The sequence below is a fragment of the Mercurialis annua genome, linkage group LG3, assembly GCF_937616625.2.
Source record: "Mercurialis annua linkage group LG3, ddMerAnnu1.2, whole genome shotgun sequence".
Taxonomy (NCBI): Eukaryota; Viridiplantae; Streptophyta; class Magnoliopsida; order Malpighiales; family Euphorbiaceae; genus Mercurialis; species Mercurialis annua.
In genome coordinates this window covers 3643874-3703253 of record NC_065572.1, presented here as the reverse complement: position 1 = coordinate 3703253, position 59380 = coordinate 3643874, and the positions used below count along the sequence as shown (strand labels likewise).

General features: G+C 32.2%; 12 protein-coding genes across 13 annotated transcripts; 5 read left to right on the top strand and 7 right to left on the bottom strand.

Moving 5' to 3' along the window:
• Nucleotides 1–8943: 8943 nt before the first annotated feature.
• Nucleotides 8944–12052, bottom strand: LOC126674655 (receptor-like protein kinase ANXUR1). Its single transcript, XM_050369136.2, has one exon. The coding sequence runs from the start codon at nt 11796–11798 to the stop codon at nt 9213–9215; it is 2586 nt and encodes an 861-aa protein (XP_050225093.1). The 5' UTR covers nt 11799–12052; the 3' UTR covers nt 8944–9212.
• A 2045-nt stretch (nt 12053–14097) lies between these two features.
• LOC126674181 (uncharacterized) lies at nt 14098–16401 on the top strand. Its single transcript, XM_050368588.2, has 2 exons — nt 14098–15008; nt 15568–16401. Exons 1-2 carry the CDS (start codon nt 14480–14482, stop codon nt 15645–15647), a joined length of 609 nt encoding a protein of 202 aa, XP_050224545.1. The 5' UTR covers nt 14098–14479; the 3' UTR covers nt 15648–16401.
• Nucleotides 16402–18162: 1761 nt separating this feature from the next.
• Nucleotides 18163–23331, top strand: LOC126674177 (uncharacterized). Its single transcript, XM_050368584.2, has 13 exons — nt 18163–18318; nt 18433–18495; nt 18598–18768; nt 18907–19038; nt 19253–19392; nt 19607–19693; nt 20444–20569; nt 20690–20842; nt 21209–21280; nt 21661–21762; nt 22366–22536; nt 22639–22718; nt 22858–23331. The coding sequence occupies exons 1-13, from the start codon at nt 18288–18290 to the stop codon at nt 22913–22915; spliced, it is 1386 nt and encodes a 461-aa protein (XP_050224541.1). The 5' UTR covers nt 18163–18287; the 3' UTR covers nt 22916–23331.
• Nucleotides 23332–24025: 694 nt separating this feature from the next.
• LOC126674180 (PRA1 family protein E) lies at nt 24026–25275 on the top strand. The gene has a single exon (XM_050368587.1). The coding sequence runs from the start codon at nt 24290–24292 to the stop codon at nt 24920–24922; it is 633 nt and encodes a 210-aa protein (XP_050224544.1). The 5' UTR covers nt 24026–24289; the 3' UTR covers nt 24923–25275.
• An 824-nt stretch (nt 25276–26099) lies between these two features.
• On the top strand, nt 26100–27482 carry LOC126674179 (uncharacterized). Of its 2 annotated transcripts, none has more exons than XM_056105118.1 (4): nt 26100–26564; nt 26665–26717; nt 26868–27035; nt 27111–27292. In XM_056105118.1, exons 1-4 carry the CDS (start codon nt 26199–26201, stop codon nt 27145–27147), a joined length of 624 nt encoding a protein of 207 aa, XP_055961093.1. In that variant the 5' UTR covers nt 26100–26198; the 3' UTR covers nt 27148–27292. The 2 variants fall into 2 exon arrangements, with proteins under 2 accessions (XP_055961093.1, XP_050224543.1); XM_050368586.2 differs by having other exon boundaries at nt 26115–26564; nt 27134–27482.
• Nucleotides 27483–27515: 33 nt separating this feature from the next.
• LOC126674182 (probable prefoldin subunit 4) lies at nt 27516–28937 on the bottom strand. Its single transcript, XM_050368589.2, has 3 exons — nt 28798–28937; nt 28605–28715; nt 27516–28018 (listed from the first exon to the last, which is right to left on the bottom strand). Exons 1-3 carry the CDS (start codon nt 28804–28806, stop codon nt 27758–27760), a joined length of 381 nt encoding a protein of 126 aa, XP_050224546.1. The 5' UTR covers nt 28807–28937; the 3' UTR covers nt 27516–27757.
• Nucleotides 28938–29615: 678 nt separating this feature from the next.
• Nucleotides 29616–35395, bottom strand: LOC126674178 (E3 ubiquitin protein ligase DRIP2-like). Its single transcript, XM_050368585.2, has 7 exons — nt 34868–35395; nt 34156–34255; nt 32799–33126; nt 32189–32685; nt 31985–32035; nt 30537–30609; nt 29616–30018 (listed from the first exon to the last, which is right to left on the bottom strand). The coding sequence occupies exons 1-7, from the start codon at nt 34980–34982 to the stop codon at nt 29845–29847; spliced, it is 1338 nt and encodes a 445-aa protein (XP_050224542.1). The 5' UTR covers nt 34983–35395; the 3' UTR covers nt 29616–29844.
• Nucleotides 35396–37575: 2180 nt separating this feature from the next.
• Nucleotides 37576–38564, top strand: LOC126674733 (photosystem II reaction center W protein, chloroplastic). Its single transcript, XM_050369225.2, has 2 exons — nt 37576–37753; nt 38142–38564. The coding sequence occupies exons 1-2, from the start codon at nt 37663–37665 to the stop codon at nt 38447–38449; spliced, it is 399 nt and encodes a 132-aa protein (XP_050225182.1). The 5' UTR covers nt 37576–37662; the 3' UTR covers nt 38450–38564.
• A 511-nt stretch (nt 38565–39075) lies between these two features.
• On the bottom strand, nt 39076–40007 carry LOC126675469 (pathogenesis-related protein PR-4-like). The gene is made up of 2 exons (XM_050370115.2): nt 39728–40007; nt 39076–39366 (listed from the first exon to the last, which is right to left on the bottom strand). The coding sequence occupies exons 1-2, from the start codon at nt 39983–39985 to the stop codon at nt 39196–39198; spliced, it is 429 nt and encodes a 142-aa protein (XP_050226072.1). The 5' UTR covers nt 39986–40007; the 3' UTR covers nt 39076–39195.
• A 2368-nt stretch (nt 40008–42375) lies between these two features.
• On the bottom strand, nt 42376–43958 carry LOC126675468 (pathogenesis-related protein PR-4). The gene is made up of 2 exons (XM_050370114.2): nt 43495–43958; nt 42376–42648 (listed from the first exon to the last, which is right to left on the bottom strand). Exons 1-2 carry the CDS (start codon nt 43900–43902, stop codon nt 42445–42447), a joined length of 612 nt encoding a protein of 203 aa, XP_050226071.1. The 5' UTR covers nt 43903–43958; the 3' UTR covers nt 42376–42444.
• A 3746-nt stretch (nt 43959–47704) lies between these two features.
• LOC126672150 (uncharacterized) lies at nt 47705–48981 on the bottom strand. The gene is made up of 2 exons (XM_050366096.1): nt 48912–48981; nt 47705–48456 (listed from the first exon to the last, which is right to left on the bottom strand). Exons 1-2 carry the CDS (start codon nt 48979–48981, stop codon nt 47705–47707), a joined length of 822 nt encoding a protein of 273 aa, XP_050222053.1.
• Nucleotides 48982–52833: 3852 nt separating this feature from the next.
• On the bottom strand, nt 52834–55357 carry LOC126674166 (auxin-responsive protein IAA16). Its single transcript, XM_050368566.2, has 5 exons — nt 54955–55357; nt 53950–54215; nt 53700–53835; nt 53448–53509; nt 52834–53129 (listed from the first exon to the last, which is right to left on the bottom strand). Exons 1-5 carry the CDS (start codon nt 55215–55217, stop codon nt 53092–53094), a joined length of 765 nt encoding a protein of 254 aa, XP_050224523.1. The 5' UTR covers nt 55218–55357; the 3' UTR covers nt 52834–53091.
• Nucleotides 55358–59380: the final 4023 nt, after the last annotated feature.

The window sequence follows — 59380 nt, the reverse complement described above, 5'->3', positions numbered from 1 at the left end:
ATCGCTTTTTTTTCTCAGGTGGGACGTCTCCATATTGTGTCCCACCATAAATTGGGACATTTTGCTATTGCGTCACACCTTATAACTGGACACAATAGGTGGACATCCCACCTTATGGCGAGATGCAATCTGGATGCATCCCACCGTAAGAGATTGCGTCCTAATCGATAAAAAATATAAAAATTGTACGAAAAATTTATCGTGCTAGCTCGTCATCTTTCTCGATTAAATTTTTCATCCGAAATTGCGTTATCCGTTCTTCGTATTTAAATATAACTTGATAGGATTTGAATGTGAGTTTTATTAATTAGAAAAAGAGAAGAAGGACAGGGGAAGGAAGTAAAAAGAGGTAGTACCTAATAATTTAGGGACGTTAAATAATAGGTCACTTCTCTAAACCCTAGCAATCCAAAGTCACCGCTGCATAAAATCGGCCACCTCCCCACCCTTATCCGATAAAAAATTTAAAAAATATATTCATACGAATAGGGGGTAAGCATGATTCGATTTAATAAAATATAAAATTATTTTAAGGATCAAATAGAAATCAAACCACATGAAATATTTATTATAATATAAGTTTGGTAAACTAAAACTAACTATGTTTGATTGGATTCGGTTCACTTAATAGATATTTATATAAAAAATATATATGATAATAAAGTTAAAGTTAAAATGTAATTAATAATTTTATTCACATCTAAAGTAATTATATTAATAATTTTAATTAAATCAAGTAATTTTTAATTTAATTTAATCTGATTAAGATTAATAGTGTGTTAATGGATTTTTACTTAATTATAGATGCAAGAAAAATTCAGCACTTGTAGTTGTAATATTCCACTTGGCTTGACAATGTTGATTTTCTTCTCAAGTTAATATTATATTTATCCAATTGTGTGCTTCCAATTTGGAAATTTATGCAACCTTTAATGATATTCTCCACTAAACATAAATAGCAAACCTGAGAAGCATAAATTTTTTGACAAAGTCGCATTTTCTATTTCGAAAATATTTTAAAAACCGAAAACTCTTAGAAATTTTTAAAAGTTCATAAGAAAAAAAACTTTCGGGCCATTTCGATAGATAAAAAAATTAATCACTTGTAAAAACATCTAAAAAAAATTCTCAAACAAATAATTTTTTTAATCAATTAACTACAATTTCTATTATTCACAATATAAATAATAAATCTTATCTTTTTATTTTGACCGGGTTTCAATATATTTGGTTTATTTTATTAACTGACATAAATATATAAATAAAATTTATTATATATAGTATTCTATAATTTACAATATTATATAATCCTATATTTTTATTATGAACTATGCAATTGATGACCAATTGTCCACTAAAATAAGATGTGTATATTAGAGAAAAATAAAAGTTGAGTTTTTTTTATTATTATTTGCAAATCCTATGATTCAGTTCCTATAATTAATTTGAGCTTCTACCCACTATGTAGTACTACTTTATACACCTATATTAATAGTTTAGTAGTGTCTTAATTAGTTGTCAAACCAAGCATGCCAGATTTTATTTAATATAATTAAACTCCATTGAAAACTAGATAATAAGATTAGTCATTTACATCTGAAAGTGGGTTTCCATTATTTTATTTTATTCCTGATAGGCATGATTACAGATTTTGCAAATCAAAGTTTGATTAAAATTAATTTAAAGCTATTATATATATAGGTTGCCTCTTTAGTATAGTCTACCTATAACTATTTCAATCAGAGAGCTCAGATGATGAACTACTTTTTCAGTTGCTACTATAGTTATAAAAAATTAATCCCTCCTCAACTGAAAACAGTTTAATAAATTGTGATAAATCATTGAATAAGAGATGAACAAATCTCATGAGAATACTGAAAATGAATTCTGGTTGTCCGTTCTAACGCTCAAATCATTAGAAAGAAGAAGAATATAACAAACGAGAAAAAAATGTACCTAAAATTGTGCTCCTAAGCGAGTACGTATTGGATGTTGTGTAACCTGTACGATTTTTCTATTAACTCATATGTATATTAATATATTGATATGTATTTTTACGTTACGCTTAGAAGAACGTATCAGATGCGTGTGATGCAAGATATATTTATACTTTTAGACAAAGTCAGTTTGCTAAATGGTTAGGTAATTATTCTTATCATAGTTTAGTGTGGTAGGTCTAGCTGCATAAACAATTAATTTACTTTTTTTACTAATCACTTTTGGCATTAGTCAAGTAAGCTTATCAACATACTAATAGATTAACAAGAATATAATAATTTCAAGTACTAAACTTACACAAAGCAACTATTGAAAAATGTTAAATACGAGTGTAAAAATTAAACAATTATTTATCATTTTGAAGTTTAATTTTAAGTGAGATTCACTACTACAAAATTGAATTAAGTAGCAAATGTTGGACTTATTTAATTAATCCAATTATGGCCCATGTGACTTATGGCTAATTCTAACAGTACGGGCCCAATGTGATGGTTGTTGGGCTTAAGGGTTAGAATTAGGGTTTCAATCCCTTCACCTCTCCCTTATATAAAGTCACCTTAAAGTGAAAAGAAAAACACGTACAATACAAAAAAAAAATTACAGCAGTTTTCTAATCATCAAGAAAACAAGAACGGTTAAAGGAAGAGAGGCGAGAAATTCGTTTATTGATCGAAGAAGAAGGTTTCCGCAACAAAGATTATCTTCGATCTATCCACTAAGGTTTGAAAGCATGGATCAAGGTATGTAAATATATGGCTGAATTAAATTGCGTTATAGATCTTGCAATTATTTGATTTAGGTTAAAAGTATTTTGCTTACAGTTGGTATCAGAGCAGTTATAACGCTTTTGATTCGCCATGAAAAGTTTTATTCGTATACTACCATTAATAGGTGTTTAGGGTTTTGAATTTCTAAACACATTAAAACTTTTGATTATTCAAATTACATGAATCGATTTTGTGATTTGATATAATTGCTTGTTGGTAGTAATTGTTTGAATTGATTTTTTAAAGTGAAGATTCGCAGTTTTCGTCACTGCAAATCAGCTGACTTCAAACAGTCATAACTCTTTGTTCCGAATGAGTTACGGGAGCTATAATATATTTTTAAATACTGATTTGAGTTTTCTATATGGGTTTTTTCCAGTTCTCGAAACAAAATTGATTTGACAGATCAAAACGAGTGTTTTGTAAAACTGCTGTAAACTGAAAATTTCAGATTTATTAAAAGTTTCGATTTGCACATGTTTTGATGCTCTAATCATATTAAGACGTTATAAAATTCTATAAACCAATAAAGTTGCTTATTTACAGCAAGTAAAGATTAGGGTTTATAATTTTATAATTAAAAATTATTTGCTAAATTAAATGTCTATGTATTGGATAACATGTTAGTCACCAAAGTGGCCGTGTTAAAGGTTTTAGACATTTGATTGTTAAAGTTTATTTTATTGAATGTCTAGATATTGAATAGCATGTTAGTCACCAAAGTGACCGTGTTGAAGGTTTTTAGACGTTTGATTATTAAAGGTTATTTGCTAAATTGAATGTTTATGTATAGTATGGCATGTTAGTCGCCAAAGTGACCTTGCTATAAAATCTTTAACGTTCAAATGTGCATATCTCAATTGTTTATATTAATTGATGCTGTTATATGACATTAAGGATAAATTGAACAATTGAGTTCATAAACTATGACGCTATGAGGTGACCCAAAGGTAGACCATTGCTTATAGTTAATGAAATTAAAGAGATAAATCATCATACTTTGTATAGAGATCATGTTTCAATATGTGAAAATATTGTTGAAAAGTATTTATTTACATGATTCTATCACATGAAAGTTTTACACTAAATTTCCAAAGAAATTGTGTCTTGGTTAAGTATGATGAATTATCTGTTAAAGTTTATTTATTTGGCATCATTATGGTTTATGGTTATGTGTTTAAGGATTACCCAAAGGTGAACTTAAATACATTATTAAAGTTTATTATAGTTTGAATCTGAATCATGGTTAACTCAAAGTATTAAAAGTGTGAGCATGTGTAATGTCTTTGCAGCTACTACTAATTTGTTTGCTATGGGAAATGGAGTAGTCAAGTTCAATGGACTTAACTATGCTGACTGGTCTGAACAAGTGCTTTTTCAGCTGGGCGTTATGGATTTGGACCTAGCCTTAGTTGTTGAAGAACAACCTGCAATGATTACGGAAGCCAGTACCGAGGATGAAAAATCCTACTATGAGGCTTGGAAGAGATCCACCAGGTTGAGCTTGAACTTGATGCGAATGACGATGGCGGAAAATGTCAAGCCATCAATGCCCAAAACAGAGGATGCAAAGGAATTTATGATGAAGATCAAAGAGTACTCCCAATCTGACATAACTGACAAGTCAATTGTTGGGACTTTGATGAGTGAGCTGACAACAAAGAAATTTGATTGGTCACAGCCCATTCATGATCATGTAACAAGTATGGTGAACCTAGCAGCAAAGTTGAAGACTTTGGGTATGGATGTGAGTGAGTCATTCCTAGTACAGTTCATCATCAACTCTCTTCCATCAGATTTTGGCCAGTTTCATGTGAATTACAACACACTTAAGGAAAAATGGAACCTTCAAGAAATTAAGGCCATGCTGGTTCAAGAGGAAGGGAGATTAAAGAAGGTGAAAGGAAACTCAGTTCACCTTACATTCCATAATGAAGGTAGCAGCAGTAAGCCTAAACCAGGAAAGAAATTTAAGAAGAAGGTGAAGACCTCAACAACTGTTAATGAGGGTCAGATCCAAAAGGTGCCCAAGTGCTACTTTTGCAGTAAGGAGGGACACTTCAAGAAGGATTGCCCAAAGAGAAAAGAATGGTTCGAAAGGAAAGGTATGTACTATATTTCAGTATGTTTCGAATCAAATCTTATTGAAGTTCCTAGTAATACATGGTGGTTAGATTCTGGTGCAACTACTCATGTATCTCATGTTACACATGGATTCCTTTCAATCCAGCCCATAAACGGAACTGAAAAGTTCTTGTATATGGGAAACAGAATGAAGGCACGAATAGAAGGAACTGGGACGTATAGATTGATCTTGGATTCTGGCTATCACCTAGATCTTGAAAAGTGTCTCTATGTTCCTGGATGTGCTAGAAATTTAGTTTCTGTTGCAAAGTTGGATGTTTTAGATTTTAACTTTAAGATTGGAAATGGTTGTTTTTCTTTATATAAACACAAGTACTTTTATGGTTCTGGTACTTTAATTGACAGTTTATATCGTTTCAATCTTAATGTTGATTTTGTTGAATCCTTGTTTCATGTTGATCACAGTATTGGTAGTAAACGTAGTGCACATAATGAATCTTCTGCTTTCTTATGGCATCAAAGATTAGGTCATATATCCAAAGAAAGGTTAATGAGGTTGGTGAAAAATGATATCCTACCTCAGTTGGATTTTGTTGACTGGGAAGTGTGTGTGGATTGCATTAAAGGTAAGCAAACCAAACACATATCAAAGAATTCAGCCACAAGAAGCAGTGAACTGCTTGAATTGATACACACTGATATTTGTGGTCCTTTTGATGCTCCATCTTGGGGTGGTGAAAAGTACTTCATCACATTTATTGATGACTTCTCACGGTACTGTTATGTGTATCTACTGCATGAAAAATCTCAATCAGTGAACACTCTAGAAGTGTTCATTAATGAGGTGGAAAGGCAACTAGATAGAAAGGTAAAAGTGGTGAGGTCTGATAGAGGTGGTGAATACTTTGGAAAGTTTAATGAGAATGGACAATGTCCAGGTCCATTTGCAAAGTTCCTTGAAAATCGAGGCATTTGTGCACAGTATACAATGCCTGGTACACCACAACAGAATGGTGTATCTGAAAGGCGGAATCGTACTCTTATGGAAATGGTTAGAAGCATGTTGAGTAACACTAATGTTCCTTTATCCTTGTGGATGTACGCATTAAGGACAGCTACATATCTGCTTAACAGGGTTCCTAGTAAGGCAGTTCCTAAGACTCCTTTTGAACTGTGGACAGGAAGGAAACCCAGTTTAAGGCACCTACATGTTTGGGGTTGCCCTGCAGAAGTGCGGCTTTATAATCCACATGAAAAGAAATTGGATGCAAGGACAATTAGTGGTTACTTCATAGGATATCCTGAAAAGTCAAAAGGATACAGATTTTACTGTCCTAACCATAGTACGAGAATAGTTGAGTCTGGAAATGCTCGGTTTATTGAGAATGGGCAAATTAGTGGGAGTGGAGAACCACGAAAGGTGGATATTCAAGAAACTATGGATGAATCATTAATATCCAATGTTTCTTCTCAAGTTGTTGTTCCTATTGTTGTATCACAGCCACACAACATTCAAGAACAACAAATGAATTATCCAAACCCACATGATGAGAATATCAATAATGAACCGATTGACAATATGCAAGTCGCGGAAGAGAATGTGGAACCACATGGAATAGAATTGAGGAGGTCTGAAAGGCAAAGAAGACCTGCTATTTCAAATGACTATGTGGTTTATGCACTTGAACATGAATGTGACTTAAGTATTGATGAAGATCCAGTCTCATTCAGACAAGCCATGGAAAGTAACAATTCTGAAAAATGGTTCAATGCTATGAAGGAAGAACTGAAATCAATGAGTGATAATAAAGTCTGGGAATTAATTGAGTTGCCAGAAGGTTCAAAACGAGTCGGTTGCAAATGGGTCTTTAAGACCAAGCGCGATTCAAATGGCAACATCGAAAGGTATAAAGCCAGACTTGTTGCTAAAGGTTACACTCAGAAGGATGGCATTGACTATAAAGAAACCTTTTCTCCAGTTTCTAAAAAGGATTCTTTAAGAATTGTTATGGCTTTGGTAGCTCAGTATGATTTGGAGCTTCACCAAATGGATGTAAAGACCGCCTTTCTGAATGGTGATTTAGAGGAAGAAGTGTATATGGATCAACCTGAGGGTTTTGTGACCATAGAAAAGGAAAAGTTGGTGTGTAAATTAAAGAAGTCAATATATGGACTAAAGCAAGCTTCCAGACAATGGTACCTTAAGTTTAATAGTACCATATTGTCTTATGGTTTTGTAGAAAACACTGTTGACCGGTGTATCTACATGAAGGTTAGTGGGAGTAAGTTTATCATACTAGTCCTGTATGTTGATGATATTCTTCTTGCTGCAAATGATGTTGGGTTGTTACATGATGTAAAGGAGTTTCTCTCTAAAAAACTTTGAAATGAAAGATATGGGTGAGGCATCGTATGTGATTGGAATAGAAATATTCCGAGAAAGATCACAAGGACTGTTGGGACTGTCTCAGAAAAGCTACATCAGCAAAGTTTTAGAGAGATTCAGAATGGATAAGTGCTCTGCAGGGATAGTTCCAATTCAGAAAGGGGACAAATTCAGTGAAATGCAATGTCCAAAGAATGACTTGGAACGTAAGGAAATGGAAAATATTCCTTATGCATCAGTAGTTGGCAGTCTGATGTATGCTCAGACATGTACTCGGCCAGATATCAGTTTTGCTGTTGGAATGTTAGGCCGATATCAAAGTAATCCAGGAATGGAACACTGGAAAGCTGCAAAGAAAGTTCTTCGGTATTTACAAGGCACTAAGAATTACATGCTCACGTACAGGAGATCAAGCAGTCTTGATGTTATAGGTTACTCAGATTCAGACTATGCCGGATGTGTAGACTCTAGAAAATCTACATTCGGTTACATGTTTCTGCTTGCAGGTGGAGCAGTTTCATGGAAGAGTGGTAAGCAGTCTGTCATTGCTACTTCCACTATGGAGGCCGAATTTGTGGCATGCTTTGAGGCCACAGTTCATGCATTGTGGTTGCGGAACTTTATCTCAGGGTTTGGTATTGTCGACAGTATAAGCAAACCGCTGAGAATGTATTGTGATAATTCCGCAGCTGTTTTCTTCTCTAAAAATGACAAGTACTCTAAAGGTGCTAAGCATATGGATTTAAAGTACTTGTCTGTTAAAGAAGAAGTGCAAAAACAGAAAGTGTCAATTGAGCATATAGGTACTGATCTGATGGTAGCGGATCCGTTAACTAAAGGTTTGCCGCCCAAGACATTTATGGGTCATGTCGAACGTATGGGTATTAAGGACAAGTCCTTATTAACATGATAGTTATGTAGTATATATACTTTATGGTTTTGGTTGCTCATATTACAGTGACATTTTGATGATATCAATTATGGTTGTGTTTTTGCTTTGTTCACTTGTTGTTTGTATTATGGTATACATTATGGTTTTCATAATGACAGGTGGTGTCTGTAAAAGACAATAATAGTTGAGGCTTACAGTGTTCCTCAAATTATGGTTTTCTTTAAGTTGGATTGTTGCGTAATACATGGAAGGGATTATGTCGATTAAATGACTTATGACCACCATGATTCCAACAGTTTAACTTAAGTAAAGATGATGACTTGAAATGTTCAACGTAAAGTGCGCATCTTAAAGTAGTTGTATCATCAAGTCGTCTACATGGGTCAAGTGGGAGAATGTTGGACTTATTTAATTAATCCAATTATGGCCCATGTGACTTATGGCTAATTCTAACAGTACGGGCCCAATGTGATGGTTGTTGGGCTTAAGGGTTAGAATTAGGGTTTCAATCCCTTCACCTCTCCCTTATATAAAGTCACCTTAAAGTGAAAAGAAAAACACGTACAATACAAAAAAAAAATTACAGCAGTTTTCTAATCATCAAGAAAACAAGAACGGTTAAAGGAAGAGAGGCGAGAAATTCGTTTATTGATCGAAGAAGAAGGTTTCCGCAACAAAGATTATCTTCGATCTATCCACTAAGGTTTGAAAGCATGGATCAAGGTATGTAAATATATGGCTGAATTAAATTGCGTTATAGATCTTGCAATTATTTGATTTAGGTTAAAAGTATTTTGCTTACAGCAAAATGCAAGTAAAAATAAATCTATGATTCCTATATATCAAATAATACAAGTTACAAATTTTTTGATGTTAAATTTGTGTATATAATCAATTAAAAAAAAGTAAAAAAAAACTTGAAGAGCATCACTAAAGCTTTGATGAATTTAACTCTACAAGTTGCTATGTTAAATTTTATCAAACACAAAAGAATGATACTAAAATGCTGACAAACACCCAGCAAAAAAGATCAATCTTGTTCTGTTTTTGAATTAATACTAAGAAAAGAAAAAAAAACAAATCCTTATCGTCCTTTTTGATTATGAATCTGAGAAAATATTTCAACAGGCTCATCATCATCAGGATCATGATCATCAGAAGATTGTTTATGATCATTATGCACTGATGGTGAGTTTTCTGATGAGCTTTCTCCTGAAATGCTACCGTCGTCGATCTGTATACTATGTCTTGAACTATCAGAACCTGCCTGTAATTGCAGAGCAAATTCAAGATTCCATAACACGTCTCCCATCGAAGGACGGTCATGTCCGGCTTCTGACAGGCATTTCTCGGCCGTTTCCGCGAATTTCTTTAAGCATTCAGGTTTGATTTTTTCCTTAACCTGAGGATCAATTATGTCTTCAAGAGTTCCTTTAGCTTGGCAATGAAGAGCCCAATCAGCAAGACTAACTTGTTCTTTTGGCAGGCTAGGGTTTAAAGCTGGTCTTCCACATAATGCTTCGAACAGAACAACTCCGAATGAGTATACATCGGATTTTTCTGTCAATTGTTGTCTTTTGAAATATTCAGGATCTAAGTACCCAAAGCTACCTTTAACCACAGTACTAACATGCCCGTTCTCCATGTTCGGCCCCGTTTTCGATAACCCGAAATCCGAAACTTTCGCAACCCAGTTTTCGTCTAACAGAATGTTTGTTGTTTTAACATCTCTATGGATGATTGTGTATTTTGCTCCTGTGTGAAGATAATGAAGTCCTCTGGCTGCTCCAATGCAAATTTCTAATCTTTGCTTCCAAGAAAGTTTAGGTCTTTTACTTTTGTATAGATGCTCTCTTAAAGTCCCAAGTGACATGTAGTCATAAACTAGGCACATTTCTTCCTCCTCTTCACAAAATCCAATTAGTGACACCAAATGTTTGTGCCTGAGTTTCGAAAGCATCTCGATCTCGGTTTGAAACTCGTTGATTCCTTGATCGGATTGCGGGTTTGATCTCTTGATTGCAACTTTCATGTTTTGGTCGATAATCCCTTTATACACCTTTCCAAATCCGCCAACGCCTATCACATTGGACTCGTGGAAACTATTCGTCGCCTTTTTCATCTCCGCCAGAGAGAAATGGCGACAAAGGCCTTGCGCTAATGTTGACAGGTTAGTCGTGTTAGTACTTTTACCTGATATTGTTGATTTTCCTGTTGCAGTAGTTTGAGAAGTTCCGTAGATTGGTAACCAACTCGACGTGTGAGTGTCACAGCCTGCAATTCGCTTTTTCTGAGTGTAGACAAAGCAAATTGCAGCAACTAAACAAAGTCCTACAGCACCTCCCGCTGCACCTCCGATCATAAAGTTCTGGTTTGTACTTTGGAATTGTTTCTGTTTACCTTCAGCTACATCTCTAGCAAGCATAGCCGATAGCTCAGGATTCGGACCTGCCAGGTTATTGTTTACGTCGCTCACCTTGAACACCTCTAATCCGTTAAGTAAAGCATCGTAAATTTCGGGTTTTGTCAGGGTTGATGGGTGCAAATCAATTTGAATATACGCACCATCTTTCTTGCCATTAACTATAATCATATAGTCTTTGTACGTAGGCTGCCCGGCTTGTCCTGTCCATCCGATAATATCAGCTGGCGACGGATCAGCCTGAGCCGTTTGATTGTTGATGTATATGTTAAATGCCATCTGATTAACTCTGGTCAACACAAACTCACAGAAATGAAACCTGACAATGTAGCTGAAATTCGGATCAACTTGTAATAACCATGTCAGGTTGAACTTCAGGTTCATTAACGAATCAGGTCCCATGCTCCGTGCTGATTCGTAAACATTTGCTGGAGCTGCATAACCCGGAAAGTCATTATATTTTATCGGAACACTTCCGTTGGCCTTCAGATCAGATCCAATTGCAGCACTGAATATATAAGGAGCATCATTATACCAAGTTCTTGCCAAATTACCAGAATCTTGACTCGGAGGAATATATTGCCCTGCAACATTTAATCTATACATTGTCTCGAAATTAGCATCCTTGGAATCACCAGATTGATCGGAAAATCCGACAATTGGCGACAAACCGAAGAGATCACCGGGCATTGGAATCATCTCAATGCCATTGACAAATGCAAAAGCATACTCAGATTTATCAGAAGGCTTAAAGGTGACATTAAGACTATGAGAATCTATACCATTCAGAGAATATTCCTTTATCAGATAAGCCTGAGTTAGAGCCTGAGCTGTAATTGAAGCACTGAAATTGTCCATCAGAGTAACTCCGGCCGCCACCACCGAGAAGTACGAATTGGAGATGTTCAGACTAGAATATTCTGATGGATAGAAGAAAAACCTGAGAAAATACCGCGTTTTCGGCTGGATGGGTAGCGTATAAGTTGCTTCTGATTTAAAAATTCTTGCATTCATGAATGGAATATCAGAAACAATCGAAGAATCTTGGTGTTGAGCTCTAGCTTGGAATTGATTTCCATTTCCGGCAAGGTATTTAACATCCGACTCCCATTTCCTGCCGTCGCCGTCTTTGCCGCCATTTTCTGAGCCGCAGCTTAGAGACAAAGATTTTGCTGTACAGACATAAATACAGTTGACAAGAACAGAAATACAGACAACAAGAATCAATACATGAGTATTGTTAATCATGTCTAAGCGTACAGGAAAACTAATTAAGAATTAATCTTTTTTAAACAAAAAATTAATTTTCCTGTACGCCAAGAACTTCAGAAATTGTTTTTTTTTTCTTGCAAAATTTGGGATTAAGGTTAATTCATAGCCAAGCTATAGGATTAAATTTAATTAATCATCCATGGAGAATTGTTGCCTGGATCAGAAGGGACCAATCCAGGCAGGGAAAAAATTTAGAGAAATGTTAGTGTTAATCTTTAATTAATGATAATGAATTTTTATTTTTGGTGATCTTTTTGGAGGTCTTGTTTGGGTAGTGTTTTGGTAGTTGGAGATTGATGAAGGAGAGAAAAAATAGTTTAACTTAAAATTTTGGATGGTTTTGATGGATTTAAATTTGAGCAACAGTTGCTAATTTAAGCAATTTACATTGAGAGAGATTATTTTTGGGAATATATATTAAAATTTATTTAATTTTATTTAGTTTCATCATTACTAAGTAACATTCTTTTTAGTTCTGATAGCTAGTTGACTTGCATATTTTTTCTGTTGAAGTTGTAAAAAAATTATCAGTTACGTTTGTAAGAAACTCATGATAGTTTAAAATAATTTCTGATAATTTAACATAGAATTAATATTTTGCAATAGAACATAAGATGTTTGATTCGGAGATATCCTAAATTTGAAATAAAAATTAAATTTACAAATTGTTTCACTATCGGTTCATCTCCGCCTCCCTTCGCCGGAGCCCGGATATTTAAACTTGGTTTTTTTTTGGGTAAATTGGCAATGGTTGATGTTTGATTTCCATCATTTACACACATATAGTGACAATTTAGTACTAGTTGAGCTGTTAATTAAACTTGAACAATTTAATTGAATTAAGCACATGCTTAAAAAATATAAATAGATGGAATTAATTAATTACTTCCATTATCTCCACCTAATTGTGTTTATAGGTTTCATGTTGGAATACTTATTCTTCTTTTAGTCGGTATCAATGTCTAGTTAGAGTTGTGTCTTATTAGAAACTAAATCAATTAATAACAGTTATATATCACCATAAAATCTGAATCTTTTTAAGTAATACTTGATGAAATTAACAAAATAAACTAAAAAAATGAAGAATAATTGTAGAGATACAACATAATCACGAGAAATGTATATAACTTTTCCAAAAACTTATAAGCTTACGTAATTAACCATGGGAGTCACCAAACTTTTGAGATAATTCATTTGGTGAATAAACTTTGGTTTCTTTGTTTTTGGTGACTGAATTTCAATTTTATTTCAATGAAAATTTGGGTCTTTAATTTGTTGACTAAAAGTCCTTCTAATTGAAATAAAATTAAAATTTAGGTCCAAAAGAATTAAAATTTAGACACCAAAGAGAGCAACTTCATAATCAATTACCTCATTAAGCTTTATTGATTAACAAATTATCACACAAAGATCCCAAATTATCTTTATATGGATTAAGATAACCGAATTAATTATATAATTCATAATAGACAAAATGATTTATTATATCTAGACGAGATTGATAAATATATTAGGAATAAATTGGTAATTTGGTCAATCAATTTCACAATTTAAGTTAATTATATGCAATAGGCAAATAAAAAAGGTCTAATTGATTAAAAATAAGATATAAGTTAGTAGCTTAAGTTACTTTTATGACAAATTAGTCCATATTTCAAATTCTCATAATTTTTTATAATAACCAAAATAAATAGTAACATATATAATTTTATTAATAAAACTAGATTTTAAATTATTTTAAATTTCTATCTAATTATCAACTAACTTATCATCATTATAAGTTAAGAGACTAAAATTTATTTTATTTTTATATATTAATTAATTTTTTAATCTTTTTTATTTGCAGTTTGAATATAATTGACAAAACTTATTAAATTATTAGGTCAAATTGTTTAATTTTTTTTATTCAAGGATTTATTTGATAAAATACTATAATTATGGATATGGATAGTAATTTTTCTTTATAATATTAGCTGTATGAAAGTTAAAAATGGATACAACTAGCTAGATACATACATGCATGCTTAATTTTATAATTAAAATACACAATTTACAAAACAAAAGCATGCAAATTATGCAATGCCTACAAAACACAACAGAATTCATTTAATTATTCCTGAAATTAACTAGAAATTAGTAACAACTAATACAAAATTCCAATATCCAACAAATAAACTCTCGAAAATAGATAGAAAAAACAGAAAAATATTCCCTCCAAAATTAACAAAGGGGAAGTTATAAACGAACGGTATAACAGCTAACGGATTGGCGTGACAGCCGCAAAAATCTACCTGTCATCTTCTTCTCCTCTCCTCCACCATTAAAGCTCTGTTCATCACCCGCTAGCTTGAGCTGGTCGGGTTGGTCGGGCTGCTATTCCGGTTTCCATACAAATATCATCTATTCACGCCTCTTCTCTTTGCTCCTCCAAGATCACATCCTTTTGAATCCTTCTCTTGTTTTACACGCCCCTCCCCCGCCCCCATCCTCTCGCTCCAGGCGGCGGAGACGGCGTTTTTATCCGCCCACGCCGCCTGTTGATCGTATCTCCTTCCCTGGGTTATTAGCCAAAACGGTAACAAATCTTTGTAACTTGTATCCCACGGCGCCTGTTTTTCCTAATTCTTATAGAATCACGTAAAATTTTACTATTCGGGATGGGAGATTTCGAGAGAAAAGCAAAGACGGGATCTATATTTTTATCAGCTTCTTCATCATCTCCGTCTTTATCAATGTCTTCGTCTAATTCATCTTCTTCATCGGAATCCGAGGAGTTGCAGCGTATGCCGTTAGCTCCGCCCCCGATATGGAAGAACAAGAAGCGTTTGTCGAAGCAGTTGTCTATGTGTGAGACACGTCGAGATATTGCATGGGAGAGGCGGCGGAGACAGATTCTGAGCCAGGAACGCGTACGGAAGAACAGCGTTAACGGCGGTGATTCTGATGATTTGACCGATGAAGACTTGCATGAACTGAAAGGATGTATAGAGCTTGGATTTGGGTTTAATGAAGAAGAAGGACAACACTTGTGCAATACATTGCCGGCGTTGGATCTTTATTTTGCAGTCAACAGACAGCTTTCGCCGAGCCCCGTGTCAACGCCGGGATCATTGGCGTCGCTCGGTACACGGTCGTCGTCGTTCGGGAGCCCCACAAGTGAATCGGACTGGAAAATATGTAGTCCAGGTAAGGTTACTTGTTCATGCATGCATGCAAATATAATTTAATTATATATGAAAGCAAATTCAATAATTTAAATCTAATTGGGGGTCTAATTCTAAAACCTTGACATCTTTCAAATATATCAAAACCTTAATTCAAATTAAGATGATATTAAAAAATTATTTTTTAATTTAAATTTCGATAACTCATTACTTTTTAATCGTATACAATAATTGAATGTAGTGTGTTCTTAATTAAAATACGGTAATTTATTTTATCCGGAGTCATTTCATGTGGCGCCTTATAATATGCTGCCCCAATAGCTCCAACTACTAATTTTCATTGGAAAAATTGAAATATCTTATCTTGAAATTAAAAAATAATATTACTTTGACACGAATACCAAATTGAAACAAATAGCAAAAAATTGGCACCACTAAACTTTAACCCTCTAACTGGGTATAAAATTTTCAGACCACCAAATTTTCTTGATATTTCATATTGATCGTGAAGCTTTTATTTGTTTCAATTTAGTCCCTGAAATTATGGAATTGAAGTGTAATATTTTATAAATTGGGTGCAGGGGATGATCCTCAACAAGTGAAGACAAAGTTGAGGCACTGGGCTCAAGCAGTGGCATGTTCAGTAATGCAATCTTTTTGATGGGAATGAGTGGGATGGATCGGATTGTACAGCAGAGAGGGTGAGAGAGATTTGGTTGATTCTTCAAGAATTAGGAGTCTCATTTTAGAGTAACTTCTATAATTAGGCATTAATTTAAGGAAAAGCCCCCAACAAAATTATAATCAGAGGATACATTTTGGGGTCTTTTTATTTTCTTATCCTCTTCATTATTGCCATTAGTGGCAATTTGAGTTCACATTTAAATGCATTTGATGGAACCTTTTATTGGGTTAAAGTTTTTTGCAGCCACCAAATATAAGCTTTTTACATTTTAGTTATCATCGTATTTTTTTTTTACATCTTGATAACTAAAGTTCTGTTATCTCATCACAAGAGGTTATTCGGTAAATTCAAACAAATTATCGTTCATGTGACTTACAAAGATTTTACGGTAAGCATGTACCATGGTAACCTCTCGTGAGAAATGAAGGTAGGTTATCAAAATATAACTAATGATACGATGATTACTGAAGTGTAAAATGTTTATTATTCGATAATCGATTTTTTTTACCCAACTTTGTTAGAGACAGAGAGAGTGAGAGTGAGACAGAGAGTGACAGTGAGAGTTATACATCCATCATCATCATCATCTTCTTCTTCTTCTTCTTCATGATTTACTAGTTACATAAATCCAAGTTTCTTTGGAGCAGAGCAACAATGTAACATGCATCTAATTAGCTATTGGAAATTAATAACACTTGGTAGGCACTATATATTTTGCCTACTTTTCTTATTTACTTGCAAAATTATTGATTGATTATGCCTTTTTTCCTGACATAAAAATTCGTTCTCTGAATATAAATTAAAATCAATTATATTGTAAGTCAAATTTATATAAATTCCTCTTATCACAAAGGTTAAAAAAGTATCGATGAGCTCAAATCATATTAGCACTGGAAAATATTAAGTTAAACTCGTAGATTTAATTCCTCTCATAAATACTATAAATCTCCTTTTTCAACAATAAATAATATATTTTTAATGGCGTATAAATTAATATATATTGGTTTATACAATAAAACATCATATATATATATGAACAATAGTAAAATATTTAATATCACTAAAATTATTTCTTTTACTTATTTAATTAATTTGTACAATTAATTTTGTATTAACATATATAAACTTAAAACAATGTCGCTATTTGGTCTAATATTCTTTTTTTTAATATAAAACTTATTGTTCAGTCTAAAAAAGATGAATAATGAATAGTTTGACTAAAAATTAATATCGCCCCATCTAAAACGAATTTATGGCTCTACTTCTAATTACCATAATAGATAAGTATAACAAAAAACGAGCTTTGTGGATGCAAAAAATTCCCACTGGCAGACTCAGCTACCATGTCAAGTGCACGATGCGGGTCAGATCCGGATTAGTTAAGGCGAAATTCTGAAAACCGGATGGGCAAAAAAAAAAGATCTCACATACATTGTTTTCGTTAATTTTTTAATTTAATTGTGATTAAATTTTAATTTTAGATTAAAATAAGGAAAAAGATAAAAAATATTTAAAATCATTCAGAGGTGGCAAGTCCTTTTAGTTTTTTTAGCCATTTGGGCCTTTAATGTTTTAAAATAGTAAAAATAAATCCACACATTTGAAAAATCACAAAAATAACTAAAACTTTGAGGAGTTAAGTATCTAAAAAATAAAATAAAAAATATCAATGCTCTTTTCAAAAATTTAAGGGTTTTTAATAATGTTTAAAACCATGAGGGCTTAAGTAGTAAAAAACTAAAAGAACTTAAATAGTCTTTATAAATAACTTGAAGAAATTTTTCTGTACCTTTAGCCTTAAATTTTTTAAATGGCTAAACCCATTATAAAATAACTATATTATTAGCTTTTATTTCATTGATAATTTTTTACATTAAAGTGATTAATTAACTATTTAGTTTGTACACTTATGATCCTTTTGCAAATGAAATATAATAAAATGTCGTCGTTTTAACTGCATGAAACGACGTCGTTTTATGCGTAAAAATACCACTTGTTTATAAAATAAAGGTTTAATAGCGTAAAAAATCATAAACTTTAGCGTATTTTGCAAATTTAACATAAACTTTCAATTTTGACAAATTAATACACAAACTTTTGATTTTTTGCAATTTTAGCACCGATCAATTTTCCTTCAAAAAAATAGAGAAAAATGCTGATGTGGACGCTGGAATAGTGGTTATTCCGGTATACACATCAGCATTTTTTTCACGAAAAATTGATCGGTGCTAAAATTGCCAAAAATCTAAAGTTTGTGTATTAATTTGCCAAAATTGAAAGTTTATGTTAAATTTGCAAAACACGCTAAAGTTTGTGATTTTTTACGCAATTAAGCCTAAAATAAATAGTTAAAAGATCACTTGAATGTAAAAAGTTTATCAAGAACCAAATAAAATAAAAAGGAATAATACAAGGACTTGGAATGAGTATAGCCTTATTAAATTAAAATTTGTGAAAATTGAGAGAATATATTATTTTATATACAATAAAGAATATTTAATAAACCCTTAAAACCCAGAAAACTTCTAGGCTCAAAGTCTTGAGTTGTCAAAGACAAAATCTTCAGCTGAAAAGCTCTCTTTTTGATTATCTGTTTTAGGGTTTCACTAACAAGCAATGGCTCCTGATGCTTCTCATGCTTTAGCAGGTTCCACTTTTTTCTTTTTGTGTATTGTATCACATTAATCCAATGACTTATAATTGATCAAAGCGTAAAAATTTGATTTTTATTTGATTTATTAATGTTTAATTGTGATTGCAGTAAGACAAAAAGTTCAGAACTTTCTTACTGCTGCCTGTACTGGGAATTTGGATCTTCTTAAGAGTAAGTTCTAGTGAATTGGGTTTTTGGTTTTAAGTATTTTTTTCTTTGGATTTTGGTTTTATGTGAGTGAGTGACTGTACTGTTTGGAATTTACTTGGATAGATTTAGCAGCACAGCTTGATGATGGGAAAGGAGTAGCGAAAACGGTGGCGGATATTAAGGATGCTAATAAAAGAGGGGCACTTCATTTTGCTGCAAGGGAAGGCCAGACTGAGGTGTGCAAGTACTTAGTTGAAGATTTGAAGCTTGATGTCGATACGAAGGACGATGATGGTAATACCGTATATGTGTTGTATTGTGCTATTAACAAATGTGAAGTGGGAATGTCATTCAGCATTAGATATTGATTTTTTGTTATTGCTGGAGTGTTGTTTTAGTAAGTTTTTCGTGGGATTTAATGTTGATATACAGGTGAGACTCCTCTTCTTCATGCTGCTCGGCAAGGACATACTGCCACTTCAATTTACCTTCTCGAACATGGTGCAAATCCTGCTATCGCAAGTGATCTAGGTGTAACGGCTCTGCATCACTCTGCAGGAATAGGTATTTTTGACTTTCTTCTCTGTTTGTGATTGCACGGAACAAGTTAAGAAGTCTAGAGTATCTGTAGCATGGTTTTGCTGTTTACATACTTGCAAATAGTTTGTAAATGGCATACTTGGAAACAGAATCATAACATTTATCAATTTTATTTCTTGGGTTCTATTAGCTAGCCAATCAAAAAATTTACTTCAATGCGTGTTGTGCATGTTTGCAGGAAACATAGAGTTGCTAAAGTATTTACTTTCCAAGGGTGTCGAGGTTGATTCACAAAGTGATGCTGGCACTCCTCTAATTTGGGCTGCTGGTCATGCACAGCCTGATGCCATGAAAGTTTTATTGGAGCACCATGCTAATGTAACTTTCTTCCTGTCCTTGTTTGCTTTTAAGTTGATAACTGCTCGTTATATTGGATGCTAAATTATGTCTTTCTTTGTGGGTTTCATTGCATTTCTATGAATATAATAGGGAAGTTTATAAGTTCGAAGCGATGCTTCTTATTGCAATCGCTCTGTGCTCTTATTCTGTATATTTGATGTGTTCCTTACATGATGTGATCTTCTTTTTGCAGCCTAATGCTGAAACTGAAGATAATATAACTCCAGTACTGTCAGCTGTTGCAGCTGGTTCATTGGCATGCATAGAGTCATTGGTTCAGGTATCTCCTTTAATCCTCTAACATTCTGCATAATGTTTCAGTTAGATGCTGCTGCATCCTTGGTTTTGTGATAAATTTAGCTGGAACTGAAATAAAAAGAGAACAACTTCATTTTTTTCCAATTTGTGTTTGATGCATACTACTGCCTGTTTGTATGGGAAAATGATTTATTCTCTCTGTCTATTGATGGATTAAATTTTGGTTGAGATTTTGTTCTCTATATCATGATTCCCCTTGATATTCATCTTCCATTGATCTTCTCCTCAGGAGAATGTTTTTTTTTATCATTATCACAAATTTAAATAAATTGAATTTTTAGATATCAGTAATGTATCTTCATCCTGGCATCAACAATGATCTTTTCTTTTAGAGTCATCGAAACAAGGGTTGTAGTTCCTGTGGTAAGTTATACACGATTCTTTGGCGATGCTTAAGTCTCAAATCTTTGTTCAAAGTGCAGAGTTCGTTATCTATTTTGTTTGAGACTTCGTTATAGACTAGGGCCTTAGAGTGTTGTGAAATTCTAATACTTGCCTAGTCAAACAAAGTCTAACTGCCCCATGTTATTGAGAAACTAGTATTTTGCAAATCAAGCTAACGGGTTCTAGTTATTCAACTGGATATTCTTTTTCTTTTTAATTAAAAAAATGGCCATAGACTAAGCATGATGTTATCAGTTGTGCTTCTATCCAATTTTAACTTATTTGATTATTATTATTTAAGGTGATTTTGTGTTTTCTATTTGTGCAGGCAGGTGCTAATGTGAATATTACCGCTGGTGGAGCCACCCCATTGCACATTGCTGCTGATAATGGAAGCCCAGAAATCTTGACTTGTTTGCTAAAAGCTGGGGCTGATCCTAACCTCAGTGATGAGGTGCCACAGTTATCTTACCTTCTATTAATTTATTTCTTTTGTTTTTCATTGTCTTTTTTGTAGTTGCACTGACAACTCCATATTATTTTTAATTGATTGCAAGTTCTCTTTGTCTAACAGGATAGCCAGAAACCAATACAGGTTGCAGCAGCAAGAGGCAATCGCGCAGCTGTGGAAATCCTTTTTCCCTCGACGTCTAAAATTGACAGTATCCCGGAGTGGACTGTTGATGGAATTCTTGGACATATGCAATCTGAATTTAACAAACAAGTGGTACTAAGATCCGCAGATATGCTTTCAAAATCAGGATACTTGGCGGTTGTTCTTCGTAGGAAATTATAAAATCTTGAGTAATTTGTCAATTCTCTTTGAGGATGAGCTGGTATAATATGTTCAAAAAGGTTTAAGGTTTTATATCCTTAAGCAAGTGGGGTTTTCGCTTTATGCTTCTCTTGGATGGGCTGATTTAATTTACTACTGAGTGGATGTATAATTATTAATGAGCGATATGTCATGCTAGTACTCACCTGGGTTTTTTTTTTTTTTTTTATCATTTTTGCTTGCCTGTGGCTTGTTTGTTTAATTTACCCTCAACTGATGGGACTGTTGCCTGTTGGGCATTCTTCTACGTTTTTGCAGGAAGAAACAAGGAATCTAAGGGAAGATGTCACTAAAGAAGGCACTGCTGTACCTAAAAAGGATCTTCCTGAGGTGCTGCTTTTACTCTGCATAAATATTTCTTTCCCTAATTCTCCATTAGAATTCTCTATTTTAGCATAGAATTTCTGAAAATTTGAACACACAATTTTCAGTTTATCTAAGACTTGCAAGATTTGGTATCCATTCATCTATAAACTCTATAAAAGTATGCATTCCGGAAGTCCTTCAGTTCATAACAGTTTTAAATTGTGATTGTGGTTTGTTGTGTCATGCATGCAACATAAATGGTGCTGGCTGGTTGCAGCATAATGTTTTTAAGATATTTTTCTATAAATTACAAAATGTTTTAAATGATGAAAATGCAAATATGGTTTAACAATAAAAGTATTCTGATCCTCATCCTCATGTGTTTCATATCTGAACTTGTCTAGGTGTCACCTGAAGCGAAGAAGAGAGCTGCAGAAGCAAAAGCAAGAGGAGAAGATGCTTTTAAAAGAAAGGATTTTCATTTGGCTGTGGATGCATATACACAAGTATAGTACTCATATTCTGTCAAATTCATGAGCACTTACAATATCCTTCGTTATTATTAGATTAATGGCTTTTCTTGCTTAAGATGCAGTATTTCTTGCTCAAGATGCATTCACTGCCTGGGTCAAATGTCTTTTTCATATATATAAATTGAAACAAGCCATATGACAATTCAAAAATTGGATATTTCCTTCTACTTCTAAATTAGAAAGTAACCTCTGGCACCTATCCCTATACAGTTCCTTTGAAACCCGGTATAACATATGATTTTTAATGAACATCTTTGAATTGAACTTTGTTCAAAAGCTAAACTTGTTTTGCTGAAGTATGGAAGGTAGCAGTGGGTGTTCAGTTGTAACGAGGTTATCGATAGGATGGGAAGTTACTAGAGCAAGCGTTATGAAAGAGGTTGCTCTTTAATTGGAAAGAGGACTAGAGAATCCAGAAATAAATGACAATTTTTTCCCCTTTCTAAATGTTTGTAGTTCTCTTTCTGGGAGCTTGATATTTATGGATTTTGTTACTTGGAGGTGCCTGGATGAGTGCCTCTGGTTGTGTAGTAGATATTCATAACACCTAATAATGACTTGATGTTGCCTTTGCAGGCAATTGATATGGATCCTACTGATGCCACTTTGCCTTCAAATAGAAGCCTTTGTTGGTTACGCTTGGGACAACCTGAGCATGCCTTAGCTGACGCAAAAGTCTGCAGATCACTGAGACCAGATTGGCCAAAAGCTTGCTATCGGGAAGGTGCAGCTCTGCGTTTATTGCAGGCATGTTCTGCTCTCACTCTCTTTCCCCCCTCCATTTCTCACTCTTCATATGAATGATCTTGTGATGCATATTGTCGTATTCATGGTTATGTTTAATTGCAGAGGTTTGATGAAGCCGCGAATGCATTTTACGAGGGTGTACAGCTTGATCCTAACAGTAAAGAGCTTGTTTCTGCATTTAGGTTTGCAAAACGATCCTCCAGTTTTTTCTGATTTAATTTGCCAATAACCAATTAGCACCTTTTTGCTTTTGTTGAAATGCAATTTAGATTGTGCTGCAGTGATTTGTAGTTTTAACTTTTAACTATGCAAATTTTGCAGAGAAGCGGTTGAGGCTGGGAGAAAGTTTCATGGAACGGATCAGGAAAAGAAATCATAATATGATTTTGTGATACATCAGCATCAGAAGGCCAGGGTAATTTAATTGATCGTAATGTATTAATGTGCTTCAGTGATACATCAGCATCAGATAATAGACACAAGTTAGTACAAAATTTTGTCCGCTCGAGTGTTCTGCATCAACTTCGTTTCTCGCCTGATCAATGAGTTTTTACCCTAGCTTGTAGTGAAAGCCATTGAAGGAAATGATAGACGTGATGTAAATTAGAAAAAGCATTATTTTCGGGAAATTTACTATGTTCTCTCTCTTTATATTTTTGGATAAATATGTTCTCTCTTTTTTAGATTGGTACAGTTTTTGTAGGGGGTTTGTGTCCCATTCAAAGGGTAAAGACAGCAGCTAGCCTGTAATGATTGGTTGATTGCGCATTTTATCAGCAACAGTAATTTTTATTTTGTTCTGTTGTAGCTTTATAGTGGCAATTTTATCAGCAAAATTTGAACTTTTTCAATTTTTTGTGTTTCAATTTTTTTGGTTCAGTCAGCTCTACATATTAGTCTTGATTATCTGATTCATCATGCGGAGCTGTTGGACTATTTTTAGTTGTGTTTGTGACTTAATGTGGATAAACAGCACAATTATCCTGCATAATTGACAGTATCAGTGGTTACATAAACAGTCTAATTTTATTTAGATAATTTTGACATGGTTTGATTTCGCCACATGTAATTATGAATTATCCTTTCCTCGGGCCGGACGGAGATTGACCCTCGAGCGCCAATGCAGAAGGGAGTTTGACTGCAAGACCCATTTGTCGAGCAAGGATGAAAATCAGCCTTAGTGATCCGACGGCGCAAGCGGAAGGGCGTCGCTCAATATATAACATCAGGTTTATAATTCTACATGCTGAATTAAATTCATATAAAAAATTTGGCAAAATAATCTGATAGCCCGTCTAAAATATCCCAAACAATGTTCAGGAATCCTAAACAATAGTTTGTTCAATTATCAATAAATTATTCCTCTACTAGATTAATTTTTTCCACAAACATATGAATTTAATTTTTCTCACAAACGCTCCCTGATAATAAAAAAACAAGAATTGTTTTTTATCTAATTAAATAAATGAAAACTCCAACTGGACAGTTCAATATAAACAGCTCCTCGACAGTCATTTTCCTGAAATAGAAACCCAAAGAAAATCCCATCATTGTCAAACAGAAACACTTCAATTCTCAATTCCAATTTGACAACACTCAGAAACCCTAAAATCAAAAATTCAATCTTCAAGTTAGGGTTTCTCTTCATATCCCCAATTCTTCCAGTTTCCGGCATTCCATTACTTTTCAATCTAACTTTACATTCTTCATCAAATTTCTTTAAAATTTCTCCACATCGATTCCCACGGTTAATATGTCGCTGAAATCACCCGCCGCCGGTTACGGAACGATTCCGGTAACAAACAATTTCCCACAATCTCCATCACCAACATCCACTTCCTTCACATTCCTCTCACGCGCCACCTCCGCAACCCAATCAGTTATCGCCACTCTCCGTCCATGGCGCGAACTTTTAAATCTTTCATCTCTATCATTCCCGTACAGCTACAGTGATGCAATGTCCCGGGTCAAGTACAACGCGAATTATTTCCGGGTTAATTACGCTATGGTATTGCTTATAATCCTGTTCTTAAGTCTGCTTTGGCACCCAGTATCTATGATTGTTTTTATAGTGGTGTTTATTGCTTGGTTTTTGCTGTACTTCTCTAGAGATAGTCCAATTGTGTTGTTTAATAGAGAGTTTGATGATAGAATTGTGTTGGGTGTTCTTGGATTGGTTACTGTTGTTGCATTGGTGTTTACGCATGTCGGGTTGAATGTCTTGGTGGCTTTGATTGTTGGTGTTGTGGTGGTTGGTGTTCATGCTGCTTTTAGGAATAATGAGGATTTGTTTCTTGATGAAGATAGCGCTGCTGAAGGTAGTTTGAATTCTGTGGTGGGTAGTCAGTTTTTGAGGACGACAACTGCAGCTTATACACGGATTTGAAGGGTTTTTTCGGTGTTGAGTTTGATGATATGGAGTTACGGGTATTGATTTTAGTTTCGTTATTTGGTGTTATCAGCTAAAAAATGTTATGGAGGGTTAACTTGAGCTTTTCTGTGGGATCGGTGCCTTGAATTTGTCGGTTTTTGGTTTGGCATGGACGGGAATAGCTTCATGAAGTTATGCTATGGAGGTAGAAGTTTTTCATTGTGAAGATTAAATATGTGATACATCAGGATGCTATCAACTCCAATGAAAGTGATCTCTGTTTTGTTTAAGCCATTAATGTAATTAATCTTCTCTTGCTTTTGTGCAATTCGAATTATTGAAATGATCAATCCGATATTTCATCGTCATTTGCAGCTAATATATGCACATCTTGTGCTCACTTGATACAATTTGTTGCAAGCAGTAGGCTTTATTTATATTCAATTTAAAGAGATGTTACAGCTTGTCCTTATGGGAGCAAATTTATAGTTTCGCCACAGTTAGTCTTTGCTTGTTGGTAAATTGATATGACTTGTAAATACGCAGAACAGTGTTTTAGCACTAACATAGAACAGTTTAATGATTGATGGTGTCATGGTAATTTGAATAAATTAAGAACTGCAAATTTTATGCAACTTTGTGATCGAAGTTTTCAGCATCCCTTACGGTGCTAGTCCAGGAAATGGTCGGGGGAGACCCAAGCCGAAAAAGAGTCTGCAGTCAGTTTGCTATGGGTAATGATGTTTTTCTAGAGCTGTAATTTGGGGGGAAGGATAATTTTCTGATGCAAATTCTTTGTTCTCTGTTCTAGTATTTGTCACATTATTTGTCCCAAATTGTATGGGACATCTCAGTGACTGTCATTTTGTTGTGCCTAATGACTTGCATGATTATGTATCAGTAAGTATTCCCTCCAATATTTTTGAAATTTGTATTTGATGAAAATGTGTACGAAGATGATGCCAAGAAATTGCTGGCATGATTGGAATCTGTTTGGTTTTCTTGAGTTGCCCTATTTTGAAATCGTCGAACATTAGTACAGCTACTTCTTTCTTTTTGATTATTTGCTGGTGCAGGGGCCACCTCTCACATTTATCATCATGGAAAAATGAAAGAGCATCCAATTATAATAATATAAATACTACAAAAAAATGTGTTAGGTTATAATGCTTCCATGTGGCATCTCATATCAATGTATGGTTGGCAGCAAACAAGCAGTAGTAGCCACTCAATGGAATCATGGTGTTCTAAGTTGCATTTTACCTTGTTTTACTTGTGTAAATGAATCAACATGGCTCATATGCTACCCTGCTACTTCCACATTTCTAAAGGACCCAATCTAGAATTTCCCAATACATGTAGCCATGGAAGAAAGATCGGCGGGCGGAAATTAGCGCCCGGTGGTAGCAGAGGTTGTGTGGTGCAGAGATGCACAGTATCTTCAACCCCAACTTCATCAGTAGCTAAAGAGCCACTTCTGTTCGAAAACAACACAAGATCAGATGAGGATAAAGAGTGTTTAGTAAATGAGTTTGGTTGGAAAGTGAGGAAGTTGGCAAGAGATGAGCATGAGATGAGGGAAGTTTCTCAAATTCAAGCTGAAGCTTTCCATACTCCTATGGCTATCTTTGATGATTTCTTCTTCCAATTCTTTAAGGTCTCAAATACTACATTTCAACATTCCGTTGCCATTTCTAAAAACGCTTTTGAAGCGACGGAACTCAAATTTTCTAACTTTTCATTTTCCTGCATCACAGGCTGAAGTGCTAGCTGGCCTGCTTTACAAACTCAGGAACTCACCTCCTGATAGGTAACCGTTGACTGCTACAATTAGAGTACCAAACAAAAACTGTAATACCTTAATTAAGCCATGATAAAACTTTCTTAATCTTTTGATAGGTCAAATTGCTGCTTTGGCTGATTCAACAAAAAGACATGATGATTATCTTAACATTAACAGATATGCATGTTTGGTAGCTGAGCCTGCAGTTGATTCTTCCGAGTCCGAGAGTAAGCTTGTCGGTGTAGTGGATGCCACAGCGGTGAGAGATGAAGATGTTCTGCAATATCTAAATGGAGCAGAAGAGTATCTCTATATATCAGGGATAGCCGTTTCCAAAAGTTTCAGGTTCGAATCAAAATTCTATATACTTAATGTTCAACATGCTCATAACAACTCGTTAGTATATATATTTTGATACAGAATGAAATTATTGCAACTTACAGGAGGCAGAAGATAGGCAGCGTACTGCTAAAAGCTTGTGATGTGCTCTCCATTTCGTTGGGCTTTGAGTATCTTGTCCTCCGAGCATATGAAGATGACATAGGTGCTCGCAGATTGTATACAAATGCAGGTTACAAAGTAATCTCAACTGATCCTCACTGGGTGACTTTGATCGGAAGAAAACGGCGTGTTCTTATGATCAAGCAGCCTAATTTACTTGCCTGACATTTCTAGCACGCCAGTACAAAGTTCCATATCTAATGTAGTGATTTGCAGAGGATGTACATGTATTTAACACGATAAGAGCTTTTTTCGTGAAATGAAAATGCAGTAAGCATGAAATTCAAAGTTGATGCATGTTCACATCCATAGAAAATCGAGCAGTATCAAAAAATCATTACTTCACACTAGCATTTGAAAGTTTCATAAGTTTAAATAAGCATTCAATGTAAATATAATATAACACACAAGAGCGCCAGTTAAATACCACCCAGATGCTTACAGTTGCAACCACGGAGTATATCAGAAACCTGATGGAATAGATCTTTTTCCAGACAATTCAAAGATCAATGGATGATTCTGTTGGCGATCATGCTAAATCAGTAAAAACTAATGGAATACCGACACTAATCCTCCTCTAGATTGATGGATTCACCAAATTTCCCATACAAAATCTTCTTTAACTCGGCCATCTGTGCAAGGATCGAGTCCTTCTCTTCCTCAAGTTTTTGCACGTTTTTGCTAGTCACCTCTTTCATCTCTTCTATCCTTGTCTCAACTTCTTCCTTTGGGACATGAACAAAAACTTCTCCTATTTGGAAACGAACCACCTCCTCGTCAGTGAGAATCAATTCATTGCCTGCATCCTCCAGATTCTCATTCGATTCCTGAAGAACAATGGGTGCTGGATTATTAGCCAAGAACAAAGTAAAGGAAAAGACAGAAACAAAGAACAAATTACAGAACGGATTTATTTGCCCAACCACTACCAGGGAAAAGAAAAATAGGATTCGCAACTTGCTCGAAACCATATGGGAAATAACCAACAGAATAAAACAAAGTTCATCTTGAGATCAACTGGATAAAAACAGCCACATCTTTAACACTTATCACATATCTAGACTCTAGTATTACTTCTTCCTCGTCTGAGGAGAAGCGAAAAAAACCAAAATTGTCTAATAAGAGTTTGTACTATTAAACAAACCAGTTCACTTAAGCTTTCCTTAAGAACAAAACACTTCCCTGAAATCTTCAGAAACGCCACAAAACACTTCCGATGTTTAATCAAGGGAACGGAAATTGAGCCACTTAGTCATCCATTAGCATTCTAAATTCCCTACCGTATTCCGAATACGGTCAATAAATCATATAGCTTTAACTATATTTGTGACTCAACTTCAATACAAACTTAATTTGTATGACTTGTCCACAAACATAATAAATTAATCACTCATAAACAAGAAAAAAAAGTACCTTGGCAATCTTAATTTCATCAAGAAGGTCGTGCAAACGGTTGTTTAATCTCCCAAATTTATTAATATTTTGCTGATCCTCCCAAGTCACCACTGTTTCAGATCCTCCGCCCTTCACATTCAACATTTCAATTTAACATATCTATACATATTACAAGAGAAGAAATTAGGTTTAATTAGGGTTTTAAAGTTACCTGCTGCATATTTTTTCAGACAAAGGTTCCAGCTTTCGTTCAATTTCTCAGCTCAGACTGAATCTCCGGGCAACCCACTAATCCTTCAGTTCTATGTTGCATAACGGGGCTTTTGGGTTCTTGTATTAGCCTTATCAACTTACTAAAAACACCCTCGTCCCAATGCTTAGGCGCTTTGTAGAAGGAAGGGCATAACTGTATATTCTCTTTTTATTTCAAAGAAATTCAATAATTACATATATATACTGTGTGAGGGTGTGTATTTAATATTTTCAAATTTTACATAAACATTTGATTACTTTAAAAATTGCAATTTTAAAAGTAATTAAAATAAAAATCTAAAAAATTATGCAAATTCAATTATTTAGGCTACTAGTCAAAACGGTACTAAATTTTTATAAATTGTTTTAAATTTTAAATTTTTCTAAAACAATAATTATAATTTTTATTTCAAATTATTTTTCTTATAAAATTGAGCATATTACATTTGACGTAGCAATCAAGATGAGAATATTTTCATATTTGTTTTACGTTATATGTTGCAGTTTATCTTCCTTACATGTCAATCATAGATTTATCTGATGTGGCATTTAACTGTGAAGGAATGTGGGAAAATATTTTTACTCCGATTGCCACATTATATGTAGGAGGCCTGAATTTTGTGAAAAAATCAATCAAAAAAAGTTATAATTATAATTTCAAAAGGATGCAAGTTAAATTAATAGTACAGTTTTGAAATAAGATAGAACGGTTTGGTTTTGTAATGTATATGTAGATAGCAGGATCAGAAACTTGAAATTATAAATCATAGAACTCACTAACAACAAACTGAAGATCAATTTCATGAATTTCAGCGTGTAACGATATCAAGAAACAAATATTACATAGTCGTACATGCAATCACATGAACGTAACGAAGTAAGCGTGATGGATCAGCTTGTCGGAATAAATACAGACTCACAAGATCCAACATCATCATCATATATTTTCCTAACTGAATATGTAAAACTGAACAAAGACGACATGAGGAGAAGACAATTAATTAATTTAAGAGGGTCGAACTTTCCGACAATATGACAGTACCATCACAAAGTCCTTAGCTGAAGAACCCACCGGCGCTGGTACTTTTTTAGTTGTAGATGCTGTTCGAAACCACAAGTCTACCAAGTTCTGTAATTGCAGAGTTGGAAGAACTGACTGACCCCTGCACATTATCTCCACCTGTACAGCACAAAAACATCTAGTTCAACTCTATCACATGCATGAAAATACAAGTTACAAACGCAATCCGTAGTATTATAACTCCGATAATCGGCAAGATGAGTTCGTAAAGCAAATTGCAAAACGCAGCAAATAATCGTTCTAGATTCTGACATTATCGCCTAATGCATAAGCTATTCATATTGACAGAAAAACAGTTGCGGGAAGGTTTTTTTTTTTAATCAAAAACCGACCGAAATCAAAGCTAAAATAACCCAATGAAATAACACAATGAAATATACAAGAACTATTCAAAGTTCAAATGGCTAAGTTGCATTTAGACACAAAACCTTATAAAATGAAAATGGAATACATCTTTTTCTTAAAAAAAAAAAAGAAGCATTCAAGTAACACTGCATGGTAAACCAACCTGTGATTTGAGAATTAAAAGACGGTCAAAATAAGTTCATAATTCATAAGAAGTGAATTTAACTATCACAAATGTCATCTCCACGAGAAGGTAAAATAAATAAGCATACCTCAGCCTCACTAGTAAGATCGAGTTTTTTTACAAGATACTTCTGAATAAATGAGACTGGCATTTTACCATCCCTGTGAAAAAAACTAAGCAGTCAGCACTACATAATTCAGGACGAGAATAACAATTTCAAAGTCAATAGCTTTCTAAAATGCTGACCAAGATTTGACCAAAACACTCGGGCAGAATAATCACAAAAGTCAAACGAAAGCATACCAAAACTGAGACAAGCAAATAATAACCAACAGTTTGTTTATTTTTTTTTAAGCGGAACAGGCCAGGTTAAAAATCAAACAGATCATCAAATCAGAAAACCTTCAGTCTTAACTTTAGCAGACTGAAATTACTTACGTAAGACATCATCCGCAGTCTAGTGAAACAAATCCATGAACAAGAAATATGTCATTGTATCAAACATCAAGGATTCGGGGATATGAGATATCTTGACATCGAAAACCCCAAAATATATTTAGACCAAGTTATTTGGAAGTTGAAATATTGCCTATGAGGTTGTGCAGTGTAGTGCCCTCCACAGCAGCTGATATTTGAGAAACCTCAATCATAAACAATATGATGGCCTCGATAGTGCAACCATGCTGAACAAGAGTTAAAGATTCACTCATATTTTAAAAAGAAGATAAAAATAACACGGTTCGTAATAACTGATCACCGCCTTCTCTTTCTTTATTTAGTAGTTCTCTAAATAATTATTCAGAACATATGTTCTTCCGCAGCAACATATTATCTGAGACTTCTTGTGTTAACATCTTCAACTTTATCCGGCTTTTCATTTTTTATGGCAGACAATAGTGAGCACAATGCAACCAAATACTTCAGTAACACAGTAACTATAACAGTCTCTAAGACCATACGTATGACGCAATGGGTTAAATCTGATCAAAAAGGAAAACTTTAACTCAAATTGAAAGATCTGTACCACATTGAACTTCTGCATGATTGGATGTTCTACTGATCCTAATGTAAATAGATCTCTTCCCATTTATCTACATGCACACACGAAATAAATTCATGGAAATAACTTTTCAAAAAAGATTAAAAGAGAACACTCTTTAACTCCCAAGTCCCAACTAGTACAGCTACGCATAACTCGAAGTCACTGCATTGTAAGTACGACGGGCATAGCATCCACAGGGCTTGGTAGTTGGTAGAAAACAATAAGTCCAACTTTGAGACACTGCACATTACTGTGACATAAAAATAAATTCTTCCTAGCCAGAGTCTTTTTTCTTTCAACTAAATTGATTTGACCTTCAGCTCAGATTTCACAGGCACATAAGGAGAAGCCTAGAAGATGAGAGATAGCCTATTATTGTTTCCTTTTCTAAGATATAAAAAAGTGTCTAAATACCAATACCATATTAAAAGAACCAACAGATTAGAACAAAATAAAATAATGGCTAGGCAGGTAATGGGTTCATAGAAACTCACTTTATCCTCAGGTAACCAGCAGATATCTGTGGTAAGGAAGCATCTCCTTTCCTAATCAATTAAGCATATAAGCAGAGGTCAGCACTTGATTGCTACCTTCATAAACCTCCCATAAAATATAATTTGATTGCTAGCTTAATAATCCTCCCAATAAAAAAATGTTCAAAAAATTATGATTTATAGATGGCCTAGCGAGCAACTTACTGGTCTTCAGAGGCAACTAATGTGAACCAAATTGGACAGTTTCTCCTGTTGTTCCTAGCCTCTACAGCCTCTAGCACAAGCCGTGCTGAGGCACTGAGCTCCTCTGACATGGCTGCTCTTTTCCGTGCGGTTAATCTTCTACGCTTTACTGATGCATGATGCAATTTTGTTCCATTACTATCATCCTTAGCTTTCGAGTCCTCACTATGCTCCTTAATTTTGGCTCTAGGCCTGTATACTTCACTCACATGTCCATGTGGCGATTCTGCTATGTCTTTCATTCCAAGTAAATATAAGTCATCATCAGGAGCATTAAGCAGTTCTAATTTAACATGAGATGGCCCTTGTGAATTTGACTTGGAGGATTTGCTTCTGTTGGCAGCTTCAACAAGACAATTTAAGGGAGTCCATAAATCAGCTTTCCCTTCTATTTTTCTATCAACCACTGGATCGTCTTCAGGCCTCGGTGTATTCGGAGAATCACCCGCAGAAGAATCCTGTATAATATTAACAAACTGTAGTTGAACAAAGGCATAATTGTCTGCAAGAGATGGACAAAAGGAAGTTCAAGAGCATTGATTGGAAAAAGAAAAAAAAAATCCTCCCTTACCTGCATTTTATTTTGTACAAGTCGGCTAGGAGACCCAGGAGAACTTGAACTCATTGGATGATCTTCCAGAGAATCTTCATTTTTATTGAATTCCTCGACAGAAAAATTGCACCGCGAAGGAACAACTTTTCTTGTACCTGCTTTAGTTCTCCTTCCAGTAAATCCAGTTTGCATTGGCGCTTTGGGAGCGCTAACCACTAAAGATGATAATGATCTCTCCTTTCTTTTTGGTGGCAATGCAATTGAAGGCATAACTTCAGGAGCCTTAATTTTTCTTCTTTTAAAAGGAAATATTTTGGCCCTAATGTCTTGTAAATTATGGTCTGGCCTGCATAAAATCAATATATTGATACAAAACAGTGAGCAGAAACTAAAATCAAAATTTGGACCAGCTTTTCTTACTTTTAATAGACGAATAAACATTCATAATTATCAAAACATAAGCCATTCGTCTGATTTGATTTTAGCTAACTGTTGCCCACAATATAACAATAGGCTAACAACATAGCATGTGAATGGAATGTACATAGATTGCCTACTTTCCTGAATAAAGATATACCAATCTACCAAACCAACTCAAATTCAGATTATAAGGCACCTTAGACTTAAATAAATAAAGATATTACCAAACCAACTCAAAGTCATAACCAACTATGACCGCACAAGCAGTTTTAATACTTTTAAAAAAATATTAAAATATCTACTCCAATCTTAATGGCTGCAGTTCGGTATAAAGCTAAACTGGACTTAGCAGCAGCCCAGAGCAAAGTAAAAAGATAGAACAAAGAACTAATGATAAGTAGAAAGGTACTATGTTCTAAGATGAAGGAAAACAACAATAGTCTTGACAGATAAAAAATTATAATCTTTACTTATCCTCCATCGTTGAGACAAAATAAACGAAACAGAATCTTATCAGACAAATTAGGTTGAAAAGGATAGCGCACACTACATATAGCACACAAGAGAAGGGAAGAATGACCTAGGATCTAAGTGATCTACAAAAACCAGAAAGAAGATAATTGGAAAAAGATGAAAAATAAGAAAATCATGAAGCTTAAGAAAGTAACCAATTAGAGATATATCTAAACAAAAACTTCCATGGACACATTTGAAGCTCTATTCTCCACAACTTGCTGTAATAGCAATTAACCTATCGATAAGTAACAAACTCGATAATAATCAGAAACTAATATACCCAAGTAGCCAACAACTTCAGAAACATAGAAATCAATAATAGCCTTGTACTTCAGTTATAAAAGCAAAAAAAATTACAGGAGCTCCAGCTTCCTAGCATAAAGAATGCACCTTTAAGCATGCAGTTGCACAATTAGCTATAATGAAGTCAAAAGCTAACCTCAGTTTCTCTACAGGGAGGCAGCCAAGGTCAATGTTGCATACAGGACAGCAGTCTCCCTCTTCATCTGAGAGCTTCTCATAAATACACTTTCTGCAAACTGATATATTCCAAAGAAACGAATAGAAACAGGTCAGTTTATACAAAAAAATGATTCAAAAACTAGAGAAAAAACTTGAAAATTTATACATTTTCACTCAAAAACAACACAAGTATGCACTTTTTCTATATATTACAGTACCAAAATGAACAGAAAGCATTATAAGATACTTCCTAAATGCATCATACACAAACTCTAATTACTAATTAGTAAGCTTAAACTTTTTATATATGGACGTATTTTCACCAAAGAATCCAAGAATTACACTTAATATTGAACTAAAATTTTAAGTAAACTAAAAAACATGAACGTAGAAAATGAGGCCAAGGTCATCAATTCAATCAAAAACATGCAAACGACAAATATAACACGTAAATAACCAAGAATTGGGACATTATACAGCAAAAACAAGAACCATAATCCAAAAGTCAAACCCACAAATTGTTAGTAACGAAGAACAAACAACCCCCCATCTCGAATCAAAGAACACATCTTTATCACAATTGAAACATACCCAGATTACAAAATCAAAAAAACAAAAACAACCCAGATCGTATCATGCAACTCAAATAAAAAACCCAGCAAACCCACATCAAAAAAATGGGAACTTACACGTATGGAGACACAAAGAAATAGTAGTGGCGTCTCTTAAGAGCTTATTACAAAGAGGACAAGTCATGCATGCCTCTATTATTTCCCTCTTAACTCTCACCACCTGTCCCGCCATTTTATTAACACCAAACACAAACAGAGTTTACATTATACACCACACCGCCGCGTAACAAAGACAAAAAATGGGGGGATTTGAAACAGAAGCAGACAAGGCAGAAGAAAGATCTAAGGGTTTAAGATTGGGGAGTTAGATTTTAGTTTAGAGGAGAAATTATGGGAGTGTGCAAGAGTGGGGCGGGGTTCAGTGGGAGTTTTAGGACATGAAAATAGGATGTGTGTGTGTTTTTAGAACAATATTGAAGGGAATTGGTGAGAGAGAGGGGGAGTTGGAAAGCGTGTTGTAAGTGCAAAAACTAAGGCTAAGACTGGATTATAAGTATATTTATTTTGGACAAGAGTTAACTTAAGGTGAGTGAGGTGGTGTTGAAGTGATAATGTGCGGCGATGGGGGGTTGTGTTAAACCTGCGTTTGGTTGCGTTTTTTCATGTTTGTATTTGTTTATTTGGTTGCATTGACCATGCCGTTGTGCGTGTCAACTACCCCCACACCACACTCTGTCTTCTAGTAATTCTTTTCATACACATTGCGGTGCCTTTGTTATTAACATATGATGTCACCTAATCTCTTTATTCAATACAAATTAAAAACATTCAAAATTATATAAAAAAAATCCTGATAGGTGTAATAGAAAAAATTATTACACGTGTTATTCGTGCAACAAATCAATTATGCGTTAGTCATACGGAAAAATTGATAATTAACAAATTAAATAATAATTAAAAAAATTCATATCAAAATTTCGCCGAAAATTCATATCATATAATTATTGCTAAACCATATTCCGTTGGGTGTGAATCTTCATGTGCGATGCCCTACAATCTCCTTTTTTTGTCGACTTTGTGGTGTATTTGACGAATCAGTTGAATATCGTTTTTATTCACGCTCCTTGTTAGAGAGTATATGGCTCCACTCTGAATTAATGTTGTGATCCAATTGCTTTGGACCTATCCCTATTCATGAATGGTGGTTAATTTTTTTTAACGGACTTACTACTCCTTATCAACGTAATTAGATGGCAATAATTAATTGGAGAATATGGATTGCAAAAATAATAAGTGTTTCAATAATTCAACATGGACAATCTCATATGTGCTTTCCAGAGCATCAGCACAAGTACATGAATTTTCATATGTTCAAATCTTAAAAAATCAACCTTCTGTTGTAGATAATAGCTTAACGCGGCAGATACAGCGGTGGAGTCTTCCACCGCTTGGGAGGATCAAGATAAATTTTGATGCAGCCTTAAATATTAATAACTGCATTGCAGTTGTTGGTATGCTTTGCACAAATTTTTCGGAGTTTATTACGTACTGTAGTTCTCATCGTTTTCCATGAATATCATCACCATTAATTAATTGTGGAGGCATTGGATATTGCGGCATGCTATTATGATTGCTTCTCAACTCAGACTAAGCAATATTATTATTGAAAGAGATTACTTAAATGTGATCTTTGCAGTTAATGGCAAGAAAGATATTCCATCAGCAATAGAAGTCATATTTTTTTGATACCGTTCGCTTATCATCGTCGTTTATTACCTGCCACTTTGCATATGTTAAGTAAATGTGTAATTAGATGAAGTGGCTAAAAAGTTATTATAGACTCCTTTTTAGGAGTTTTTTTTTCTATAAACTATGTTATCTATTTCTATCAAACATTATGATACTTTTATTTTCCGATATTAATACAATTTCATTTGGCCAAAAAAAATTGTTTTATTATAAATATGACATGACACAATCAATGCATGAGATAAACACTCGTGTAATAGAAGTATGTGTCAAGCAAACTACGCAAATTAGATGCCTCATGCCAACAAATGAAGAAATTCTTAGGTGAACCAAGTCCACCATGTAGGATTATGAGCCGTCAATTTAATACGTGACATGTGGCGTAATTATTTACATAAGCCAATTAATAAAAAGTACAATTATTGATGAGTATTATGTTTTATTTAGAATTAATGTGCCTTTCATTAATTGGCTCATGTAAATAATTACGTCACGTGTCACGTATTAAATCGATGGTTTATAATTCTACGTGGTGTACTTAATTCATCTAAGAATTTCTCCAACATATGTGCTCGGTTATTCTACTTATTTTTGTTGAAAAAAGTTGATTCCAATTTTAAATTGCAGGTTTATAATATTTCCATATTACTTAATTATATCTAATATGTAACAATCATTTTTAATTATTTTTATGACTGTATAACAATACTATTTAGATTTAATATGTTGGAAGATACATTTCAAAAATATATATTAATATTTTGAGTTTTGTAATATTGTGGGCTATTTGAGCCCAATGATATGTCATAGAAGCCTATGTGCATTAAATCCAGCCCATTTATGATATGAATCCATATGCACCGTTTTCACAAATATACGTCAAGAAAATTGAATTATGACTAAAATATGAGAACATCTCAGTCCAATTCCAAAGTATCCAATTCTTTACAAACCAAAATATAAGACTTGTGTAAGATTTGGTGACACGTGGAGGACACAGATTGGTCATAGAAAGATTAGGATATGAAATTTATGGCTATTGTTGATCCAAAGAGTGATCAGAATTTGTAACACTAGCACTGCCAAGTACATTAATCTGTAGAACACATCCATTGTGGTTTAAACTAATAATTTCTCCGACCAGAAGTAGCAGAAATTAAAAAATGGCCGCCATGTCAGCCACCAAGTTGTCAGCACTCTTACCCTCTGCCACCTTCAACAAAACTCCCAGGATTCAGGCCACTCCTATTCTTGGTAAGACAACATTACCATATGTTTATGCTAATTTAATTTTATTGCATATTTTAAATTTAATGATTGAGTAATGATACAAATGCTTAGATTCATGCTATTAGTTTAGTTCAGGTTGATATAATAATTGTTGTTTAGTTTATTGGTCCATTTCGGTTTTGAACATAAGGATTTAATTAAGTTTTAGTGTACACCGAAGCGAAATAACTAAATCGACTGAGCTGACTAGTTTAGATTGGTTCAAATATTTTTAGTTCCTTTAACTTTTAACAATTATGTGAAAGAAAAAAAATGTTTTGGTTCGGTTTGAACCGAATGCAAATCCCCAAGCACAGTCTTGTATATTTTATGGTATATATATTTAGTGCATACAAATGTTGATCATGAGCAGGACTGCCTGCAATGGCATCAAGAGGCGGCAGGGTGAGATGCAGCATAGAGGAGAAAGCGGAGGCGAAAGAAAAGAGCGTAAACGCGAGCATGGTTGCATCAATGGTGGCAGCAGTTAGTGCAAGTGCAGGACCAGCTATGGCTTTAGTTGATGACAGAATGAGCACAGAAGGAACCGGTCTTCCTTTCGGTTTGAGCAACAATCTTCTCGGTTGGATTCTGTTCGGAGTGTTCGGTTTGATTTGGTCACTCTACACTGTCTACACTTCTACTCTTGATGAAGATGATGATTCTGCTTTGTCCCTTTAATTATGCCATCAATCAAACCTAAGATGTGTAAAAACCAACTTTAAGATGTAAAATGTGTGTTTATGTATCAAATGCTTTGACATTTTATCTTTATCATTCTATTTTATTTTCATCATCAGCTTGTTTTAGTAATTGATGGATCCGATTCGAGATAGGATAAGGTATTATTCGAGTTAGGGGGTGTGCATTATTTGGTTCAGTCACTAAATTATACAGAATTAAACCATACCAAATTTTCATAACTTTAATCGTAATCGAAATATATAACCGAATTGTAACCGGACTAAAATAATTATTTTGTTCGGTCGGTTATTTCAGTTAACTGAATAATCAAATTTCATTAATTTTAATGTCCAAGTCCAATAAAAATTATAAAAATACCTTAGAAATACAAATAATAACATTATGTATTCAGTCAAATTTCAAATTAAAAACGAAAATCGAATTAACCAAAAATCGTGTCAAATTAAAGTTTTAGTTTGATTTAATCAGTTAATTCGGTTGTACCAGAATACTAAACGTGTACACTCATATTTGAGTATATAGTCTAAGATAATAAATTTAGAAAAAAATCCAGCTTATATTTAATTGATTGAAGGAATTAGCAAAGAGCAACAACATTGAAGTATGTAAATATTATTGAGAATTTTCTTATTGATGAAATCATTACTTACAGTAGAAGCTTATTCTAATTAGTTAATTAATAGGTAACTTAATGCTTCTACAAATTAAAGGACATGAGTTCTTCAGTCACCACAATTGACAAACTGGTAGTTGACAATAAGATGTCCTCTAGCAATACCCTGTCCGTTGGTGTCTATCTGCCGGAAAACACCTTCGTCTAAGTCCAACCCTCCGTTGTTACACTGATCAACTACTCTCACCGTCACTTGATTTCCGGTCCCGGTATTCGTCACCTGCAACAACAATTTTTCACTTTAAACCTAAAACACTGCCTTTTTTTTAATACAGTGACAATGTTCACTGTTTTGATTAATTTGGACCGAACTGGATAGATCATATATGTTGGAGCGATAAAATTCCCCTGTATTTTTTTAAGGTTGCTCATATATTCAAGACTCGAATCAAGGGGATTGCTTACAATTAAGATTCGTACTAAAGAACTTGCATAATTAACACGGAAACATAAATTGAAAGGAAAATTCGAAATGTAAAACAGCAAATGACATTTTGAGTTATAAAAATACTTTCGAAGATAGAAACAAAAACTTAAAAAAATGTAAGAATTCACTTATGATGATATAATGTGTTTCTCACCCTTAAGCACTTGCCACAAGCAGCTTGTCCTTGAGGAGTAGGATGGCAAAAAGCTGTCCATCCGTATTTCCGGCGCCATTCGATGGGCTTGCCGGCATCCCAGGTCGAGCAGTAAGCACTGACAGCATTCAAATCCCAATTATTTTGGGCAGGATTGTAGATATGATAAGTTGCTTTTACGTTGGAACCACTTTGGCAACTGACTTTGGCTACGAGAAAGGCTACAAGCACAATGCAAAGAGTTACTCTAATCCCCATTTTGTATGTATGGAATTGTGTCTGATTAATTGTGGAATTTATAGGAAAAGTTGATTGGAAATTATGCTTTGGAATTGGAAAATTTGCATTTTGGACATGGACTAAATGACTTTGAATAGTAGTAACAGACAAGATAATTTATCTAGACATTTTACAAACTAGTCCAAGAAATGAACTCTTATACTTGATTGTGGCATTGATTGATGCATTGTGTAGTCAGGACACGGCATTGAATGTTTGAAAAGTAAAAGCAAACTCAGAAGAGATTTGTTTTTCTATACACTCTAAATTCTACTCCCTCCCTCCGTCCCGTAAAGATAGAAAAAGTACCCATTTTACAAGAATTAAGAAAGTAGTTATTTATAGGTAACTTGTGATAATTTGTCTAAATTATCCTTTGTAATCAATTAGTTATGTACATTTTCCAAAGCCACTTTACTAAATATAACACTTACAACTCTTTTTTTTTTATTTTTCAAAATATGCATTTAATGTTTTATGATAAGCATGTAGGGGTATTTTGATAATTTTTGACTTAACTAACTCCACTTTTTTTATTTTTATGGGACAAAAAAAGGTGATACTTTTTCTATCTTTACGGGACGGAGGGAGTAGTTGGTAATTAGGCAAAGCCTTTATGTTAAATGATCTGGCCAAACTTAGTTAAGACTGACACAAATTTATTCAGTTATGTATTTTCTAGGAGAGTATAATTAGAGGCACGGTCTTAACTCTTAGATCACTATTATACTGGTTCATAGTCGGGTTTGGACCGATTCGGATCACGTCCAACTAGATCTGAATCTTTTATATTTTAGTTTATACGTGGGAGGTCTCGGCAGAAACGGATGTAAGGTAGGTCCAGGTTGGGCATGCGCCCTACCTCACATTGAGAAAAATATATTACCTGATCTAATATCCTAAGTTTGTGGGTTAATAATTATCAAAAAAAAGTTTATGAGTTAATTATATTTCCTAATTCTGCACTATAGTAAAAGCAATGTACCATTTAATATATTGCTCAGACTTGATTAAAAAAAATTCAGTAGAAAAATATGTATAATAAAGTCTAATATACAATTTAGCTTAGCCTCAAAAACTATTAAAATTAGAAAATATACATCAAAGTGTAATTATTATATAAATCAACATAATTTTTTTCATATTATATAGACTATATATAAATTAAACTCTAATTTCAAAATTTTCAATATATATTTTTTAAAAACATACCCTTAATTTTTTTAACTCTTTTCCAATATAGTAAATTTAATGTGTTTTTTTTCCTTTTTAATTAGACAAATTCATTGCATTTAAAATAAAACAAAATAAAAATAAAAATCAAATTGATTTTTATGATATTGTTGACCTAATTAGGAAAAATTTATTTATTTAGTTTAATTTTTTGTTTTATGATCTTTTTTTTTTAAAATTAAGTTTGTGCCCTATCTCAATTTTGGAGTTAGTTTCGTCACTAGATCTCGGTTCGGATTATTATCTATTACAAGTCAAGAATTCAGGCTAGATATCTAATATTTTCCTTCTTTTAGCTCCACATGTTATATGTACCTCAACTTTTAAATGCATCCTTTTATTTTCAATAGTCAAGTATTGCACAAAAGAGGGAACATTGCAGCCGGGCGTTCAGCCGCTCTCTTGATTGCAGTTATCAATTATTTGTAGTCGTCTTTCTATCCAAAAATGCCAAAATAACTAAAAAATATTATGCTTAAACCGCAAAATAACCTCAACATTATTAAATTAAAATGTATACTTTTTTTTGCTTGAAGGGGTTAAATGAATAAAATAAATTAAGAGACAAAGTATACAAATAACCCTTATGTTGTTACTAAAGTGAAAAATTAACCTTAATAACTTTTTAGAAGAAAAAATATATTATTTTTTCTTTAGTTTATTTGTTAATTAAGTTGCCATTGATCTTACCAATTGCTACAACATTAATTGGAGAAGCTTTCTCTCCGATGAATTCAAAAGAAAATTGCTGCATAATTGAATGAAAAATGACCTAATGAATAATCTTTTAGTTACTTATATTAAAAAAGACGAATTTCAAATGATTGTTATCGAAGCTATTACACGATTTCAACAGCCCAAAAGCTGAATAAAATATAATATTTTATAGATATAATATTACTAATTTATATTTTTCTTTTATAATTTTCGATCTCCAAAACGGATAATCTATTTTTATTGTCATCCCTAATTATACCGTTGATAAATGTGTTCATTACATTGCGATCACGTAAATGGACAGTATAATTGAAGAAGTCAAGAACTGGAAAAAAGATCCATTTATAATTTTATAAAATATTTGAGTAATTAAGATTTTATTAGAGTCCTCAAGCTGTACATATGCAATGCTAGCCTCCAATTAGCTTGAGAATTTTATTTTTCATAACATACTTACTTATACATAAATAAAATTGTGTATTTAATGACTACTCATCAATAATTGAAAGCAGAGGATTGAATGAGTCTCCACAGTTAACAAACTGGTAGTTCACTATAAGATGACCTTGTTGATACCCTCGACCATCTGTGTCCAATTGATTAAACACATTCACATCCAAATCTAATCCTCCATTACTGCATTGATCCACAATCCTCACCGTTGTTTTAGTTCCGGTCCCAGAATTTGTTACCTGAATTTAATAACACAAAATTACATTAATCTCCAATTACCAATGCAATTAACAATAAAAATAATTCAAACTTTGGCAACGTAAATGTTCGTTGGAGTTGGGTGAAAAGTAATTAAATAATATCGACTTATTAGTTATAGATTCTATGATCGCAATTAAAGACTTATACTATTTTAAACAATACTCAACTCGTTCAAAAGTTTAAACTATTAGGTGAGACTTTGACTATAAAATTATCAACTGTAATTCAAAATATTTACCATTTTAATTAGAGGTGTGCAACGAATATAATCGTTCAAAGCTGAACCGATAAAACTAAAATAAGGTCAACGGTTTAGTTCTTTTAAAAGAAAAATTAGTTTGATTTGGTTTTCAATTTTAAAAAATCAAAAAATTATACTATATATAATATACACAATTTTCTTATAAATAGCCTTAAAATGTATGATATGTTAAAATGATTAAAAATGATTATATGTAAATATTATATGTATTGAAATGATTAAAATGTATGATATATTATAATTTGATCTAAATTTGATTCTTAATTTATAGTACCTCTAAGTTTTTGTCAAAAAAAAAATTCTCTTGAATTTTGGAAAAAACAGAAAATTGACAGAATCGAACTGAACTGAATTTTATTGTCTAATTCAGTTCGGTTCCTATTTCCATCGAAATCAATTGATTTTTACTTTTTCACCATCGAACCAGACTGAAATTTACTTTATAATTCAGTCCCATTTCTATTTTCATCAAAAATCGATTGGTTTTGATATTTTCACCACCGAACCAAACCAAACGGAAATACTGAATATGCACCCTTAAGTTCAGTAAAGCATTTCTTACCCTTAAGCACTTGCCGCAGGAGGCTTGGCCGCGAGGTCCGGCAGGGCCACAAAACGCTGTCCAGCCATACTTACTCCGCCATGAAAAAGGTTTATTAGCATCCCAAGTTGAACAATAAGCACTCGCTGCATTCAAATCCCACCCAATGTTCTGCGGATTATACAAATGGTACGTCGCACGAACATTCGAAGCACTTTGACCGCCGCTGTCACCTTTGCAATTACTCTGGCAACCTTTGGCCGGAGAACAATATTCATCGGTCGTCCCACACCATCCGTATTGGCTGCAACACTGGTTGCTAGGGCAAAGCTTGCCGCCGGCTTGCCGGCCACATTGCTCGGCGAATGCAACACCGATCAAGGTTATTATAACCAGAACTAACAGTACTGAACTGAGTCTAATTCCCATTTTGGTTTGTATATGTGGAGATTGATGATTGATGATGAGTTTGAGTTAAGCTCGAGCTGAACTGATATTTTATAGTACTATAATTGCTGATGTAATAAGGCGGCTAATTGGATCAGATACTTTGGATTTGGTCGTTGTTCCAAAAGGTTGCTTTTATGATTCATGATTGAGACACAAAAGGCGATTTATGGATCGATATAATTATTTACTTTATAATTTTATAATTTTATTATATTAATATAAATTTTAGTAATTTGTCATAAAACAATTATTTAGACTGGATTCATGTATATAGCTTTTTATTTTATTTTATTTCTATAAATTATAGTAAAATGTATACTAATGTATATTTGTATATATTTTACAGAAAAATTCTAGATGAGTCATTAGAGAAGACTATGGCTCCCTTCTGCGTTATAGTCAATGCAGAGGATATGGCCAAACTTAAATAATTGATAATTTGATATGAATGTTTTAGTATTCTTGTCAAGCGATTGAAGTTGATATTCTTCACATATTTCTCATTTCTGGTGATGCATTTAGAAGTTCGTTTTTTAATGCTTACAAAGGTGACATGAAATAGAATTTAAATTGATATTATTTAGACATTATTAATTCTGTATAGTTTTTATTAAATAGAAAAGGAAAGTGTAATTAAAAGAGGGAGAGGTTTTCTTCCTCCATACATTATAGATGATTAAAGTACAATTCAAAATTATATTACAAAATTTAACATATAATCTTTTAAATTTAAACAACAATTATAAATTTATAAAATGATAAAAAAAATTATTAGTTGAGAGAAATGGTAAATAAAATCTTGCTCAAGTTAGAATTTTGAGGCCACAATGATAAATAAAATCTTGCTCAAGTTAGAATTTTGATTATCAATCTCACTTGATTAAGTTATAGTAACTTGATTCTTTAATCAATTCATGAAATTTTCGACATGCAAATCAAAAATTTGTTTGAAGAATAATAATCAGATCAAGGATCCTTCCTGTGCAAACTAGAAGACCTTGATCTAATTAAGAATCTTCAGCATATATAGAGAAAATCCATCATTTGATGCTTTTACTGATAATAAAAAGATAAAAGATAGAAAAATTCTTAGGTAGACTAGTCCACCACGTCATCCGTCGACTAAACCAATCATATCACAACACTTCATTAAAATGAAGGTATTCTTGTAATATCATTATTCTAAAGTGTATGCAAATATATAACAAACGAAACTACAAAATTGCACTTATTTTAATGAGGTGTTATGATATGATTGGTTTAGTTTACGGGTGACATTATAGACTGAGCCTATATAAAAATTTCTCTATAAAGAGATAAATAAAGGTCAAATTAATTTTTTAAATTCAAGCCTCTGCATTTTTATCAATTATGACCAAAACTTTTAATTCTATAATTATATTCAATTTGAAACCCTTTTTTTTGTAATTGTTACCAAAATTTTAACTTTCATTTTTAAAATTTTGATTTTTGCTTTTTTATGAACTACATTCAAATATTATTTTGTTTCAGTTTTTAAAATAGTTAATGTAAACGTTTGGTCGCAATTGATAAAAAAAACACAAAAATTTGGATTTAATAAGTTTTTAAATATTGGTCATAAATATAAAAGAATACTTTTAAATTTGATATAATTATAAAAATTTTAAAAATTGGTCATAATTGATAAAATACAAAAAGATTTAAATTTAAAAATAGTTAGACTATATGTATACAATTGGCAAGGGTATGGTTTTTTAATAAAAAAATATACAAAAAAACACTATTCCGTCGAAAATGGTCACTACTAAAAAACTGTGTTTTACCGACGGATTGAAAATCCGTCCCTAATTTTTTTTACCGACGGATTTAGCGACGGATTTGGCGGGAACACTCCCGCCAATTATTTTTGATGTATTTACCGACGGATTTCAAATCCGTCGCAAAATCCGTTTTTAGCGACGGATTTAAATCCGTCGCTAATTACCGACAGATTTTAGCGACGGATTTAAATCCCTCACTAATTTAAAAATAAAAAATAAAAATCGTAACAAAAATTATTAAATTAAATAATTTTTTTATCAAAATATCATTTAAAAAATAATTATTAAAGAAAAAATAATTATTATTTTTTTAATTATATATAATATTATTTAAATATAACATAAATATATATATTGAAAATATTGTTATTTATTTATTCATTAATAATTATTTAAAATAACTATTAATTATGAAAAATAATTATCTTAAAATGTGGGAGGAAGTATTTGTCATTTTTTAGTTACATTTAAATATAAGTATATATATATAATATATATATATAATAAGAAGCTGAGCTAGTTCAGGTGGAGATACGCGCGGGAGAACTTTAAAGTTAAAGAGCAATGGAAAGGATGGGTAACCTACTGAAAAGTTTGTAAAAATTGCGAGTGGGTGATGGAGGCAACAGATGGGAAGTTTGTAAAAATTGCGAGTGGGTGATGGAGGCAACAGATGGGAAGTTTGTAAAAATTGCGAGTGGGTGATGGAGGCAACAGATGGGTAACCGAGGGCGACGGTCGACGGAGTGGGTGATGGAGGCAACAGATGGGAAGTTTGTAAAAATTGCGAGTGGGTGATGGAGGCAACAGATGGGAAGTTTGTAAAAATTGCGAGTGGGTGATGGAGGCAACAGATGGGTAACCGAGGGCGACGGTCGACGGGTGGGGGACGGAGGGTGACGGAGTGTGTGACCGATTAAATAATAATAATTTATTTTACGATTTAATTATTTTTTTTTGGTAATTAGCGACGGATTTAAATCCGTCGCTAAAATCCGTCGGTAATTTCTGAAAAATCCATCGCCAAATTTTTTGGTCCGTCGCCAAAAAATTAGCAACGAGGATTTTGCCGACGGATTGAATCCGTCGGGAAATCCGCCGGGAAACGTTTTCACAACGGATTTTATGCTTTTAGCGACGGAAAAATCTGTCGCTAAAAGCAAGCATTTTAGTAGTGGGTGTTTATATGAAGATTAAAGAGAATATATAAAAAAATATAACCGTCTAGAATATGTTTTTTATTTTTTATCCGGCAGTCGTCAATTATTTGATTTTTCTGTTAACGGTAGTCATCTCTTTATTTATGTTATTTTAATTTCATAAAATATAATAAATAGCTAATTCTTTGTTATTTTTTCTTAATGGATTAAAATATATCAACGAACGCAATTCAATTACCAAAAAGCGAAGATATATTGAAATTTTTTTAATAACAAAATGGAATCGTTTATGAGTTATATTAGTTTTATTTATATTTCATTGTTTGTCTGTTTTAATGTTTATTTTCTTTTCTTTGTAAAAAATTTATTGTCTTTTTTCTATAAAAGGTTTGTTATCCCTTTTTTTATAAAGGAGTTATCAGGTGGTGTGATTAAATGTGTTGTGAGTTTGCGGGTGATTGGAAAAATTTGATCGAAAATTGATTGAAGAATGCACTTAATTAGCAAAACAATTAATAATTTATTTTTATTTCAATAAGTAAAATCTGCAAATCAGTCAGCATATTATATATTCCATGTCAGATCATAGAATTTAGTTTTCGAATTATCAAATTTTTTATGAATATAACTGTTTCATATTCGATTTAATGAGATTTGGTGAATTAAAAAAAGATTTTTTTTCAAAAAAAAATAAAATGATTTTGTAATTTTTTAAATGAGATGAATGGAGTTGAATTTCATTATAATTATAGAAATAAAAATAAGCAATTATTATTGAGCTTAATGATTTTTTTTTTTTTGACAATCAGAGGACTTATATTAATTTAAATCAGCCAACAATACATCAGAGATAAAACAGGGAGGATCATCTGACCAATCCCTTCGTCCTGGCATAGAATTCGTTGCTCTCGCCATATGGCAAGCCACACGATTCGCAGAACGATAGACAAATCTAACCTTGACATTATCCAAGGTTTCCAAAATACTAACACAATCAAATAAAAAGCAACAGAGAGTCGAAATAGGATGAATCTCTGTCTTTAATAATTTGACGATTTGGAGGCAGTCCACTTCCACCACAATTCTTCCTCTATAGCAATCTTTAATCCAAGACAGCGCTTCCAATAATGCCCAGGCTTCAGCAACAACCGGATCAAGCTTCTCCATTCTTGTATTAGTAACAGCCGTAATCCAACCTCCTCTATGGTCTCTAACAACAACAGCGCGGCCTGTTCTCGGGGTCGAGTTGAAACACGCAGCATCGACATTGATCTTTAAACAACCTTCGTTAGGAGTTTCCCATGTAGTAGCGCCACCTTCAAAGTCGTTGTTCAGCACACTAACCATAGGAGCTTTCTGAACTGCTTGCCAATGGTGTAGAATTTTAGTAGCTCTATTCACCACCTGCTTTGAAGTTTCTTTAACTTTATTCCACAATAAGTTGTTTCTAGCCTGCCAAACACTCCACATCACCATGACACAAATAGTTTTCTTCTCTTTATATCTACCTCCATCTAACCAGCTGAAGAATTCCAAAACAGAATTCCAGACACGATTATTGCATTGAATACCTACCAGCAACAAACAACTAGAAACAAAGGCACAATTACAAAACAAATGGGGTACAGACTCAGCATCACTCTCGCACAATAAACAAATGCTTGAGACATCACATTGAGCTTAATGATTTAGAAAAACTAAATATTAGCTACATTTTTAATTTTAACTGAAATTTTCAAAAAAGAATCAATTTTAATTTATTTTGCATTTAAATTTTCATGATAATTATTTTTTATAATGTTAATTCTGCCTTTTAGTAGAACATTGAGTTGGTCGAATTCGAAAAATGAGTATAGTGATATAAAAAACTAAAAACTAATTAAATTTTATATTTTTTGATAAGAAAATCTCAATTTTGTTCCGATGTAATTGTTTGACAGGATATAAATAACAAAATAATTTCCATTTGGATTAAAATTCTCTCAAAATTTATTGAACCAAATAATCTTAAATATGATGGCTTTACAGGCAACATTTTTGGACTTTTTATGGGTGTCATTAAACCAATTGCCCTGGTCGACACCCAACCCATCCATCTTGATTGAGAAAGAACATCTCAGCTAAATACGGGTATGTTGGAAATTTTTGTCTGTAATTTAAAATAAGCTTAATCACCACAAAAAACCCCATCTTTTAGCCCCTTTTTAAATGCACCCTGACGTTGCAATTTTGTCAGTTGCACCCTAATTTGCACCTTTGGTTTTCAATTTCACACTCAAATACTAAATTGATCTCTTTTTCATTTGGAAAAAGTTAAAATAAGTCATCCATTTTTAACTTTTTGTATAGAAAAGAGTTCAAACGAGTACTTTATAAGGGTTTTTATGAATTTTTCCCGAGTGAAAAAGAGTCCAATTTGATTTTGAGGGTGGAATTGAAATCTAAATATGCGAATTAGGGTGCAGCTGATAAAATTGGAACGTCAGGGTGCAACTGAAAAGGGACTAAAAGATGGGGTTTTTTTTGTGATTAAACCTTTAAAATGTAATATTTAAATTAATTATTCATATATTTTTATAAATGTTTTAAGTTGCAAAGCAAAGAATACTGAAAAACCCTGGCTGCATAGTCTCTCTCGCATATGTTCGTTCAGGATGTGTTTTTCTTTTCTTTTCATTTTTGGCCAAATATTATCTCCCTATTCTCCAAGATCTAATTTATTTTAGTTTTTATTTAATTTTACTGTTTATAATTAAAGTAAAACTTATCACTTGATCAGTTTTGATATAAATTTAAAATAATTTATAATATAATCTATTGATAAAATTAGATATAATCCAACCTAAAAATAGCTTATTCTTCAACATCACATAAAAAGCATGAGTTTTGCTTTTCAAATAAGTTAGATATTTCTAAAAATCAAAATTATCATTTTATAATGAAAATACCAAATATAAAGGTGATTTGCATTGTTATTGATGCTAATTTTAATGATAAAGAGAACATGTATAACACAAAAATACTATCGCACACTAAAATGATAAAATCAGAGATTTTAAATATAATATTATCCTAACAATAAAAAAATTATTTTATTTTATTTTAAAATTGTCTTAAATACCTTTAATCGTATCTTTTGTATTACAATAATATTAGTTTGATTTGCACAAGACTGTTTTAGATTAACAAAAAATAATATATGTATAAATTTTCATTATATGAATAAAAAAACTACATGACAATTATGCTTTAACAGGATACATATTTATAAGTTTTATAATTTTTTTTAAATGAACGGGTGTTGCTTTAAATATTAAATTTTATAAAATGGTTGATCAATCAATTTTTATATTTAAAATATCAGTATTAAACACGCCAAGCGGATGAATTTTTTACAAAAAAATAATCATAATCAACAATTTAAATTGAGTATGTTTAAATTATATTTTAGAAGAAAAAAAATTATTAATCATCAAAATATTTATTTAAAAAAATTTAATCTGGTGTTACAAAAAATTCATTCACTATAATCAGAAAAGGTCGCGTCAAACTTTTACAAAATATATGAACTTCTATTTTGAAGCAAAAGTTATTTTTCTCGACTTTTGACTTTGATGCATGTGCTGTCACCATAACTGTATCATTCTTTTCTACTAGTTTTTTTAATTCTATTATACTTTAAATTGTAAAAAAATGCAAATTATCGTGTGAGTATGTATTTTAAATTAATTTTTTTGAATTTTATAATACTATTCAATTTAACAATTTTGTTGCAATTTTATTTATTATTTTTAATCGATTTAATTTTTAAAAGAATTCCTCGGTACAATATTTATTTATTTTATTTTCCGTTTCCGATTATTTTTAACTTTAAACTTGCTTTTTTTTTTCTGCTTCAAGCACCGAAAATTGAAGAATTTAGAATTATATCTTGAAGTTAAATTTTAAAAAAAATATTCTAACTACGGAATTAGTATATAAAATCAACTGAATATGGAGATAATTGAAGTGATTAGAAACAAAAAATTAATAAATTATAGTAAAAATAAAATAAAATTAGATAGTCTCATAAAAATTAAAAAAGTTCAGTCTAAACTGTAAACACATGCTAATATTTTAAAAAAACATGATAAAATTAGTTTATTTTAAATTAAGTTTAGCATGAAAATAATTTTCTTTGCATAAATGGAGTTTAAATTTAATAGCAATTGCTAGAAATACCAAAACTTAAGATATACAACAAAAGTTACATTTATAAAAATAAGATTTAAGCATGATTATTAAAGACGTTTCAATTAAATTTTAACTTTTAACTTCTGTAATCATATTTGTAAATTGAAAAAATAAAAATGAAACTTTGAAAATTCATTTTAATACTTTTTAAATTTTTATTTCATAGGATAGGGAACATTCTGTAAAATCAAACAACGCATCATTACACCTTTAATTCCTTAAATTGGACTGCGCATGATATAAAACGGATCAATGAAAACCTCTTTTTTCTCTTTTGTTAGTGGATCTACTCATTAGTATGAGTCCTAATTTTATTTTAGTTGGTAAATCAATATGAATCCTAATTCGTAAACTAGAAAATAAAAGAATAAAGGCTCGTTTTAATCCCTGGATTGGCATAAAAAACTTAAAAGAGTCGAAGTATTTATTTTTGACAAAATAAACCCATAGCTTACTTTCTGTGAGTCGCTCTATAATTTTTATGCAATTGTACAATTATGAATGATAGTTTTTCTAGTTGCGAATTATTTAAATATTATTAAAGGAAACTGAATTACTCTTTCTTGAATTTTATGGAATAAATATGTTGGGTTTTTTTTATTGAAACTCTATAATGTCGATTCTTTTGATCTTTTATACTAAGTATAGGGAGCAAATTGGACCTTTGTTCAAAAATAATACTTAGTCTACTTTAATTAAATAATTGTTGTGGCAGTCATTATCACATAATTTTTTATATAGTTTCTAAAGAAGGGGAGTCTGTAAAGTAGTTAGTGGTTCTTAGAAACCAATCCCTGGTTTTATGTTTTGCATATCAACAAGTATATTTAATTCTATTAGTGTTGTGTTAAGAATAATTGTATGAGTGTTTAATTCTATTAGTCTATGCAGGAGTATAAATCAGTGTTAAAGAATCGAACCGGTCAACCCCAAGATGTAGATGAGTTGGTAAGGCGCTCTTCTAACTTAAATGAGATCGCGGATTCGAACCGTACTCATATATGCAGCCGTTTAAAATTTGGGACCAGAGTTTTGCCTCCCACAAGAGACCTATCCGGTTTGAGTGGGGATTAATCTGAATGTAAAAGTTTTAAAGGTATTGTTTTATAGTTAAAACCCGTTCAGGACACCTCATGATCAGATCAAAAGAAAAAAAAAATCGAACCAGTTGGTTTAGTCAATTTGACCAAAAATTAGAGATTACTTTGTTTTTTTTTAAAGTCAAAAATAGTGATTTAACTTTTTTAAATAAAACAATATTAAATCAGTTACACAGTAAGAATCATATGATAAAATGTAATTAATTTACAAATTATTTAACACATTTATTTGTTAAACTTTTAAATATGTATTTAATTCTTAAATATGTACTAATGTTGAAATAATGATGTTAATCTATAAACAGATACTAAAAAAAAGAAGAGTTGTTGTGGGGAAAAGACAGGACAAAGATAAATATAATAGATTCCATATCCTTACAGACAGCAAGCACATGGGCTTGTTTATTCCAGTCTTATCACTTTATTTATGAATCCTTCAGAACCACTCACTTAAAATAAATATTCTAGTATTATCCAATTATTTTAATTGAAATCAAATAATACACTTTAATATAAAAATACATGCCATTAGACACATTACAATTTGGTGGAGGGAACCAAAAAAATAAAAAAACACCCATCACAGCTCATTATTAAGCTGGCCATTTGGCAATATAATTGTAAGAAAATCATATCATATCAAACCAAAACAATATTTATATAATTAACAAGTTTGATAACCATCTCCTATTTATAATATTTATTACTTCATGTCTCTAATTTATCTCCAAATATATATTTATATGTCATGAGAAAACCCAAAAAAACTAAAGAAAAAAAGACATTCATATCCAAATTCCCTGCTCAATGCTTTTTCCCTTTGATCATAGTGACTTGGTGAGATTGGAATTTACCCATTATCAATCTACTTCCTCAGCTTCTGTTCTTGCATTTCTCCACTGCTCTTGGAGCTGCAATAAAAGAAACAACTTACATTGTTAATTGCAAATAAGATTAAGAATTTCAGCATATTTTGTAATTACACGACCAACTTCTAAATTTAACAGTTCCAAACATCAACAATTTTTAACTTTTTGTACTTTGTCGATGTAGACATTGGAACTAATGACGTTCATATCAACAAAATATATCAAAAATTCGATATGGGTTTTGCATTGCCAAAAATCGGAAAATGATATTTGAAATTACCAAAATTAAAATTTGGTATTTTAGTTACAAAATTTACAATCAGCCCTTTTAATTACTTCAAGTTGAGCCATCATGCTTACCAAGTCCAATTGCTTCAGATCCTTTCATTATCCTTAATCTTTTGCATGAGTTCACAAACATTCTGCAAAAATTAAGAATTGTGAGTAATTTGATTAATCAACCAAATTTTAATTTTATGATTAATGGTAGATATATGAACCAATAGTTCATTATATAATGGATTTTCCGTTCGAATATTCTATCCGAGAGTTACCAGTATTTATAAAATATGTTTTTATGAACGCTGTTGGATCAAATGAACAAAAACTTACTCCCATGGCACATCTCCTACAAGCATCCAGTCTCCATCTTTATCTTCATAACTAGGCACATATTCAGAACTATTCAAAACATCTATCAACTTGCTCTCATTCATGAAATCCTTCATTCCTTGTGGTCCGCAAGTACCTTCATTAAAACATTATTAAACAAAATTAATTGTGTAATTAACTATGAAGTATTATTCTTATTATTAACACAATTTAATGAATTTCCAAATGTAGGCAATAATTTGATCATTACCAATTGTAAAGGAGCTGAACATTTTGCCTAGGGCATCAGAAAGTTCTTGGTAGCTCTTGTACAATTTTAAGTCCACTTTTCTCAAGTATGGTGCACCATCCATGCTAACCTTCACAAAAGCACCACTACCGCTACCGGAGGTAGCCGTGGCGGCTACAGCGGATGTGACAGCGCCCTTTTCGCCCTCGTCGTCGCTAGTGTTTTTCTGTACAGCCATGACATTTTTCCTGAACGACCGAATTGGCGGCCAACCTACAACTTGTGCCCTAAAATTTATTTTAAATGAATTAGTTAGTTAGTTATATTAATTAATTCGCAAATATGAAAATCAGATTTCTATTATATGAAAATCAAAGTTGAATATTTTTCATGGTTACAAGATTTAATGAGATGTTAGTCTTTTTCCAATAGTCAAAGAAGGAATTTTTTTTTCTTTAATCTAATAAATTGGTACAATCACGGACTTATTTTTATTCACATGTTCAATGTTTGGTTACAACTTGCAATATATGCTTAGTTATCTTTTTCATTTTCCTTTATCCTTGTTTGTTTGGCTGTCGAGAAAAGAAAAGATTCTTTATGTTTTGTTCTTTTCCTCTGCTCCCAAACAAACAAACCAAGACCAAGAAAAAATCCAGATTTCAAAAGATTATAATCCCCTCTAACTAATTCCTTCATCAAATAATTCTATTAAACATATTAAATCATAACAGTAAGCAGAGGCAGATTAAAAAAAAAGTATCATCAAATGGTAAAAAAATTGTACTAAAAATCTATAAAATGGGCAAAATTGACAAGTAGACGGTGTATAAATTTTTGGACGGAAAAACTATATTATTAATTTTATATTTATGTTTTCTAAAAACTTAAAATGATAAGATGACAACTGTCCATCATAAACTCTTAGTTCGCCTTAACTAATTTATAAAAATAATATCTACATAACTTATGATCATCACTCGAAATTCAAGATTATTAATCAAATTTAAAACATAAAAAACTTACTTAGCTGGTGGCTTGGCCGGATCATTTACAGCTTTCTCCTTCATCTTCTCCTCTCCGACATTAATATCCTTTTTAGTGGAAAGATTAAGCTTCAAATCCACAGTCTCCGAGAATCCTCTCTTCCCATTACCAATACTCTTCGCAATTTCAGTGTCACCTCCATTACTGCTCTTACCTCCTCCGGGTAATCCTAGCCTCAGCTCCGTTTCTTCAAAATTAATCATCATATAATTATCGCGCTCTGCGCTCGCTAAGCTGGTCATGATTTCACACCAAATTAACGCAAAAAAAATCTTAATTTGAATCCAAATTCTCAATTCTATTCACTTTTCTTGAAATTATTTGATTTTGAGAAGAAAATTATGAGAAATGAGATGTAATTGTGTGGGAAGAAAGAAGAGGTGAATTAGCTGAAGTGTGTGATAATAAAAAGGGGGTTTTGGTGAGGAATTTTTTAGACGATTTCGATTGTGACACGTGGATGGTGGTGATAGCTAGACAAGCCACGGTTTTGTCGGGGAAGTGATGTCATGAATGACGTCATATTTAGAATGATTATGGAGAGGCTAGTGGACATGCCAAGTTGGATGTGTTTGCCTTTTATTTCTTAACTTGGCTTGGCTTGGCTCCACTTCAATTATGTATTGCTTTTTTCTATTATAAACAAATAAAATATCATTACTTTCATTAATTTTTTGGATAATTTGTTTTTGTTTTCAAAAAAACTTTAATTGGATCTAAATAAATTTACATTTAATTATATCTGCATTGAATAATTAGTCTAAAAATCTAATAGACTTGTTTTTAAATAATAAATTATATATAACTATTTGGATATGAAAATAATTTAATATGAGTGTCTCAGTAGGTTCCTTTCAATCTATAATTAACCAAATTCGACTAAATAAACTTATCAAATATTCATTGATGAATTATAATTTAAATAATATAAATGTTGGACAACCTTCTATCAAAGTCGGGTATTCATTTTTTCCGCAACGCTCCTCCTTCTAAATTACCAAAAAAGAAATTCTCAAATATTTAAATTTAAACTTTAATTGTGCAAAGTGATAACGAACCAAATAAAACTATTTAATTGGTTCCATTCCTTTGGATGCATTTTTTATGATGCATTTAAACACTAAAATGTTATTGTCTAAAAAATTATATATGTAAGTATCAATATATATACATGAAAATAATTCACAAGATTATTTTTTTAAATAATTACATAAGAAAATACTTGTGACCGTGTTAACAAATTTGATTCAATTTTTTGATTATTTTGAAATTAAGCAAAACAAACAAAAAATTGAATACCGCACGAATGCGAACCAATCAAAATATATTTTCTTTATGACCGAACTTACTTATAACTTCAATTTGATTTGTTTTGATTTAATTATTGGCCCAATTTGTTTTCGTTCCCCCCGTGCTATTTATGCGAAAAAAAGTATATCCATCAATAATAATAATATTTAATAAATCAACACATTTCCATGGTTGATCTATGGGAGTCTTGTAACCTGAGAATCAAGAACAAAAGTTCGAAAGATCAATTCAGTATATCGTAAAAGAAAGAAAAAATTGTAAAAATATGAAGAAAAAATATCCATCTGTAGAATATAATGATATGAAATAAAGTTATTGCTAATTTTAAAATTTAACTCAGATTATTAATAGTAATTAGAAGATAAGCATGGGATAGAGTATGTATTACTATCTCTCCCATTGCGTGATGCCGTGCTGATAACTATTAAAGAACACCTTTACATTAATTAATGGCTTGCATTTTAACCTTTACATGCACTTAATTTGTATGTTCTTCCCACTTTCATTTTGTGTCATTGAAATTGCATTACAGCTTTAATTTTACTCCCTCCGTCCCAATAGAGTTGTCCACTTTGCCTTTATCACACAGTTTAAGAAAAGCAATTATTGTTTATGGATTTTGTAAAATTCTCCTTACTTTTCTTGTCATACCCCTATTTAATATAGGGTCCACTTGCAATTTACTTTCAATTTACTCATTAGTGGATTTTAAATAGGGGTAATATAGAAACATTGAGTGTAAAAGTTAGTTACTTTTTGAAAGTGGACAAGTATTTTGGGACAAAAAAATTTCTCAAAGTGGACAACTCTATTGGGACGGAGGGAGTACTATTTTTATCGAAACCCTTACCTCAATCTTAAAAATATGATTCTTCTTATTATAGAATATGGAAAAGATGACAATTATTATTCTCAAGCATTTCTTTTTGTTTATTTCAAAAATGTGATAGTTGTTAAACTTTAATTTATAACTTGTATATTAAGAAATATAGTGATAGACTTAAAATTATGTATCGATGAAATTAACTCAAACGGTATAGACATTAGATAACATTTTACTAAGGTTATAAGTTTAATTTCTCTTACTAACACTTTTCCTTTTCAACTATAAAATAGCCACATGTTGTTGTATGATTGGCCATTGTTTCAATTTGTCAACAAAATAAAAGTTGTTTACCGATATTGACAAGTGTCATTCGCATGCAAATAAAAAAACTTAGTCGGTACAAAAAAATTTAGAATTAGAATTTCCTCATGTTAAAATGACATGATGGCTCATGTTCAACAATCTACACCATTTATTACAAAATGAATGATGTAGATTAATTTAACTAAATTTGAACTTTTTTTATCTACACCATTCATTTTGTAATGAATGGTGTAGATTTAATGAACATGACCTCCCATGTTCGAATGAACATGAGGGAATCCCAATTCAAATCTTTAACATTTAAAATTGAATCAAATGAAAAAAAAACTCTAATCTTTGGTGTTTTTATTGAAGCAAAACTAAAAATGGTTTCTTTATTATTAATTGAATTTAAATACAATAATATGAAACTATAAATTCTAATATTAATGCATGTCTGTAAATATATCTAAAAATAATACTTAATAACTTTTTTTAAAAATAATAACAATTATAATAATGATAACGATTAATATCTATAAATAAATTGTAAGTTTATAAATTTATAAACTAATTTAAAAATAAAGCGAGATTTAACAATCCAGTTAAAAAAAGCTAGTAGACTCTTTGATATTTAATGAATATTTTTTTAATATAACAGTTGTGTCATATTATATTTATAATAATTATGAGCATTTGTGATAAAAGAAAATTATTTTTTTATTAAATATTTTAATGCGATTAATATTTTATTAATTTGTTACATAAATGACATAGAAATATCATTTGATTGTATAGTAATTTTTTTATGTTTAATTGTGTAATCATGTGTTAAAGAAAAATTTAAATAACTTATGGGGGAATAAGTATCCAACCAAATGGTTGGTTTATGTTTCCTATCTGATTTGTAAGAGGTTTCGAGGAATGAGGTAAAGACATCTGGAATGGAGCCCACATGGACTGCCCAGATTTGTCAAACACAATCGAAGTCTGCACAGCCATGTGATGAGATTGATTGTGTATAAATAATGGGGCCATTTCTTTCTTATTTGGATATGTCAACTTAATTACTAATTTCCATGTTCTCTGTTTCATTCAAGAATTAATTAGTAGGTAAAGTGATTAAATTAGTTTATAGATTAGATTGTAATTTATAATTTTTTTTTCTTTTCATAATATTTATCGTTTTTAAAAAATTGTTTGTCATGCCATTTGATGCATCTTTTTAAAGAAGCCTTTGAATATTATCGATGTTGTTCACATATTCTATTAGTAATTTACGAAATTGATAGATAAATTTAATTACTATCACCTTATTGCCTTTTATGCATGTTAAAGGAAAAAACAGATAAAGAATGTCCTTTTAGTATTTTTTTCGCATAAACCGTTAATTAAATATTCTATCAGTCAACAAATAAATTCCGAAGCAATAATTCATTTATTTCGATTGCATATAAAAAAGATGCAAACATTATTTATTTAGTTTTAAATTTTAATAAAATGTCATTTTTCCATAATTTGGCAAAAAAAATTAAATGAGTTAAGTTCATAATTTTGAGTAAAAGTATTCATAATTTACAAATGTTTGATCAATTTACCCGTCTATTTTGATGATGAAAAGTATAAACATTTTAAAATTGACTCTCTGTGAATATTTTCTACTTAACATTATAAATTTCGATTTTCTAAGTTTTTTTTATATCAAATTGAAAGGCCAAATTAACATTTATTATTTTTAAATTACAATGTATGGATAAATTGATAAAAATGCTAGAAGATGATGGAAAAGGGAGTAGATGGGCATGGGGAACAAGTCATAAATATAATTATAAAAAAACAGAGGAAAAAACAAAAGGATGATGATAAGGTGGACTTTGGTGATTGCTCAAATGGGGCCTACTTAGGGCCCATTGCCAACCAATCCCAACAGTCATTTGTCCCCTCGTGTGGGCTGGGCCCCACTAA

Coding starts and splice junctions, on each gene's coding strand:
- LOC126674655 (XM_050369136.2), bottom strand. CDS start 11,798: ATGATTAACAATACTCATGTATTGATTCTTGTTGTCTGTATTTCTGTT.
- LOC126674181 (XM_050368588.2), top strand. CDS start 14,480: ATGGGAGATTTCGAGAGAAAAGCAAAGACGGGATCTATATTTTTATCA. Junction 15,009..15,567: donor CTGGAAAATATGTAGTCCAG/GTAAGGTTACTT, acceptor AATTGGGTGCAG/GGGATGATCCTCAACAAGTG.
- LOC126674177 (XM_050368584.2), top strand. CDS start 18,288: ATGGCTCCTGATGCTTCTCATGCTTTAGCAG. Junction 20,843..21,208: donor CTGAATTTAACAAACAAGTG/GTACTAAGATCC, acceptor ACGTTTTTGCAG/GAAGAAACAAGGAATCTAAG. Junction 21,763..22,365: donor CTGTGGATGCATATACACAA/GTATAGTACTCA, acceptor TTGCCTTTGCAG/GCAATTGATATGGATCCTAC.
- LOC126674180 (XM_050368587.1), top strand. CDS start 24,290: ATGTCGCTGAAATCACCCGCCGCCGGTTACGGAACGATTCCGGTAACA.
- LOC126674179 (XM_050368586.2), top strand. CDS start 26,199: ATGGCTCATATGCTACCCTGCTACTTCCACATTTCTAAAGGACCCAAT. Junction 26,718..26,867: donor AGGAACTCACCTCCTGATAG/GTAACCGTTGAC, acceptor TAACATTAACAG/ATATGCATGTTTGGTAGCTG. Junction 27,036..27,133: donor GCCGTTTCCAAAAGTTTCAG/GTTCGAATCAAA, acceptor TGCAACTTACAG/GAGGCAGAAGATAGGCAGCG.
- LOC126674182 (XM_050368589.2), bottom strand. Junction 28,019..28,604: donor ATGAAATTAAGATTGCCAAG/GTACTTTTTTTT, acceptor ATTGTTCTTCAG/GAATCGAATGAGAATCTGGA.
- LOC126674178 (XM_050368585.2), bottom strand. CDS start 34,982: ATGGCGGGACAGGTGGTGAGAGTTAAGAGGGAAATAATAGAGGCATGC. Junction 34,256..34,867: donor TTCTTTGTGTCTCCATACGT/GTAAGTTCCCAT, acceptor GGAATATATCAG/TTTGCAGAAAGTGTATTTAT. Junction 32,036..32,188: donor TTAGTTGCCTCTGAAGACCA/GTAAGTTGCTCG, acceptor TTAATTGATTAG/GAAAGGAGATGCTTCCTTAC.
- LOC126674733 (XM_050369225.2), top strand. CDS start 37,663: ATGGCCGCCATGTCAGCCACCAAGTTGTCAGCACTCTTACCCTCTGCC. Junction 37,754..38,141: donor TCAGGCCACTCCTATTCTTG/GTAAGACAACAT, acceptor GATCATGAGCAG/GACTGCCTGCAATGGCATCA.
- LOC126675469 (XM_050370115.2), bottom strand. CDS start 39,985: ATGGGGATTAGAGTAACTCTTTGCATTGTGCTTGTAGCCTTTCTCGTA. Junction 39,367..39,727: donor CTTGTGGCAAGTGCTTAAGG/GTGAGAAACACA, acceptor TTGTTGTTGCAG/GTGACGAATACCGGGACCGG.
- LOC126675468 (XM_050370114.2), bottom strand. CDS start 43,902: ATGGGAATTAGACTCAGTTCAGTACTGTTAGTTCTGGTTATAATAACC. Junction 42,649..43,494: donor CCTGCGGCAAGTGCTTAAGG/GTAAGAAATGCT, acceptor TATTAAATTCAG/GTAACAAATTCTGGGACCGG.
- LOC126672150 (XM_050366096.1), bottom strand. CDS start 48,981: ATGGATGGGTTGGGTGTCGACCAGGGCAATTGGTTTAATGACACCCAT. Junction 48,457..48,911: donor AAAGTCCAAAAATGTTGCCT/GTAAAGCCATCA, acceptor TGTTGCTGGTAG/GTATTCAATGCAATAATCGT.
- LOC126674166 (XM_050368566.2), bottom strand. CDS start 55,217: ATGACCAGCTTAGCGAGCGCAGAGCGCGATAATTATATGATGATTAAT. Junction 53,836..53,949: donor GTTCAGCTCCTTTACAATTG/GTAATGATCAAA, acceptor GTTTTAATGAAG/GTACTTGCGGACCACAAGGA. Junction 53,130..53,447: donor ATCTGAAGCAATTGGACTTG/GTAAGCATGATG, acceptor CTTTTATTGCAG/CTCCAAGAGCAGTGGAGAAA.